Source organism: Marmota monax, unplaced genomic scaffold, assembly GCF_021218885.2.
Source record: "Marmota monax isolate L192 unplaced genomic scaffold, Marmota_monax_Labrador192_F-V1.1 WCK01_AAM20220418_F8-fsc00076, whole genome shotgun sequence".
NCBI lineage: Eukaryota > Metazoa > Chordata > Mammalia > Rodentia > Sciuridae > Marmota > Marmota monax.
The window spans coordinates 9075827-9145791 of NW_026692843.1; the positions used below are offsets into that span (position 1 = coordinate 9075827).

The window sequence follows — 69965 nt, forward strand, 5'->3', positions numbered from 1 at the left end:
ACTGCCCCTTCTGAGAGGCTGAAGTCATCCAGGTCCAGGGTCACAATGCCCCAGGTAGCCAGGCACTCAGGAGGCCCCGCCTCTCACTGCCCACAGCCCTTTCCCTGGCCCCTCCACCTGTTGCTGAGGGCTGGACCTTGCCTGAAATCGCCTGCCTGGTCCTTGGCTTTGTCCTGGGCCTCGTCTTCCTGGTGCTAGGTGTCCAGTGGTGCCACAGCAGTGCTGCCTGCATGGGTAGGTGGATGACTGGGCATGGTGAGCAAGGTCCTGGGAGCAGAGGCTGGGGGAAGCTCTGGGAGACGCCAGCATTGGCACACCCCCTCTGTTCTGGCCACCCTCCTACATACTGCAGGTGTCTTCCTAGCAGCCACTGTTGGGTGAGTTTCTGTGGAACCACACACGAGCTGTGGGTACCCAGGTCTCACTATGTTTTGAGAATAGATCTATGAAGAAAATCCTCTTTCCCTGGGCACCAAAGTGTCCCCCATCCATCCCTCATCCTTGTCCTTGTAGCTGGGGCCTGTCATAGTGTGTTCAGAGCCTGGGACTCATCCCTTTCCCCAGGTCCCTTTGATCAGTGCACGGCAGGGTGTGACTGAAGGCCATTGCTGTGCAGGGGCAGATGGAGAGGAGCCGGGGTCTCAGCATGCCTGAGAGGTCCAGGTGCCTGGGGGGTGGTGGTGGGAGGCTCCATCTACAGGAGCGTTCATTCTGTAAGGTTGTTGCCTTTGCAGGTTCTGGACTGTCGGGGAACCAGGCCTCAGAGGGCGTCTATGAGGACATCGAAGCTGTCCCTGTGAGGGAGAAGGATGAAGTGTCCCCAGAATCCAGGGGGCCCATGCAGGAGGAAGATTATGATGATGCGGCAGAGCCTGAGGAGGGCCACCATGATGAGGGGGAGGAGTCTGGGGCCTTGCTGAGCCCCACAGGTGTGCATCTTTGCGCCCTGGGGTCCGTGGCACTCTTCTTACTGTACTGCTCCCACGTGCAGGGCTCTGCTCTGGCCAGCGCTTACATTTAAAGATCCTGAGTGCTGCTCTGTGTCTCTGGGTCCTCACTGCCATCTTAGGCACGAGGCATTGGAAAGTGCCCTGTCCCTCAAGGCTGATGCTTAGACTGGAATCTTGCAGTGGGCAGGATGGTGCTCAGTAAAGTCCTACCTGTCTTTGTTTCCTGTTGGAGCTGTGCCCTTTGTGCCTTCTACACCAAATCCCTGAAGGCTGAAAGGGAGGCTGCGGGTGGCTGGTGGGGCTGTGTCTTTATGTTAGCACACGTCCCAGAGTGCCCCACCTGCTGCTCCCAACCTTGTCTCTCTCTCTATGGCTTCCTCTGCCATGGGGACCAGGAGCTGAGCATGGGGGCTCTGAGAAGTCCCTGAGGACCACAGTGTACGTCCCTCTCCTGATCCCAGGTGAGGCTCCTTGTAGCCTGGTTCCTGGAGCTCAAGCTGGGAATGAAGAAAGGGGTAGCCCCTGGCCCAGCCCATGATGACCATGAGAGGACCCTCTGGGACTCTGAGCTGTGTGTGCAGAGCATGAGATGAACCTGGCAGGCGGGTCTTTCTTGCCCTCATTGTTAAAACAGATGTCGTTCAAGTCCCTTTGACCTCACTCATACCCCACTAGTCCCTCCAGGACATTTATCAGGTCCCATAATGGCCAAGGTGTGTCCTGGGCCCACTTCTCTGCCTCTCCTTGACCTTTGTCCTCCTGTGTGGGCCAGGCCTGGCATGTTTCTAGCCCATGGTGGTTCTAGCAGCTGTCCTGAAATGTTGGGTGAAGTTCCCCGAGGAAGGTGCCATGGTGACACCCTCTGATCTACAGGCAGGGACATCCTCCCTCAGCGGGAAGCTAATGCACCTCAGGCCCACCTTTCACAAGTGTGCTGGTCTGGATCCCAGCACGTGCTGGACACTTGGTCATGTGATCAATACATATGTGAGAACAGCTTTCCTGACCCCCTTGAGCACTCCCATCCAAGACCACGTGCTCCATGTCCAGACCTACCCCAACCACTCCCATTGAGGCCACGTGCTCCATGTCCAGATCAGTCCTGGTCACTCCCATCCAGGACCACATGCTCCATGTCCAGACCTACCCCAACCACTCCCATTGAGGCCACGTGCTCCATGTCCAGATCAGTCCTGGTCACTCCCATCCAGGACCACGTGCTCCATGTCCAGACCTACCCCAACCACTCCCATTGAGGCCACGTGCTCCATGTCCAGATCAGTCCTGGTCACTCCTATCCAGGACCACATGCTCCATGTCCAGACCTACCCCAACCACTCCCATTGAGGCCACGTGCTCCATGTCCAGATCAGTCATGGTCACTCCCATCCAGGACCACATGCTCCATGTCCAGCCTGCACTGGCCACTCTCATCAAGGCCACGTGCTCCATGTCCAGATCTGCTCTGGTCACTCCCATCCAGGACCATGTGGTCCATGTCCAGACCTGCCCTGGACACTCCCATACAGGAACACTTTCTCTTCGTCCAAAATGTGACTTGTATTGCTCAATAAACAATCATGGTACCCAGGAAAAACCTAAATAATCCTGTAGTCGAACTTGGTCCCCCCAATGCCCTAAGCATTTCCATATTGAGGTCACATGGGCCTCTTATTTATCATTAGTCTACCATCCCTTTGCTGTAGATTACTCCTCTAATGTGATTATGAAACTCCTTGCCCAGGATACTGTCTGGGGTCCCATAGGCAGATTTTGTTGAAAGCACCGATTCTTGGGCCTGTTCATGTCCCATGGTGGTTGGATTGGGTGTGGGGGCTTAGCCTCTCTTTCCCAAATTGTGTCCATGTCCTTTGCTGCCTTCACCTTTGGATCAGAGTATAATCAGCACCACATGTAGACCTTTAAACTCTTGAGAGACATTTTGTGAAACTATAATATGGGGTTAACTTGACCCAGGCTTGCCTCACCTCCCACTCCCCCAGTTAAGGCTAAAGACACCATGAAGTGATATGCTGTACCTTAAAGGGAATGACAGGAGGTGGCATCTAAGTTCCTGGAAGATTTCTACCTATTCCCTAAGAAGGCATGATGTTAGCCTACCCCTCCACCCTCCAGTTTTGTGAGCAGAACTCCATCTTCATTCTCTGGCCACTGAATACAGCCTTTCTTTTCTATCATTCTTCTCTTAGACAGGGTTTCTCTGGGGATGAACTTATGAGTTGGGTAACGTCCATTGCTTCTTGCTCACCTCCATCCCAAACCACGTCCACCCTGTGCACCAACCACCATGGAGTCCTCTGTGAGCATTCACTACAGGACTAAACCTCTGTGGCCACACATCTCTGGGAAACACGCCTTCTGGCACCTGCTTTTTGGCCACCTGGAATCTGTTTCTTAAGAGTGAATCTGTCTGTGGTCTGATGAGAATCGTCCCTGACAAGGTTCTGGTGGAGAATGGATCCTTGTGGTACTCCCATGTAGTAGAATTTACCTTCCTGGTGTCCTGATGGAGAGGTGGACCCTACAGCAGGGCTGATGTAGGGTGGATCCTCCCAGTATCTTGGCGGAAGTGGACCCTCCTGGTGTCCTGATGTGGAATGGACCCACATGGTGTTCTAGTAGGGAGTGGACCCTCCTGGTGTCCTGATGGAAAGTGGACCATCCTGGTATCCTGGTTTGGAGTGGGCCCTCCTGGTAGGTCCAGGTGGGGAGCAGACCTGCATGTTGGGCAAGAACACTGTGAAAATAGGGTGCTGTTGCCCCACAGTCTACTCTGGGTGACTTGGTGTGTGGTGGCTCTCCAGCTGTCCATGGGATCATTCATACTGATGACCTTCATGGAGTGTGGGCACTGGGCAGGACTTGGGAGGACAATGTGGTATCTGTGCTGATCAGCTCAGCAAAAGCTTCAAGAGTCCCACAGCAGAAGAGGGTCTGGCCCTCAGCTCCTTGTTTCCCCACTGGCTGAGGCCGGATGCTAGCTGCAGGCCTCCCTCTGTGCTGCCCTCCCCTGCTCTGCTGAGTCCCTTTCACCTCTGGAAGGATCAGAAGCCCCCTCTGGAGCAGGAGGGGCCCAGCTCCTTTCTTCAGGAGAGTGGGAAGTTTGTGGGAATTTACCTAGAGATCTGGCACCTGGCTTACACTGTGGGGTCACATGAGAAATAGCTTTGTGTTTTAGAGACTGGGTTTCTCACTGCCCAAGTATGTTCTGCTCCAGCGAGTGGACATCCTGGAGCTGCTGGATGGGAAATCAAGCATGGTCTCAGGTGACAGGAAGCCTGGTGGTATTAGCAGGGTGGGGACGTGAGTTCATGGAGCAGCTCGCGGTCTGGTTGGGGTAGAGACAGAGAATGAACACACTGGAGAGCATGGGCAGTGATACTAAGGCTAGACATTAAGAGGGACAGGGGCCAGAGAGGCCGGTGGCCCTGGTCTTCATCCTCTTGTGACATCTAGACAAAGCCTTCATTGTTGAGATGGGACCAGATGCTGGTGGGGGGCGATTCAGGGGGGACGCTGTGGGATGTTGGAGAGGTCAGCAGGGCCAGGCAGCCCCAGGGCAGGCTTTCCTTCTGGGGATCCTGTCCTCCCTGCTGTGGCCTGAACTCTGGGGGTGCAGGGACTTTGGGGAGATAAGAGCCTGCTGGCTGCACCCCTGAACCACGGGGTGTCATAGCCTCCCTGTTCGGACAGGCGGCCCAGAGGCCTTGGGTATACCCCGGTGCCCCTGCCCCTTCCCGCGTTCAGGCCGCCCCCCAGCAGGGGCACCTGTTGTTGGGGAGGAGTCCCCTGGCCAGCCGCAGTCGTCCTGGGAGCTCTGGGCACATGCGGGCGAGCTCGGGTCTTCCTGACGGGTACCTTTGCTTCCTGAATCTTGGCTCAGGTCCCAGGTCCTCTGAAGGGAATTAGTAAGGGAGCAAGAGGTCAGTCCTGCTGGCTTGCGGGTGCTCTTGACAGGACCCCAGGTGGCTCCAGGGGCTGTCCTGCCTCACCCCACTTTTGTTTCTTTCTGCTTATTCTCCAGATCCTGGCCTGTCTGGCAGCGGGGCCTCCGGTTCGCTGCTCTCCTCTGGCATCTGGGAAGCCTCCCCACTTCCTTGCACCCGCCTGCTGCTGCCTGGGCGCGGTGGTCTCTCCAGAGCCCCGCTGCGTTACGGGGCACGACTGCCCTTGTGAGGAGGCGCCTGGCCAGGCTGCCTGGTCCTCTCAGTGCCTCCCTCCTGGGCCCTGGGGCTCTGGACAGTCTGGGTCACCCTGTGAAGGAGCTGCAGCGGCTGTGCTGCTGCCCCCTTGTCCTGCTTTGGGTGGAGGCTTCAGTGGCCTCATGGAATGTGCTGGGAGGCTTTGCCTCTCTTCTTCCTGGTGGGAGGGACTCTATGAGCATGCAGTGGTTTCACCTGTAAGACCATTTGTCTATTTCTGGAGGAGATTTTAGATGGACTTGTCGGTTCCCTTCATGGGCCGAGGACTGTTGAGGCTTGCTATTTCTTCCTGAGTTGTTTGGTGAGCTATACGTCTCTGGAAAGTGTTCATTTGACATAAGTTTAAATTTTCCAGCTTGAAGCTGTGGAGTCCTCTCCTTGTTGGATCTGAACTGGTGTCTCCAGGTAATCGATCAGCAGCTTCTTTTTCTTGATCTTGCTATAGACTTATGATACTTCAAAAATCAAAGAAAAACCTTTTATATTTTCTGCATTATTAGATTCTTCTTTTATCTACTTCCAATTTTCTTTCTTTTATTGTGGTCCTTTTTCTCACTTAAAATTTCAGCCTATTCATTTATTTCTAGCATTTATTTTTTTCACATTAGCATTTAAGCAGTGAATTTCACTTTATGTACTATTTTCTTGGAATTCTGCATGATTTGTCATGTAGCAATTTATTATCATTCAATTGTAAATATTTTTAAACTTTCATTATGTTTATTTCCTTGACTCTTAAGTTATTTAGATTGGTAATTTAAAACATTCAGATAACAAGAATTCTTATCTTTTTCCCACTTTCATTGTGGGAAATTTCAAACATACAGCCAAGTGGAGGGTTTGCAGTGAAAACCACATGTGCAGTATTTAGATTCCACGTTGCACATCCACCTGCCCCTCTGCCTCACTGACGCCAGTGTGTTCACCCGGCAAGTCACTTACCACTATGGCTGTTCTCGCCACCCTGGGACACAGAGCTCCCCCGGAGAGGCTCCAGCATGCTACTGAGCACCATGCTTCCTCGGTTTTTCTTTTTTAGAGGTTGATTATTTTTTTATTATTGAATTATACTGTAAATCTACATCTATGATTTAATCAGGAAGAAGTGCTTTGTGTTTACAACAAAGACACATTTACTCTAGTGGAATAAAACAGACACAGACAAAAGACCAAATACATGTTTGTTTTTTTAAAAAAGAGTACACGTTTTACCCAGTCCTTTTGCTATTTTGGACCATACTTTTCCTATTAGAGAACTGATCTTACATAAATGTCAAGTAAAACATGCCTCCTCTGTGGCTCATCTCAAAGCAACATTTTAATTCAAAGAGGAAAGCTTTTCAGATCTATGAGTGCCTCTGCAGAATCAGACCTATAAGTGTGTCTGGTCTGAATTGCAGAAGTTCAGTAAAAATGTCTACAAAATACCTAAAATCTAAAAATCAGAATAGTGCTAGTTCAAACAAAAAGTTTGGTGGTCTAAATACACCTTCAATTTCTTCCTTTGTTAAAATTATCTTTTATTTTGGATGGTATTTTAAAAATAACTTATGTTTTTAGTGTGCTTTATGGTCAATGACGATAAAGTTGCAAATCAAATGATTAAGTTTAAAGTTTTTATGTTTTACCTGATTCTACTGAAATTTCTTTCCATCACCTACAATTTTATGCAACCAAGTTATACATGAGGTAAGTTTTAGCTAAAAAGTTAAAATAAATCAACCACAAAGATAAAGCTAACCATAATTCAAGAGTATACAAAATCATAATGCCCACTTTGCACTGAAAGTTTACAACTTTAACTACTACTTGTATGTAGTTTAAAAGCAAATACTTTTTTACTTTTTAATCAAACTATAGCTGGAAATATAGGGGGGGAAAAACACTTGGCAAAAGTTTGTTTTTGGTAATAGAAGACAATGCAACAAATAATCCAAATGGAACAACACCAGTATTTAAATTTCTAACTTTTAAACAAAACACATACACTCACTTACTTTTCTTAAAAAAAAAAAATTCTGGTAGTAAATTGGATTGACAGAATCTTCAGTTGTAAATAAAAAGTATAAATTTCCAATTTTAGCCTTCTAGCTAGCTAATATGTACAGCCAGCTAGTTCTCTAAAACAAGTATTATGTCACCCTAAAAGATCCCTGCTAAAAATCAATTGTATTTAAATGGGTCTTACTGAAAGAGGACATTCATGATATTAGAAATCTTTTAAAAAGTGAGTATGATAGGGCTACAATAGCAACATTACTATCAATAAGTTACAGAAGAGATTATTGCTGTACTTTCCCTCATAAACACTGTCAAACTGTTTCAGTTACAAAAGTACAACCAAATTACTTTCTCTTACCAAATTTCAATGTTCCACCTCTGTAAAATTTTATTCAGCAGAGAATAATTCTTAATCTTTTCTGTAAGAATTCAAAGTATTTAAATGTGTAATTTCACATTATACTACCATGTTTTGCCCTTGTTTTCCAAATACACAAAACAATATATTTTCCCCAAAATGAAATAAGATGTCCACATTAAAAAAATAAAGCCTACAAAAAGTTCCAGAGCTAAAAAAGATTATCCATATGGCACAAAGTGATCTCCCACTAGTCCAAAGTCCAAAACATTTAAATGAAGTTCATTCAGATATCTTGTTTGCTTTTCCATGGAATATTAAATTTGAAGTGAAATCACATTATTTTTAGTTCTTGAGTCAACAAATATACACAAATGTTTTTCTAGTTATTAAAAATAGGAGACCAAGTTGAATGTGCCAAAGTGATATAATTCAGGTGGATTTTCTATTTTCATCATGAAGAAAACGAGAGAAAGGATTTCCTTGGTTGATTTCCATAGCTTGATAAACCAAAAACAAAAAAAACTGCCACAACAACAAACAGCAAAATTTGTATCCATACTGGAATGGAACGTCCCTTTTTTGTCTTTTCTGATTTGACATCTACCAAAGGAACATACTTAGGAACATATTTAGATGAGAAAGATTCCTCCATCCTGAAATCACCGAGTTCTAATGGCTGGCCTGCAGCCCCTTTGATTGGTCTGCGGCAACTAGCACTAATTCCTGTTGGTGTAGATGCTTCATAGGGGAACATTTCCTTAAGAATATCTCTTTCTACTCTTCTTTCCTCTGTTTTTTCTCCCACTTCAGCTCTCGTCAATGGTTTCTTTGGTGTTCTTCTGGGTATGTCTGAGAATTCAGTGATTGGCAGAATAGAAGTTGCATGCTTGAAATTTCCAGTCACCCTATTGACAACTAAGGATTCGTTGCTTGAAGCCATTATAGTTTCAGCTATGGGAGTACTCTCTGAAATTACTGCACCATCTATACGAAAATGTTGTGAAGTTTCCACCTGGTTGTGCTCAAGTCTTCTTTGCTTGAGTGTTACTGGAGTCTTTGCTCTGCCCTTTAGTGGTTCTCTCTTCTCAAGCTTGAGCTCTATTTTAGAGTCTTCTTCATTGTCACTGTATCTGTCAGAGTCATTACTTCCACTCTGCCTGTATTTTCTGCTGACGAGGAAATTGTTGGTAGAGGAGTAGAAGATCTTGATTCTGGTCCTTGTTCTCTCAGTTTCAATAGCTTTTTCTCATACAGCTTCCTGGTTGTTCCCACAATAGGACCAGGATTCACCCCATATTTCACAAGCTGATCCAGAAGTTCTTCATTAGAGAGCTCTGTTACATCTAGATCATCCTTATCTTCTAGTCTGGGCTTATCAGTTTTCTTTGTTGCTTTCCTGCCGACGGTGGCGCGGCCGCGGCCCGCGGTGGAGGGCCCGGAGCTGAGCCCTGGGGTGGGCTCGCGCTCCTCGTCGCTGGAGAAGTCCGGGGGCCCCTTGCTGTTGGCGCCCGCGGCGTGCGGCGGCCGGTTGCGTGCAGTGAGGTGCTGCAGGTAGAGCTGCACGTACACGTCTTTGCGCTGCTCCCCGGCCGGGAGAGTCACATTGTCGGCGACCAGTTCACTCTTCAACTTGTCTTTCGTCAGGACCGAGGGGTCTTCCAGGAACTCCGGCATCTCCGGGATCTACTAGTCCCCTTCCCCGCAGCCTCACTGCCGCCGCGCTCACTCCTGGCCGGGGGCCGCGCTGCCGCCTCCGAGCCTTACGGCTCCCGCCCGGGAGGAGCGCCGCGGGGGCACGGCAAAAAACTCGCAGACACGAAGCGAGGCCAGACGCGGGCACAAAAGCGCCGCGAGCCCAACTACGGACTAAGTGCGGACAGGCTGGGAGGCTGCACCAACCCCAGCCCACACACTACCTCGGTTTTTCTTTTGGTGTGTGATTTAGGGAGGCCGCACTGCTGACTGTATGAGTGTGCCTTGAGTTTGTCAGATGCATGTGCTAGGCAGCCAACTGGTGCCTGTCAAGTCCAGAACGTCGTCCTCCCTCCAGAAGGGCTCTGCCCCTGCCAGCTGCCCCCACCTGCAGCCACAGCTGGAGTCTTCCCATGCGAGAGTTTGTCACCTCGAGGAGCTGGCGTGATGGGAAGTGACGTCTCATGAAAGCACTGTTGCAGAGACCGGCGTGGTCCTCCTCTTGTCTGCTGCTCTGTGCTCTCCTGGGCCAGTTTGTTCTTCCTCTTTCTTTCTGAGGTCTGGCTGGGCTATTTAGCTTTGGGGTATTATAGGTCAAGCTGTTCAAGCATTCCTGTGTGAGTTTTTTGGCCTGTATGTTCTAATTCATCTTAGGTGTGGGCATGCTGGGTCCCAGAGAAGGACAGATGCTGCCTGTCCTGCTCCTGAGCTGTCCCACTCCCACACAGAAGCAGGAGCCCCCTGGAGCTCCACCTCCTCCAGCGCGTGGGGCCATGCTCCTCTCAGCAGCTCTCCAGTGCCTGTGTGATGGCACCCTGACCCTTTGTGGCCAGGTCTTTTGCCATTATTGTACTGTTACTTATGGTTTGGATACAAGGTGTGCCCTGAGAAATGCTGTTGTATCAACACAGCAATGTTTGGGATGAAAAGAGTAGATCATGAGGGCTGCAATCTAATCAGTGGATTAATTCATTGAAGGATTAATAATTTGAATGGACTACCTGGGTGCTAACTGTGCCCAGGTAGGGTGTGGCTGCAGGAAGTAGGCCACGGGGGGGGGGGGTGACTTTGGGGTTCATATTTCATCCCTGTCCCTCGCTTGCTTTCTTTCTGCTTCCTGGTTATCGTGAGCCAAGCAGCCTTCCTCCACCACACCCTTCCACCATGATGCTCTGCCTCATCTCAGGCCCAGAGCTATGGAGCTGGCCAGCCATGGACAGAACCCTGAAACCCTGAGCCCACACTTCCTCCTCTTGGTTATTCTAAGTTGTTGGATATTTTGGTCCTGGCAATGAAAGAGCTGAGTAACAGGACAACACCAACTTCAGGAAGAGGAGAGGTTGTCTTGGCTTCTCCTGTGGCTGAGGGTTTGGGAGGTTCAGTTGATGGTTGGTGCCCTGCTGCTTTTGGGCATTTGGAGGGCAGCACACTGTGGTGGAGTGTGTGGTGGAGGGAGCCCATTCACATCACGCTAGAGAGTGCAAAGGAGGGGTAGGAAGGGGCTGGGGTCCCCGCATTCCTTCCAAGAGCAGCCCCTGGTGACCCAGCTTCCTTCATCCCCTCAGGTTCCCTCTGCTGTCCACAGCTTCTCAGCCAGGAGCAGGCCTTTGACATACGGCCTCGGCATCACTGAAGATGCAAATGCAGTGTCAGTACAGCTTGAATTAATGACGAGACTTCTATAACCCACAGTCTGTACACTGAAGGTCCACAAGGACAAGGTGGCATCAGCCGTGGCTCGCGGTGCATGTGGACGCCCTTCAGTGGCCTCCCCTGGGCGCCTCTCTCAGGCTCAGGCCAGCAGGCAGGGATGTTCCTGCTCTTACTCTCCTGGAGTTGCTTTCTGTGATTTCCCACTCTGCTGACTCCGTCTGCTTGAACACCTTGAACCAATTAAAATAAAGCAAACAAGAAAACACAGAGAAACACTGCAGAGTTCTTCAAAGGGGAAAGGAACCGTCTCATGGTGCCATGTTGGTGGCTTCTCACGAGCAGAGTGCTTCACATCATCCTTTGTTGCTCTTGTCTTGGTTTCTCTTGGGTACAACCTGGGAGGTGCATCTGCTGGGTCTGGTGGTGACTTCAAGTGAGCACACTGGGAGATGGACACTGCTTCCCATCTCACCTTCCCATAGCTGTGATCTGGCTTTACATGCCCTTGTTGACACTGAAAGGAAAGTGACCATGACACACGGAGCGACCAAGAGATCTTTATTGCAGCAGTGTCTGATTGACAGGAGAAAGAGAAAAAGAGAAAGAGGGCAGGGAAAGAGAGAAGAAAGAGAGAGGGAGAGAGAAAAGTGAGAGAGAGAAAGAGGGAGAAAGGAAAGAGAAGAGAAGAGAAGAGAAGAGAGAGAGAGAGAGAGAGAGAGAGAGAGAGAGAGAGAGAGGAGGGCCCTTCAGGAGAGAGTTTTTATAGCCAAAATCTAATGGGGTCTCTGGGTCTGCAAGCTGCCTTGTTGGCGTACAGTGACTGGATCATACAGTATTTGCTAAGGGTGTCATCTTCTGCCTTCAGGCAGACAGGGCAGGGGCTAGATGTGGGTTTCTGTTGCACCAGATGGATGGGGGCTGAGTGTTTAGCCTTGAGTAGGGTTGAGTGTTCAGACTTGAGGCAAACAAGCGATAAGGAACCAGACCGGTGAGGGTGAGGGTCGAGTGTTCAGCCCACACTGCAGCTAACATTTGTTTAGCCTGCTCTGCAACTAACAAAGACCTCTGGCTGTCTCATGTTAAAATCAAGATGTCCATTCTGGTGGCTGTGAAGTGCTATCTCCTGTGGTTTTGGCTGAGATTCTCCTGATGACTCATAATGCTGAGGGTCTTCCATGTGCTTACATTTGTGTACATTCTTTGGAGAAATGTCTGTTCAGATCCTTTGCCCATTTTAATTGCGTTATTTATATTTATATTATTGAAATGTAAGAGCTGAAAACATTCTAGATGCAAATCTTTACCAGGCACATGCTTTGCAAATGTTTCCTGCTACCCTATAGGTTGTCCTTTGATTCTCAAGAGTGTTCTTTGATGCAAAAGCTTTTAAAGTCCAATCTATCGATTTTCTTTTGTTGTCTGTGCTTTTGTTGCCAAATCTCAGATCATGATTCACCCCTCTTTTGGTCTGAACATTTTTTTTTTATAATTTTGGCATTTAAAGTTAGGTATTTGACATTTTAAAGGGATTCTTAGAAATGGTGAGTCAGGGGTTGGACTCTGTTCTTTGGCATATGGGTATTCAGTCATACCAGTACTGTTTGTTGAAAAGACGATTCTTTTCCCATTGAATGGTCTTGGCACCCTTTAATTATCAAAAGTCAGTTGACCACCATGACCAGGATTCATCTCTGTAGGTCCAGCTCTGTTCCGTCGGTCTGTATACCCAGCTGTATGCCAGCACCACACATTTCTGTTGCTATAGTTTGGTACTTTCCAGTTTTGAAGACTGCAACTGTGCATCCTTTCCTTTAATTATATTGTAAAGATTTTTCTGGGATATTCTGGGTTCCTTGAGCTTCCTTATGTATTTTAGGGCGACTTTGTTGATTTCTACAAGGAAGTCAGCTGGAATCCAGGTAGGGATTGCTCGCAGTCTCTAGAAATATGGGGTGGGGGGAGCTGCCTCCTCCACCATGTCGAGTCTCCCCACCCAGGAACATGGCACCCTTGTGTCTCCTGAGCCTTTCATTTCCGACCGCGTCTGTGGTGTTGACCTGTCTGTACGTGTCGGTATCTCCTTGGTCAACTCTTCCTAAGCATATTTATTGTTTTTCATTATATTATAAATGGAATTGTTTTCTGTTTCATTATTTTATTTTTTTGCAAGCTACTGCTATTTTCATATTGATCTCGTGTCCTGAGCCTTGTGAATCGGAGCAGAGGGTCTGCTGGCTTTTGTGTGACGTTTCCTATCTGCAGGGTCAGGTCATCGTAGGCCAGAAGTGGCTTTCCTTCTGCCTTCCCATTCTGCTTCATCTGTCACCTAACCAAAGCCTCCTGCACAGCGCCCAGCAGGGGACAGGAAGGCAAATCCTGCCTTGCTTGTGACCTATGGAGGAGACTCCCTGCCACCCTCCAGTGCGGGGTTGGCTGAGGGCTTCTCTGGGTGCTCAGCCTCGGGGTGAGGAGGGTTGCTCTCTTCCTGGCAGGTGTAGGAGACCATGTGGGTTTCCTGATTCTCTACTGGAGAGGTGCCACACATCCCCTGATTTCACAAGGTGGGCAAACCCCTTGGCCAGGGCAGGGGCAGCACACGCCTCGGTATCGGCTGCTGAGGTTGGTTTGGTATGTAGTTTTCTTCGTAGTGTTATCTTTGTCATGTTCTCACATGGTAACACTGGTTTCAAAAGAGTGAGCTGGGAATTGTCCTCTTCTAATTTTGGAGGAGATATCTGAAGGACTTACACTAATTTTTCATTAAATGTTTGGAAGAATCAACCTGTGAAACCGTATGGGGTGGGGCTTCTCTGTTGGTGTTTTGCTTTTTCAGTTACTAATCCAATCTTTTTTATGCTTGTTTCTTTTTCTTCTTAAATCAACTTTGAAAGTTTGTGTCTTTCTAGGCCTTCATTTGTTTTATTTAAGTTGCCTAACTCTTCCATATAGAAACCACACAAAGGTTGGTTGAGTTTCTACCCACTTGCAACAAACAATTCAAAAATGAATTGTGGAAAAAATTCCACTTATGACAGAATGAAAAAGAAAAAAATACTTAGGATTTAGAATGAAAAACAATAAACATGCTTCAGGAAAAAAGTATCCAAGGAGGACCAGATATATACCCTGAACATTGCATAACATGGTGGAAAATGAAAAAAAGTTTGAATAAATGCAAAGGCATCTGTGTTTACAGATTAAAAAGGCTAAATGTTGTTAAGATGGCAACACTCCCACAAATTCATAGTATTCCTTCATAACACTTCTTATTTCTGCAAATTCTTAGCAATATTCTTCCTTTTGTTTATTATTTTTATAATGAGAGTTTTCTTTTTTCTTGGCCAATGCAGCTAAAGTTTGTCAATTTGTTCATCTTTTCAAAGAACCAAATTTGAGCTTCATTGGCTTTATTAATTTTCTATTCTCTGGTTCATTTATTTCTGCTATAATTTTATGATTTCCTCCTTTCTGTTCACTATAGATTTAGTTTCCTCTTTTTTTCCCTCAGTGTCTTAAGATGTAAAGTCAAGTGATTTTTTGAACCCCCTTCTTTTATTTTTTTTTAACATTAGTGTTTACAAATATAAATTTTCCTCTGAACTCTGCTTGGCTGCAGTCCATCATTTTGTTAGGTCTTGTCTTCCTTTTCATTATTCTCCATATGTTTTCCAGTTTGGTTTGTACTTTTCCACTGTGTGTTTTCAGAGTGTGTGGTTTAATTCCCACTGATTTGTGAGCTCCCCGAGCTTCTTTAGGCTCCTGATTGTCGCTCTCTTCCCTGGTGACCATGCCACACTTGCTGATCTCTATTTGGGCACTTGCTGTTTGGTGTGTGGCTGAGGACATGCCTGTCCTGTCCTGTCCTGTCCTGTGTCCTGGTGTCTACAGCATGATCTGCAGGAGCAGCAGAGCTGCACTCACGGGAGTCTCTCCCACCAGCTGCTGCCATGTCTCCCTGCTTCCATGCCCAGCGTTCCCTTTCTGGTCTGGGGGCCAGGTGGGGGACAGCCTGCTGGTATCTCTGATACAGAGACAGGGCTTCATGCTACAAGTTTTCTTCTGATCTCCAGGAGTGGAAATTGGTCTCTGGCCATCACTCACCCTAAGTCTTCCCTGTTGCTGCAACGGGTAGAGGACACTGCAGATGCAGGGCTACTACGCCCTGGGCCCCATCTGCCCTGTTCTGCTCCGCACCCCTGTCCCATGGGTCACCTCTGCCGTTGACTGTCCACACTTCCCACCTCACAGCTGGCCAGCCCGGCCACATGACCCAGGCCCACAGGATCGCCCTTGCTTCCACTCATGGCCCTGCCTCCTCAGGCTCTGACTTTTGCCTGGAGCTGCCCCTCACCAGCCCATTTTTCAAAACACCGAGGTACCACTATCCCCTGAGGGGATGTTCCTGTCTGTCATTGTGTGTCTGACTACCCTGTGCCTGGAGAAGGATGTTCACTCTGTTTCTCAAGGCACAACACAGTCTTCCTACCAAAAGCTGTCCCCTGGATAGGTGCTGCAGCAGGCTGATCCTCACTGGAGGGCTTCCTTGTGGCCCTGAGAATCCTGGAACCACCGGCGAAGAGACATATGGTTCTGAGGTTCCTGGCTGCCCCAGGACAGCCCACAAGGGCAGGCCCTGGCCATGTTCTCATGGACTGGTCAGCTCCAACCCTGAGGCCTATATGCTACAAATACAGCTATTTATTTTAGATCATGAGCTGACTGACCTCGACTCAGCATTGCAGGGACGTTTGATCTCTGATTATTCTTATAAATCGAAAATCAGGTAGAGTTGAAGGATACAGGGCATCTGAGCAGATCAGAGGGGCTGTGCAGATCCTGTGCTGCACCTGCCGCATCTGCTGTGAAGTAAGATTAGTATCGATGGTCAGATGAAACACACGCCGTCTGCTACGGCTGAAGGACATCAGGGGGTTGGAAACAAAAGGATCAGTCGTCACCAGGTCTGTGAAGTCAAGGTCGCGTTAAGTTAGCAGAGGTCTTGTCTTTGGTTCTTGGCAACGACTGGTGTCTGAATGTTAGTTTCTGCACAGGGATTTTCTTGTACAGGTTATCTTTTCCATTCTGGCTTCTCAGCTCTGGATGCATTCTCCACCAACCTGCTGTGGAGTTTCTGGCCACACAGGGAAGGGAGCTTGCTGCTGTGAGCTCACCGTGCCTTGCCACCTGTGCCAGGTCCCCTGAAGGCTGGCAGGGGCTGGGCTCAGGCTGTCGGTGCCCACGCGCACCTCTGTAGACCCTCCGGATGCTCTGTCCTCAAGGCAGACTTGAGAACGTCCACAGGGATGCGACAAGCAGCACATGCCCTTGTCTTTCTCCCCCAAATCTGAGAAACTAGAAAGACCCCAACCAAAGGGAATCATACAAGACACCCAATAGCATTCCTTACACTGCCAAGTTCACCCAAAGCAAGGAAGTCTGAGCAGTGATCACAATCAAGAGAAGCCTAGGGAGACGACGGGCAGGAAGGGAACTGGAGCACAAGGGTGCGTCAAAATGGGCTCACTGACACAGCTTGGGAGCCGCTGATGACAGAGGAACCTGGGTGGGGCTCACCCTCGACACTGCACCTGCAGCCAGGGTATAATAAATCCCATTTTCCTGCAGGACTCAGTCAAATGTGGCTCTTGTGCCCCTACCACCCCTAAGGAAGAGACTCATGAGAGGGACTCTTGGCAGTGTCTTCATCCTGGATCCCGTGCCTGTGACCTCTCTGTGACCTTTAGACCTGGTTGCATCCCAGCCTGGGGACCATGCCTCTCAGGAATCCATGTTTACTTCCAGATGGGTAATTACTCCCCCAGGACCACTCCTGGGGGTACCCCAGGGTCCCTAGCAATGACAGCATCCAACTCAAGGGGGTGAGGTCCACTAAAGGTCAACAGGAAACCCAGGTGACACCTAGCAGGAGGAGGCTCTAATCTCAGAGCTGCACCCCTCATCCACACCATGTGCACAGCTCAGGGTTAGATAGGAAGCAGCATCAGTCCTGCCATCCATGTGAGTCTGTCCCCCTACACCTCTTTCCTTTTGGACTACCCATCTATTTATTGAGGGAGGGAAGGCTGCTTCTGAAAAGAGATGTGTTTTTGCCCTGATCTGTTTTAATGTTAAAAGAAAGATTTCATACTGAAATCACTTTGCTCTCATCTTTCATGGTTTCCATTTGAGATTGTAAATGCCCAGGGCTTCACAGTTCTGCTCTGGGCTCTGTCTGGGTTCTTGGTCAGGCCTGTGGCTTGGCCTTTGGGTCTTTAATGGAGCCACATGGTCAGGCCGTCCAGAGTCACCTGCAGCCTGAAGAGCTGCCAGCAGACAGGCTGTGGGGCTCAGTGGCTGCAGCCGTTGGGGGCTTCAGAGACTGGTATTGGCTCATGGCAGGCCTTGGCTCTTTGCTGAGAGGCTGTGTGTATGGTGGGATGCTGGACAGGCCCAGCGGGGACCTGCATCAACCCTCCGCTCTGCAGGGGTGAGTGTGGGGCCCTTGAGGATATGTGGGTGGCTCAGCTCTTGCAGTTGAGGAGGGTCAAACTGACCTCGAGAATAGGACTGCAAGAGTCCTATTCTTGAGTTCTACCCATAGGAGAATAAGGTCCCCACCTCTCTGTAAATCAGCAGTGTCTGTTCATATCTGGGTAGAGATGGACCTCCTTATATAGAACAGTGTGTGGTTTGAGCTCTTTGTTTTTAGGTAGCTCACAGCCCACCCATGAGTGTCCAGGGTAGGTTCTTCTACCTCCCACTCTCATGGGGATGCATGGGATTTGGGCTGTCACAGGAAGGGAGACAGGGCTGGTCTTGTTCACCTCATGCTGATTGACCCACCCATTCCTTGACCTGAGCAGACCTCATCCTGCTGTAGGAGGCCTGGGTGGTCAGAGATGAGTGGTGGTAGACAGGTGTGTGTGTGTGTGTGCGTGTGTGTGTGTGTGTGTGGTCTAGGAACCAGATGTGTCAGTCAGGATGTTTGGGGTTAGGCTGTAGCTGGGCATATGCTGTGTCTCCTGCCTGGCATAGCTTGATGCTTACTGGGCGACAAGCCTAGGGGAAGGGTCTCCCCACTTCACAAGGGTTTGCCCTCCCTTGGAGCCACCTGGATGATCAGGATGGGTAGGCTGTGGTCTCTATGAAAGAACTATGTCCAGAAAAACCACAGCCTGAATCTGAGAGCTGAGGACATCTGCCCCCTGGGAGCAGGCTGCAGCCTGGATGCAGGGGCTGCTTCTCTCTCCCTCTCTTCCTTGTGATCCCTGGGTGTGTCCCTCCCCTTGGAGAGTACTGCCCATGCCTCCCTCCCTGAAGCCTGGCCCACCCCAGCCAACATGACTCATCCTCTCCGGGGCCCTGAGGTTGTGCCTGGTGGCAGCTTTGCCCTCGGCAGGCCCAGTGGAGGCTGGCACATGATGCACACAGTGAGCGCCATATCTCTGGATCTTGTAGGACATGTTCAAAATCAGTGTGAACAGAAGCCCATGCTGTGCCTTCTGTGGGTTTTGGAGAGTGCTGCCTGGCACAAAGAGGCAGGGGGTGCTGTTCTGGGTTGGTGTCTACAGAGAGAAGAGCTGATGCTCTGTCTCCCTGGAGGCAGGGATGACGTCACCATCTTTATTGTGTGCTTTCTGCAGCAAATGTGCCCTCCGAAAACATTCCTGGTTTCAGCAGGACCTGTTCAAGAGGCCAAGTCGGTGTCTCTGCCCTGTGCCCTGTCTGCCAGCCACAGCTGTGTTCCAGTGGCCCCTGGGGCTCGCCCACCAATGGCAGCCAACAACCACACAGCTGTGGTGGAGTTTGTCCTGCAGGGCTTCTCTGGAGACCCTTGGCTCCAGGTTCTCTTCTCAGCCTTCTTTCTCCTCCTCTACCTCATGGCTCTTGCAGGAAATGTCATCATTGTCATGGCCATTGGTCTGAATCCAAGCCTTCATACCCCAATGTACTTCTTCCTCACAAACCTGGCCCTTCTGGACATCCTTTGCACGTCCACTGTCCTCCCCAAACTGCTGGAGGGCCTGGTGGCCATCTCCTATGGGGGCTGCATGGCCCAGCTTTTCTTTCTGACCTGGTTTCTGGGGGCTGAGCTGCTGCTGCTCACAGCCATGGCCTATGACCGCTATGTGGCCATCTGCCAGCCACTGCACTATCACGTGCTGATGAGCTGGCCCATCTGCATCCTGCTGGCAGGCAGTGTGTGGGTGGTCAGTGTGGTGAGCACATCTGTACACACAGGCCTGATGGCACGACTCTATTTCTGTGGTCCCAATCAGATCCGCCACTTTCTATGTGAAGTTCCCACGCTGCTGCTACTGTCCTGCAGTCCAACTATGCTGAACAATGTCATGATTGTCATCGCAGATGTCTACTTCGGTGTGGTCAACTTCTTGCTCACCATGCTGTCCTATGGATGTATCATCGCCAGCATTGTGCGCATGCGTTCAGCCGCTGGCAAACGCAAAGCCTTCTCCACCTGCTCCTCCCACCTGCTGGTGGTCACGCTGTACTACTCCACCGTCATCTACACCTACATCCTCCCAGGTTCTGGCTCCTCCTCAGAAAATGGCAAGGTGGTTGCTTTGCTGTACACAGTGGTCAGCCCCACCCTGAACCCTCTCATCTACTCCCTGAGAAACAAGGATGTCAAAATGGCCCTGGGGAGGGTGTTTGCCTGCACCTGGTAGATGAGGAAAGGCAAGTGAACTGTTCCAGCTAATCCCAATGTATGACTGAGAATCTGATGCCGTGGCAAGGAGTGAGAAAAGGATTCATGCAGTAGATTCATAATAATGGGACTCCCATAGGGCGCCGCCTTCCGTGAGATGTGCAGACATCTGAAGCCTGAGGGTGGAGGCCCTCAGGGTTTACAACAGGGAGAGTCCGGAGAGCTGGGAGGACGGGGAGAGCAGGCCACTGCTTCTCCCTCCTCCCACCCTGGTTGGGCTGCTCTCCAGGTGGAAGCCCCTGGAGCTCCTCTGGGTGGAGTGCTGCTGGCCGAGTCCTCCTTCAGGGTTGAGGCTCAAGGGATAGCCGAGGACCAGCTTACCCACCCGGTGCACAGCCTAGTACAGTGTCTCCGAGGGCTTGTCTCGATATCGTGCTTTGGAAAGCCACCCAGACCTGGTATACAGCTGCCTGCTCTTGGTGTGAGCTTGCAGAGGACTGGGGAACACTTCTCCTCACTGTGACTGTGAGGTGACAGAACTGCAGTCTAGCCTCCCACACCAGTGCCCTGAAAAGGTAGTGGTCGTACTTACTGCTCTTTTCTGGGACAGGAACACCCTGCAGCCAGGACATCTGCCGCTGAGGCAGAGTGCTTGTGGCTCCCACAGCATTGCTTCTGGGTTTCCTTCCCTCCTCCTTCCATCTTACCCTCTGCATCTGGCCTCTGAGGGAGGGACACCGAAGGGCTCAGGCAGTCAGGACAGATGGTGCGTGAGGAGGTTGGGGGCAGGGCCAGAACAAAGAGCATTTCCTGCTGGTAAAAGTGCTAGGGACACAAGTGGGGGACCCAATCACAGAAACTACTATACTTGTGCTCCTAAGCAGGGGACCCTATAGAAAAAACAAAGCAGACACACGGACAGTGGGGGCACAAGTCAACAGTAGTGAGGAGAACGTGGACAGGGAAGGAGATAAGGAGAGGAGGAAATTCCAGAGACCATAAGAACAGGCCAAACTCCCCCATGGACTCCCAGCTCTGGGCCCTTCTCTTCAGAGAAGTCCATGTCTGTCGCTTTTTCAATGAACCTGCCGCTTGCTTGCTGCCTCTGCTGTTCTTCCATTCTTTGCTGAACAGAGTCAACAAATCCACACCCCTGGACAGTAACTTGAATGCTACTGTTCTTGGCTTGCCTCAGATGCCGTCTCCTTCTCGTCTCCTCCTGGCACAGTCTTCTAGGCTGTGACACTCCCTGCCTTCATTGTCACTGTTTGCCAGTGACATCCAAAGTGCAGACACCTCTGTGCCTCTCCTCTGAACCCCACCTGGCTCTGCAGCTGCTCTGCTAACGCCCAGCTCACATGGCTGGTATAAGGCCCCATGTCCGCCTTCAGCCCTGTCTAGTTGTGACAGCCAGTTACTGACACTTCTTGACTTGTTTCCTGGATACTACGTGCAACCCATCCTCAAAGCCTGTGGACCTTGCCCTAGCCCTGCCTTCCAACTCTTCCACTGGCACCCCTTGCCATTCTTGAGGTATGTTTCTTTATACCTGTCGCAACATTTACAAAAGGTTTCAAGCACAGCAGAGTTGGCAGAACCCTGGAGTGGACACTCAAGCACCCATCACCCACCTTTTCTACCTGTGATTCCTTGCTACATTTGTAAACTTTATTTACTCCCATGCCAAGTTATCTGTTTTTGTGCATTTCAAAGCAAGCTTCAAACATCAGTACATTTTGTGCGGGGTTACTGGTGACGCAACCCAGGAGTAATCTACCACTGAACTATATCCCAGTCCTTTTTATTTTTCATTTTGAGACGGAGTCTTGCTATATTGCTGAGGCTGGCCTCCAACTTGGGATCCTCCTGCCTCATCTGGCAAGTCACTGGGTTTACGGGTGTGCACCACCATGGCAGACATCAAGACACTTTTTAAGTATTTCTGTGTGCATACCATTAGAGTTCAACATGTATTGATAGGGCCTTTTTTTACTTTTAAGGTAAAATTTTCAAACAACGGACTGCATAAGTAAGGGCCTGCAATACTGTTTTGACACATGCACACATTAGTGTAAATCACACCCAGGAGACAAGGGTGACACCCCGGAGGCTGAAGGGTTCCTGCTGCTGTTTCCAGGCTGCCCAGGCCCGCCCTCATGAGTGTCATGGCATCTCTGGTTCTCTACTTCATTATCGGCCATTCTCGCCCTCTCCTCGACCACCTGGCTCGCCCTGCCCTGTACTTCACCCCTCATGCCTCATTCCACCTGTAGACTCTGCCGCATCATCCCGCTTGCCTTGCCCCGGACTCTGCTCCCTAGCTCCCCCTGCCTCATCCTATCCTCAGTCATCCTGCCTGCCCTGTCCTCTGCCCTGTCCTCCTGCAGGCCAACGCTGCTCTCCTACGCATCCTGCTCCCCCATTCAGCCCTCTCTAGTCCCCTGTCCTCCACCACAACTCCCCACTGTTGTCCCTCCCCCTGCCCCTGAACTCTCCTGCAGTCACCTGGTGTTTCAGCCATAGGCCAGTTTTGAGCCTTTGGGAGTTCCTGTAAATAAGGCCACACAGGCCACGTTCTCTCATGTAAGGCCTATTTATTGCATAATATTTCTCAGATTCGTGTGTGTATAAGTGTTTTTCATTTCTGTTAGCATTATATTCTATGAATACAGTGTATTTCTTTATCCGTTTGAGTGTTGATTACTATAGACTCTAATTCTTTGCTATGATGAATAAATCCTCTCTGCACAATTACGTACAGGATATCCGATGTCCCTGTTTCTCTTGGTGTGATTGTGGGTGGCATTGCTGGGTTGGCATGTGTATACTTAGTTTTATTAGGCATTTTCTTCCAAAGCAATCATACCATTTTAATATTGCCAGAGATTTATAGTTGCTTCATAACATCACCTAGACTTAGTGAAAAAAATTAAAAAAAACGAGGTGGTAATTATTCCATCCTTTGCCCACAGCCCTCAATCTTGCCCTTGGGGTGAAGTTATGTGTTTGGGATTGTCTGGCATCTGGATTTCTTCTTTTGAAGCAGATAAACTTCCACAAACCTGCTCTTTGCTACTGCCCCATTGACATCCTACAAACTTTTAGAGTTCTGTTTTCACTTTCATCAGCATCACAAGGCTGACACACCTCCCTTTTGTATTCTTATTGATGTGTTATTTAGAAATACATGATTTAGTTTCAAATATGTGGGCATTTTCCTGAAACCTCATTTTTCCCTGACTTTAATTCCACATGGTCAGAAAACATACTTTGTATGACTTAAAGGCTTTAAAACTTGCTGAAGCCTGTGTTAAGACCCAGTGTGTGGCCTTTCTTGGTGAAGGTCCCCAGTGTCTTGGATAGAACATGCGTTCTGCTGTTGTTGGGTGGAGTCTGCTGTAAGCCTGAGTGATGCTCCTCATGAGGACCTGGGTCTGTCCCCAGGTGTTGGTCAGCTTCCCAGAGGGTCCTGAGCTCAGGCACTGGTTCTGCCTAAGTGGGGAGGTGGCTCTCCCTAATTGGTCCCTCAGGGCCTGGCCCCTCCCTGTAAGCCCTTGCCTCTGGCTATTACAGATGAGACAGGGCCTGTGATCCTTGTCACAGGTCTCTCACTGTCCCCACACATAGCTGCAGATGTCTCCCACAGTTCGTTGCTAGTGTTTATTTTGAACTGTTCTGTTTCCCAATGAAAGCTAATGAGTCTTTTTCATGGTAAAGAGAAGCAAGTTTCTTGAGAGGACAGGTGAATTTCAGGAATATTTTTACCACGTTCGTAAGTACCTGCTCTAAGGGGATGCTGATTCTCTATATCCTGTGTTTGACGAGAGATGATGAGGTTTTGATAACTGTGGTGGGGTGCTGTATTCTACATTGACCTCAACCTCTGGCTGTGATTTCTGAGGGGGCAAGTTCTCAAATCCCAGGTGAAATTTCACTTTCTTGTCTCACTGAGCAGCCTGGACAAAAAGTAGCATAAAATCTCTGGTGCTGGCGGGTGCTCAGTCATGCCTGCAGGCAGGCTTGCTCCTCCAGCCTCAGCAACAGGGGTTCAGTGAGGTGACCATGATTGCCAATGCACAGGTCATTGTGAGGACCCTGGGCGGCCCTGGTTGGGGTGCTGCTTGGATGTGACTGGGGAGCATTTGGTTAGTTCTTCTCATTCCTCACCCACTGACCCCTGAGGACAATTTTCCCTAGGACACAGAGCTCAGGTCACCGCGAGTTTGTGGGTGACCGCCTCCCCAGTCATGCTTGGTGCCTGTGGGCTGTGGAGCCAAGCAAACTGAGCAGGAGGCCAAGTCCTAAATGGTGCATTCCCTGGGATGGGTGAGGATAGGGGGTCGTTTCAGTGGCTCTCCCTGCAGAGTCTGGGGCTCAGAGGCACATTTATACCCCCCAGGGTACTTGAAATCCTGCCTCTAGTGGGTCTCACACAACTGAAGGGAGGCGTATTCAGAACAAGCAGGGACAGTGGCGTTTCTTTCTTTTACAGTGGGGGATCAGAGGTGTGGGGCGGAGCAGCTGCCAGGTCTCCACACCCAGGCCCTTTGGGATGAACCAGACGCTGGTGACCGAGTTCATCATCCTGGGATTTTTGGAAACGCCTCGCCTGCGAGCACTACTCCTCCTGGGCTTCCTAGGCCTCTACTTGGCTGCCCTGTCGGGAAACCTGCTCATCGTGGTGGCCATCAGCACCAGCCCAGCTCTGCACACCCCCATGTACTTCTTCCTGGCCAACCTGGCCGCAGTGGACATCCTCTGCACCTCCACCATTCTGCCCAAGCTGCTGGGCAGCATGGTGGCTGGCAGGACCATCTCCTATGGGGGCTGCATGGCGCAGCTCTTCTTCTTCACATGGTCAATGGGGGCAGAGCTGCTGCTTTTCTCAGCCATGGCCTATGACCGCTTCGTGGCCATCTGCCAGCCATTGCACTATGGTGCACGGATGGGCTCTCGGGCATGTGCTCTGCTGGCCGTGGCCGTGTGGGCCATCAGCCTCACCAACACCTGCGTGCACACAGGCCTCATGCTGCGCCTGCCACTCTGCAAGTCTGGCGTCGTTGAGCACTTCTTCTGCGAGATTCCCCCACTGCTGAGGCTGTCCTGCGCCCCAACACGTCTGAATGAGGTCATGGCCTTCACCGCGGACGTGTTCTTGGCCATAGGTAACTTCTCGGTGACCATGCTCTCCTATGGCTGCATCATCGCCAGCATTGTGCGCATGCGCTCAGCAGCGGGCAAGCGCAAGGCCTTCTCCACCTGCTCCTCCCACCTGCTGGTGGTCACGCTGTATTACTCCACCGTCATCTACACCTACATCCGCCCCGCGTCCAGCTACGCACTGCGCAAGGACAAGGTGGTGTCCATCATCTACACCTCTGTGGCGCCCACCCTGAACCCGCTCATCTACACTCTGAGGAATAAGGACGTCAAAGTTGCACTCAGGAGACTTCTGTGCTGCTGCTGAGCTCCCCAGGCCACCAGCTCCCAGCCCTGAGGGGTCAGGGGCCCGTGCCCAAGGACCACAGCAGGGACAGCACCCCACCTGGGGCTTCCCCAAAGCCCTCCTCCCAGACCCGGTATGCTGTTTAACAAGGGGGCAGGCGTTGGGGTGCCTGTGCCCTCTGCTGTAAATACATTTAGGAAATCATCAGACGGTGATTTGTGCCCTCATGTTGACTTGTCCCCTCCACGGTGGCTTTTCCGGTCTTTCCATGCTCATTTGTTCCAGTCATGCTGCCCTTTCTGTCCCCTCCTATTGATCTATCTCCTGTGTGTGGCTTGTCTGTCCCCAAGGCCATGATGGTTTCATGTCTCCGTCACTGTTGACTTTTGACCTCCCCTGCAGACTGCAGTCTCTTTGTTGACAAGGACACTGTGTTGTCCTTATCTCTGACCAGGCACAGGGCAGGTACCCAGTAAATATCAGTTGACTGCCACGAGGATGAAGGGAGCCAAGATATGTGCACCACTTAGGTCACTAGGACTAGGCTCAGAAAGGCCAGGCAGAGGCAGTCTGTGGTGTGGTTAGTAAGGCAACTGACAATTCTCTGCTTTCCCCTAATCTGAAACACTTCCTGTCCCTGTGGAGAGTGGACGGGGCATTAATGGTGGTGAGGGGAAGAGAGTGCACTACATCAGCCTGCTTTGCTGCTTGGACTCCAGGGGAAGAGGGGCCACAGGAGGGCATTCAAGGGTGAACCCTAAGCCACCAGGGCTGTGCCGAGGGGTGTTCATAGCCACCATGGGCCTCCAGCCAGGGCATCCTCAAGTGGCCCAACCCACTAAGTCCTGCTCCTCTGGCTTCTCCTGCTCCCTCTGGGACAGAACCCTGAAGAGTAACCATGAGTCTTTTCCATTAGAGACATTTCATGCAGTGAAGTTAGGAAACCTAGATCGGCATGAAGGAGATCACAGGAAGAGCAGAATCGTGGTGACTGCGTCCAGAGGGGCCTTCCTTCACATTCTCCTCTCTCAGTCTTCCCATGTGCACAAGCCACACACAGCTTGGTGTCAGTCTGCACACAGGGTTTTGCACACAATCCCTTCAGTTCAGAGAATGTGGCCTGAGTCCTCACAGGTCATTGCAGACTTTGCCACCAACTCCTGGTAGAGGCTCTTTGTGGCAGCAGGTTTAGGGTGTAGCTACCCATGGGCCACTGCCACTCAGACTCCACCTCTGCAGTGCTGGGTGGCACCCTCTCCCCAGGCCCTGAATGGAGTCTGGGCACTTGGTGAGCAGCCCTGGCTTTTCTCTGACTTTAGAATAAAGTGCACACATGTTCAAGGATATTCGGGAAAAGAAAAATTAAAATGGAGGCAATGCACTGTTTCTAGCATCACATAGACCGTCTTAAAGACAATGTCCAGAAGTGTCTTAGTAACAACCACAAGTGTTTCAGGTGCTGGAGAATGATCAAAAGGAGACAGGAATGAGAAAGATTTAAACCTTGACAAATTTGAGTCATCATGCCGTTTTTCCCTGAGGAGCCTTTTGGGCAGGCTGTAGGAAGGTTGGAAGTAGTTGGCTAGCCCAAGTCCTGTTGGCTTAAGGATCAGGGGCAGAGCTGTGGCCCCAGGGTAGTTCGAATTGAGGAACCACAGGGGCCAGGGACATCCAAATTAATATGTAGTGTTTTCTTTTTTCTATGTAATTACTTTGGCATCCTGATTTCTTTTTCACAAAATTTTCTCCTGGTGTACAGAAATACCACTGACTTTTATATGTGGATTTTGTATCCTACAATTTTCATGAATTTATTTTTGAATTCTAATAGATTTGGGGCTGGTGGGATGGAGGCCTGGTAAGCTTAGCCATTCATTCCAAGGGTTTCATCTAGAGACCAGGAGTCATTGGCAGAGTGGAGAGTAAGTGATCATGGAAGGGGCTGGGCAGCCCCAGGACTTGGCTCTGCACCCACAACTGGATGTCTCCAGGAGGAAGATGCTCTCCTCAGTTCAGCCAGGCATTCTGCAGGATCTCGAAGGATGTGCAGCTTCCCCGGGAAGCTTAGGTTTATGGAAGATAAATACCAGCACAAGAAATATAAACTAAAAGTCCCCAAGAAATGGTTTTGATTTCTAGAGGTGCTATTGATAGTGAGAGAGAGCACAAGATCTTAACTAGATTCAACTAGATGCAACTAGATTCAGCATATTTTTAACATTATTGAATCTGGGTAATAGTGATGGGGTACATTATACTTTCTTTACTATTTTTCCACATGTGGAATTTCCTCTACTCAAAAAACAAGACCTCATTGCTACAGCATGGGTGAATGGGATGGAACTCAATGAAGGAAATATTAAGTATCAAACTCAGGAGGCAGCAGAAACAGGACAGAGAAGGACTAGAAAGCAATGAGCCAGATGTCAGACCCAAAGTACACTGTGTGATGATCCCAGGGAAAGGCAGAGGTCAGAGGACAAGGATGAACGCAGAGATGGCGAAATGCAAATAGGTGAGACTCTTCTTCAAAGTTTAGTGGAATGGGCAAACTTGAGAACAAAAAAGTACAAGTAAACAGCATTTAGGATGAAAAGAGGGCACAGTGATAAAAACAACAAAGGCTGGCAGGATAACACCAGACCTAAGGGAAGGCAATGGATTTAAACTTAAAAGGAATCACAAAACCCCGAAAAAAATAGACTTTCCTACAGCCAATCCAAGAAGAAATATAAAGCCTGACCAGTTACACCCTTAAGTAAACTGAAGTATAAATGACTTAACAAAGCTTTATTACAAGTAAAATTATGAGGTGGTCTAAAAAGTGAGTTATTTCCAACTTTCAAAAAGCAGATTATTTTTCCTATACAAACTTCAAAAGGATGAAACCGATTGGACAGGCATCGCATCTTTCCATGAAGAGCGGGCGACCCTGACAGGAGAGGGAGTGCAGGAGTCAGCAAGCCACACAGTGGCCACAAGCCCACCCTCTGGGCACAAGTGCATGAGCACAGCAAAGACATATTTTAAGCTGAGAGAGAGCACAAGATCTTAACTCCATAGATGCAACTAGATTCAACATATTTTTAACATTATTGAATCTGGTATCCCAGGGCTTCCAGACCAGCTCCACACTAGAGAACACACAAGTGCTGTTCACCTCGTTAGCACACAGGCGAAATGCTTGTTAGGATGCCTTAGAATCCACACTGAAGAGTGCTTGGAAACTTTCAGGGTGGTAAGGACTCTAAGGATGTGATGGTGAAGGAACTGGACTGGGAAGCTGGTTCCTGCCCTCACCTCCAATCTTTAGCTGAGGGTCAAGGCAGAGTGATGGTGGTTGAAGTAAAGGAGTGAGCTCATAAAGCATGGAGGAGACCTACCACGCAGTGGGCATGGAGCCCAGCCCAAGTGCTCCCCCTGCTGTGGAGCCATCCACCACCACCAAGCATGTGAGTAACAAGGTGTACAACACCTCTCTGTTGAGTCCTCCAAGTTCTCTGTATTGGTGAGTAGACCCTGGGGTGTTTGCAGCCCTGACGCTGAACAAATGCTTAGAAGCATTTAATACAATCCGATGACAATTGCTAACTTAGGAATTCTTTAGACTCAAAATAAAAGGGAACATTTTTAAAAATTTACTTTTTAGTTGTAGGTGGACACAATTTCTTTATTTTATTTTTATGTAGTGCTGAGAACTGAACCCAGTGCCTCACACATGCTAAGCAAGTGCTCTACCTCTAAGCCACAACCCCAGCCCAAAAGGGAACAATTTAAACTTCCATTAGGATATCTATCAAAACCCTGCAACAAGCATTAGTCTTAAAGGAAAATTCTAAGAACATCCTCATTAAAATAAAACTTAAAGCAACAGTATACTGAGGTTCTATTCATGCAGTAAGACAAAAAGCAACGTTTTAGAAATAAAGATTGGAGAAGAGAAGGTGAAGCTCTTGTTTGTCATGGATGATAGGACTGTCTTCTGAGAAACCTCAAGAGGATCCATGCAGAAATCATGGGAATCAGAGAGTGCATGCAGCAAGAAGACTCTGGATCAACAAGCAGAAAGCTGTGTCACTCCACTCCAGCTATAGGTAGATGGAAAAGGTGATTCACAAAGAATTCTGTTTTAAGAATCTCAGTTGCCTAAGGATAACTTTAACAAAAATGTGTACAATTTATATGCAGAAAATCATTAAAAGCATTTTAAATGGCTTAAATTAATGAGAATTAATTGTGTACCATAGATAGGAAGAAGCAATACTTAAAGATAGTTCACAAAATCTATGCAATTATAGTCAAAATCCTAAACGATTTTTTGAGGAATTTTAACTGAATCTTAAAATTTATATGGAAGAACAAAGGGCCAAAACACTCCATATGTATATATTAAAATATACAAAATATATGTCTACTTATGTCCTGGTAGGACTCACCCTATTCATTTCAAGACTTAACATAAAGCTTTAGTTATGAAAGCAGTGTGTAGAAGGAGGAATTGGGGATCAGAATGAGGTCTTGGGATATTTGTAGTTACATGGGAAAAGCAAAATTTTATCCTTAGTCCTCACCGTACACAAAAGTAAATTCTACAAGGATTTCAGTGCTAAATGTAAAAAGTAGAACTTTACAAATAGGAAACTATCTTTCCAGAGTAAGGAAGAATCTTTAAATTTCCCCAAAAGGTCTAACCCCCAAATTAAAGACTGATAATTTGAGAATACCTGTTTGAAAGGAAGGGAAGGAGGGAGATAAACATAAATAGTATGGAAGGAAAACCAAATAGAGGAAAATACCATTGTAGCACATAGATCTGAACAAGAACTATTAACCAGAATCTGTAAGGCACCCTACAAACAGAGATTCTCTGTAATCAGGGAAATGGAACTCAGCTCTACCATTTCACATGCACTAGCTTGCATGAATGAGGATGTACAAGCAGCAAGCATTGAGAGGTGGCCCCCGGGCAGGGCCACCGTGAGTTTAAGTTTGCAGGTGGTTCAGGTACTCAGGAAATGATGTAGGGCTGCATGTTTAAGGGTGCAGGTGCAGCCTAGCCTAGAGATATTCTTACACAGTGTTCTGGAAGCATGTGCTACAATGTCCCTAGCAACACTCTTTGCAAAGGCTAAAACTTAGGAACAGTCTGGCAGGATAGAGGGTAAATAAAGTATAAAATATCTATACCCATGAAGTTGATGACCCACAGCCACATCTCACATTGTGGACTCTTCTTCTAAAGGTAATAACAGGTGAAAAATTCAGGTGTCAAGGAATATAAATGTCACAAAATCACTTTTAAAAAAATAAAAATAAAACTATATAAAGACATAAGAAAGAAAATCACAGAGAATATTAAAAGCAAACTCCAAAGAGGCCACTGGCTCTGAATGTGTTGGTGTGCAGGCAGATGCCCCTGGGATGGGATGTGGCAGTGTGGTTAGTAATGGGGGCTTGGTGTTTGTTGTATTAGCACTCTTTACAATTTGCAGAAGTGCTCATCAGTCCTTGCTATGTGTCAAATATTAGAGCATCAGAGCCCTATCCGGCCCGCATGGCTGAGTGCCAGCAAGGCCCAGGTGCCAACACCTGAATGTCAGTGAGAATCCCATGCAGAGCCCTGAGCAGCTTCCTCCACCCAAGCAGGGGTGACTCTTGGCTCAGGAGAACAGTGCTGTTTACTCCCAGAATGTTAAACAGCAGCTTAGACTGGTGCTGGAGGCAGCTAGTAAACCAGAGGACCCAGTTCTGAATTCCCACCTGAGGTAGGAACTGCTTTCCTAGGCCAGGCTGGCCTGAACTTTGGACACTGTGATGTTGTGCGTTCTATGCTTTGGTTTTTCTTGGGGGATTTTTGGCTTTTGTCAAGGTCATTGTTATTAGTTAAGAGTAGTTGAACATAAGATAGTTGTCTGGACAGATTTCTATTTTGAACCTTTTTATTTTATTAGAAATAAGAGCTTAGTAAGGGCCCTGCCTTTGATCATATAAACAGGAGGGAGCCCTGTACCCAGCTGTTCTGAGAAGGCTTCCCCCACCATCGCTACTCAACTTCCTCTCACTATCTGGCCTTCGAGTGTCACAGAGGAAGGTTCTCCTCTCTCCACTGTGGTCTCAGGAGTTGTGGCTACTGCACGGTCTCCTAAGGGCCTCTGGTCCTTTATGCTTGCTTCTTGTGAGCATGAAGGAAGGGAATTCAGTGCACTGAGACTGACAGGAAATGCTTCTACCAGGTGGTGTTCCTCTAACGATGACTCAGCTCTCTGGAGGAGACTGGGATCAGGGAAGCCACGGAGGACTGTGAATACCAATGCCACGGCCAAACACTGATTTCCAAAATAGAAGAAAACATGTTTGAATAAATTTGAAAATACCAGTCTGAAGCTAAAATTCCTGAGAGTTGAGTGGCATGTGGCATGGAGACAAGTCTGTTGAAGGTTGCACCTTGTCCAGGTCAGGAGCTGCTGATTAACTATTCAGGTTAATTTAGAACAAGTGTAAATGTATTTCTATACTGAGGCTGGCAGCTCTTCATGGTGCAGGAGAGTCAGCAAGTGGGTGCTGTGGTCTGAGGGCAGAAGGAGGACTTGTTCACCTGGCTCACAGGCGCAGAGCCAGTGGACACCGCATAGCCTCGCTTTCACACAGACCCAGGAACAGAGGCACCACCCCTAAGCCACAGGGGATTCGGGTGCTTTGCATTTTAATTTTCCTTATTGTTCATCATATTTTGTATCTTACACAATGATGTAGGACTTACATAAAAATACACAATTATAATACATAAATTAAGATTCTCCCCATGTTACCAGTGAAAAGACAGAATGAAAAACAGTTTTCTTACTTTTCTTACACACACACAAAAAGACCCACAAAATACCTAGAGACAGCCCTAATGGAAAAGTGGATGTGGGATTGTATGAGGAAGTAATTCACGTAAGAAGGTGCAAAGAGGTGTGCAGCACAACTGTCTTGGTAGTGAAATACACTCTTCCAAGTATAACTCCTTAATAAAACGAAGCCAGCAATGAAGTTTTCTTTTTAGAATTTTACAAAATGATTCTGGATAACTTCTGCCTAATTATCTACAATAAAATATCTTTTTAAAGAATCAGACATTATTAAAATCTGTGTGGCAGTTTTCTCTTAGAAGTTGCATTCAGTGACCAACAAGGATGGGCTGGAACAGGGTCACATAGCAGGTTGCTGGCACTTGTCACAGCTCTGGAAACATCCAGAGACACTTTAATTCTCCACTAAAAGGGAAATTTTTCCTTTTCCCCCATAGGTCAGTCTGGGGGGTGGGGAGCTGTCCCCTTTGACACTGGTTGGATATAGTGTGCGTTTGGGTCACGTTTGCTCAAGCTTGTTTGGGCTTATGTAAGGCAGCACCAGGCACGTGCTGGCCACTGCAGACAGGCCAGCTCAGGTGGTACAAACACAATCTCAGAATCTGTCAACACTTTTCTTTGCCTTTTAAGACTTTTGCCAGTTTACTTAACAAAGTTCAACGGTTTTCAGAAGCTGAGCTTTCCTCCTCCGCCCTCAGAGTTTTACAGGTGGTGAGCCAGGGGCTCTGGCTGCCTAAACAAACCACAGTCGGAAGTTCAGAGGCATTTGCATCACCTGAGCTGGCACCTGTCTGCAGTGGCCAGCACATGGCTGGTGCTGCCTTACATAAGCCCTGCCCAAACAAGCTCGAGCAAACGTGATCCAATCGCCCCACCATATCCAACCAGTGTCTAAGGGGACAGTCTCCCATCCCCAGACTGACCTATGGGGAGAAAAGGGAAATTTTCCCTTTCACTAGGAGAATCAAAGTGCCGCTAGGTGTGTTTCTGGAGTTGTGACAGGTGCTAGCAACCTGGTATTGACCCTGACCCGGCTCATCCTCTTTAAGAGAAAACTGCTTCAGGAGTAGGCCTTTGAAATGAGTGCCAGCCACCTCTAATAGTAAACTAATACCTTGGCAGCAGGAGAAGGGAGGTGGCATTGGCTGGTTGACCACCCTCCTTCTCTGTACTTTATTATAAAAGTTTCCCTCTGCAGGGATCATCCCCGTGTGTCAGCAGAGGGCCCCAGAGGTACCATGGCTGCTCTTGGCATTACCCTTGCACTGCTGGTGTGGATGGTCACCCTCCTGCTCATATCCATCTGGAAGCAGATCCACAGCAGCTGGAACCTGCCCCCAGGACCTTTCCCACTCCCCATCGTTGGGAATGTTCTCCAGGTGGACTTGAAGGATATTCCCAAATCTTTTGCCAGGGTAAGAGAAACATTGTTATTTTAGGGAGAATAAGTCAGGAATGAGATCTGATACATGTGTATTCAATTCATTGTCAAAAAAACTGTTGCTTTCTAACACCAGTCTTTTATGGAGTAACGGGATGGGTAGCAGCACCCAGGAGTCCCCTCCAGAAAGCTCCACTGGTGTTGCAGCCTGGGCACTGAACATGGAGGATGGGCATTAAACACCAGGCCCAGAGGTGCCATGTAACCAGAGTGATCATTGGGAGGTTTGGTGCAGTTGGTGCAGCCATGGGCAGCTCCCAAAGAAGCAAGGGGTGCATTCCAGCTGGTATCTACCATGCTCTACCCAATACCAACACCCGCCTCCCATTGTGGCTGAGCACACCCTGTGAGCTAACCAAGGCCAGTGTGCTCTGGGGTACAGGGGTGGCACTTGGTATTTGTATGAGGCGTCATTATGTATGATAGAGGCTCCAGGTCAGCCAGCAGTGCCCTGCGGTCCAGGACCTTGACTTAGGAAGTGAACAATGGGGTGACGGAAGTGGGCATTGGCTACAAGATTGCAAGGGAGGGACATGAGGAGCCAAGGTCCAGAGTTGGTGTACAGACAGGGAGAGATGCTCCTGCAAATGCAGCAGCCTCTTGTGGGGGAACTTCCCTACACCAGCCGCACAGTCTTTCCCCACATCCTTCCAGTTCTCTGGTGGATTACAGTAACAGTGATCAGGCGAGGCCATCTTGAGTCAGTCACCTTCACCCACTTCCCAGCTCACTGTTTGTGTTGGTCCCTGCAGCTGGCGGAGCGCTTTGGGCCTGTGTTCACACTGTACTTGGGCACGCGGCGCGTGGTGGTCCTGCATGGCTACAAGGCTGTGAAGGAGGTGCTGCTGAACCGCAAGAACGAGTTCTCCGGCCGAGGGAAGATTCCTGCATTCCAGATGTATGAGGACAAGGGTGAGTGTGTTTCCTAGTAGCAGGTGGGGCACACCCAGAGGGACAGTGGTAGGTGCCCATCACGTTGCCTGGCCAAACCCACACTCACTGTTAGTGACAGCAACAGAATAAAGGCAGAAAGGCAGGAGACCCTCAGGCCCTTGGGTAATGGCTCGTGCCTGTGAAACCTGCTGCAATGTTCCCACTGAGCAGGTGCCCTGTACACACCACGGGGCTGCCAGGTATCCACACTGACCAGTGGTGCAGAGAGCTTGCAGAGAGAGGCAGATAGGCCGTTTCTGAGCCTGCACCAACCCTTCCCAGGCCTTGCTGCCTTGGACCCGCACTTCTTGGAACCCTTTCCACTCACAGCCTGAATTGCCTGTGGGGTGTAGATGGCTCCACCCAACCAGTCCCCTCCCCTGCCGTGAGGCACCCAACCTGACAGACACTGTCTGCAAGCGAGCCAGCATCAGACCGTGCCAGCATTAGCTGGTGATCTCCTGAGAGAGCCCCAAGGGGTGGACATTCTGAGGCCAGGAGGGGTGAAGCAGACTTCCAGGCAGTCTCTCCCCTCTTGGCCTCAACTTCACTGTTGCTAGAGCCCTGAGTTTGACCCACGCAGATATCTCCTTCCCTCCCATGGGGAGGAGGGCTGGGTGGGGCTGGCTGCTCACCCTGCCAGCGTTTCCCAACCCCTGACTGCAGCTCTACCTTCTGTGGTGCGCCCAGCTCCTGGGAGTCCCTGCCACCCCTCCTTCTTGTTCTCACCTTGCCTGCACATTCTCTACTCCCCCCGGTCACTTCAGGGGATCCCGAAGCAGGTCAGAAGTGAACAGCATCCCATCTGCTGTAACCAGAAGCTTCTCCCTGTCGTGTGGGGCTTCAAGCCAGTGAGCAGGCAGCTGCCTCTTGGTGTCCTGCCTGGTTGTGTGCATTTCCCAGATTCCATCACCTCAAGGCAGTGATGCTTGGCTCCCCCTTCTCAGCACTGGGTTTGTTTTGCTGCGCTCTCTCAGTAAAGCAATGCCAACTGTCTTAGTCCCTGTTGTCAGCATCAGAAGAGTCGCTGGAGCCTGGGAGACAGGGTCCTGCTATAGAGCAGTGTGATCCTGGCTCAAGGCCCATATCCGTCCCCATGGTCCAGGACCTGTGAGCTGCAGGCAGCAGGGCAGAGCCCAGAATTTGCCTCGCCAGGGTCTTTGCTGCCTCTGCCTGGAGACTCCAAATCCCTATTTTTATTCATCCCATGTGGCCCAGTCTGACACTGAAAATCTGCTGGACCCTGAAAAAGAGATACGTCTAACCCTTCAGGGATAATGATGTGAATGCTTATTTTTGGCTAAGATAGAGCACAGGTGTGTGACCACATGCCAAGGGAACTGCATGCATCACTTGAGTAAGTCTCAACAGACTCCCAGAAAAGTGCTCCCACCAAAGTTCTCAACCTGGCTAGCGGCCTCCTCACGACATTGTCCATGGAGCTCCGCCCTCCTCCCCACCCTTCCGGGTGAAGTTGGAACCATCATTTGGCCTGTATCTCCCACCTCATGTCACATGCTGTCCTTGCCCCTCTCAGATCAACCAGCCTCTTTCTGGAAAGTTCCTTGGACCATGGTGACCACACATCCCCAGGGTACTTTCTCAGCATCCTGCAGGGCCTCTCACCAAGCATCCCATGTGTGGTCATACAGTTAATGTGGGAGGAACTTCAAGATGCAAGCCTCTGTGTCTGTGAGGGTGCTACTGTTACCTCTGTGGCCCAAGAATGCCCAGAATCTCATAGAAGGCCTTGCACAGGGGGTGCCAAACCTGCTTCTTGAGGAAGTGATGATGGGAAAAGCAAGGTGGAGGCAGGCCAAGAGTGAGGCTGTGAGGGGTGCTGGAGTGCAAGGAGGCTGAGCAGGGCTTGTCTGAAGGGATCTGAGGTCTTCACCAAGAAGGAGTGAGAGGCCAACAGGGCAACAGAAGTTGCATTTGGGGAAGAATAAAAATGTCCACAGAGTTGACTGAGATAGGAATGGAAGCACCCCAACACTTTACAGAGAAAGCATTTCTTTGGGTCTGTTGATTCCAAATGATTTTACACTGGGAGGAGAGGGCCGCGTGAAGGGATGGTGCTTGGTTGTCCCAGCTGCAGGTCCTTACAGTAGGGTCTGGTGACCTTCAGGTCTTAGTCAAAGCCACTGCTGTGAAGCCATAAAGAGATGAGATGAAATGCTTGTTGAGCAAGGGTTCAAATCCCTGGGGACAGAAAGGCTGTCCAAGAATTTTGTCGATAGGCAGGAGAGAGGTGACAGCTCTTCCTTGGAGTTGCCACATGTGGTTTTATTTGGCATGGAGAAGGCTCTGAGGAAAGTGCAGAGCCAAAGACAGTGAAGTGATGCCATATCATGAAGGCACCTGGGAGAGGGGGGAGTGCCAGAGAAGCACTGCATGTCCCCTGCCTCCTCTTGTGATTCTTCCTCCCCTGCACACCCTGCCCAGGACCCAAAGGCCCTATGAGGACCACTTCCTGCCCCAGCCCCATATCCCCAAGACCTGGGCCTTTGGGGTGACTTCTGCTGTCCCTCTTCCTTAGGAATTATTTTCAATAATGGACCCACCTGGAAGGACATTCGGCGGTTCTCCCTGACCACCCTCCGGGATTACGGGATGGGAAAACAGGGCAACGAGGAACGGATCCAGAGGGAGGCCCACTTCCTGCTGGAGGAGCTCAGGAAGACTCGGGGTGTGTATTCTTGAGCAGATCCTGAGGGAGGCCCACTTCCTGCTGGAGGAGCTCAGGAAGACTCAGGATGCTGTTCTTGGGCAGGCAGCAGGGAGGGGAGCTGTGGGCAGGCCCCTGAAGGGCAGGGATCAACCCGGAAGCAGCTGGCAGCTACAGGGACCCTGGACCAGAGTGGGTCATGATGGTCCACAGCCACTGCATTCTGGACTCCAATTTCCAGCTCTACTTTTAAGGGAGCAAGAGTGATCACCACATGACTGCTGAGCCCAAACAGCACTGAGAAGTAGACAAACCTTTGGTCGCCTTCTGTGGCTTGGCAGCTTTCAGGACGGTCCCCAGGCATCAGTGGGAGTGCGTGGAGACTGAACAGCTGGCTGGGGCTGCGGTGGGTCTGTGCATACCTCCCCCGTGGCCTCCCTAACATCTCACCTGTGTTCCAGGCCAGCCCTTCGACCCTACCTTCCTTGTGGGCTGCGCACCCTGCAACGTCATAGCGGATATCCTGTTCAACAGGCGTTTCAACTACGATGACAAGAAGTGTCTGCGGCTCATGAGCATGTTTAATGATAACTTCTACCTGCTTAGTACTCCTTGGCTGCAGGTGAAGCCAACTCTGTCCTTTTCCTTAGTCTTTAATTGTGCAGTTATGTTGGAAGAAGGCAGATTCAGGTGGTGTGGGACCAATAGGCTCAAGGAAGCCTGAGATCGGGAGTGTTTTGGAGGCAGCCAGGCAGCCCCTGTGCTCCTTCTTGGGATGCCCTGGGCCCTGAGTGCCCCTTTCCCTAACCTAGGCATTCATATAGACCTGTGTATGCACATTTTCACTACAGAGGGTACACTGCCTGGAGAATGATCTCAAATATTCTAAATAATACAATAATGACAACCATAAATCAAAGTTTGAAGGTTAGTAGCTCAGCACACACAATTAGGCTGCATTCAGAAAAAAATAGTTTTATAAGTTTCTTTCTTTTCAGCTTTACAATAATTTTTCGGGCTGCTTACGCTATCTACCTGGAAGCCATAGAAAAGTCTTAGCAAACGTGTCTGAAATAAAAGCGTACACACTTGAAATGGCCAAGGAGCACCTCCAGTCACTGGACCCCAGCTGTCCCCGGGACTTCACCGACTGCCTGCTCATGGAAATGGAGAAGGTACCCAGAGCCACCCTGCTGGACTTGATGGGGTGGGGTAGGGCACATGCACCTCAGATCCATGCTGCCACCTGTTGGCTGGCATCCAAATTGCCCTCTTAGTGTTGCAGAGGAGGCACAGGGATGGTGGGCTGGCACCTTGCTTCAGCTCCCTTCAGGCCAGGCTGGGTTCCCCAATGGTGCCAAAGTTCCAGGGGTCCCAGATGTCCCCAGTTTCATCTGCCTGCAGCTCCTAGGACCCTCCTCTAGCTCAGAATGGTGAAGCCTCCTTCCTTTCTTTTTCTCTGGCTTACAGACAGCATGCAGCTTTCACACTGACTCCCCTGGGCAGACTCCTAGGCTGTCAGAATCTCACCATTAGCAAAGACCCTCTCTGTCTCCCAAAGGCACCAGCCTCCCTCTGGCCTGGAAGGAGGCTGATTCCAGCCCCTGCAGCTGGAGAGTCATCAGCAGAGGTCCTGGCTTGGCAGGTCACCCAGATTACCTCCCCTTTCCCAGGGTAGCCCTGGCACTGATGATAGAGCCAGAGTCCTATGGCCTAGGTGGGGAGCCTATCCTGCCTCAGCCAACTTCCTGGGAACCTCAGTTTCTCCAGCTGTGAGGTAGAAATAATGGGGTCCTGGTTGCACTGGGAGAGCTTCTCACATCCCTGGCTGTCTGTTGAAGGGCAACAGGTTGTCTCTTCAGCCATCTGAAGACAATTTCTTACCAAGTCTCTCTCTGTCTCTAAAAGCACAGTGGAGAGTGTGGGTACACTCTGGAAAACGTTGCTGTGACCTTGGCTGACCTGTTCTTTGCGGGGACGGAGACCACCAGCACCACCCTAAGATATGGGCTCCTGATTCTCATGAAATACCCAGAGATTGAAGGTATGCAGATGAGAAGCCAAAGGACCTCCCTGCAGGGCCAGCCTTGTGTGTTCAGGCCTGTGCTCTCCGCCTGCAGTTGCTTTTTAGCCTTCTTTTGTACTGTGGGATCCCTGGGTGAATTGCTTTGAAGAGAAATGTCCTTGTAGGTACCAGGCACCTGGTACCCTTGAACACAATAGACCCACACTCCACTGGGGCCTGGGTGCAGGAAAGAACAGTCCAACACTGGAGAGGAGAGAGGCGCTGGACGTAACTTCTGCACTGTAAAGACACACTGATAACAGTCAACACAATGCTCCAGCTGCTCTTGAGGAAGACTTGGCCTTCTAGGCAGAATGGGGGTCAGGGCAAGTCTCATATCTCCCTGGGCATCTCACTCCACAGGGCTCTGAAGTGGGAACTCAGGGAGAAGTGATGAGGCCACCTCCTGCCCTGGAGGCACCTACCTGCACACAGGCTAATAGGACCAACCTGCCTTAAAGAGGGAGCAGGGGATCTGTAGCTTGGGGCAAGGGAGCCCAGAGGCCTGGGACCTCCACTTTCTGTGCTGGGCCCACCTGCTGCTGATGGGACGTGGCTCCCACTGAGTGCTAGCTTGGGGCAGACCTTCGATGCACTGTGCTCCTCTAGCTCCTCAGTCCTGGAGAACAGATGGAAGACATGAAGCAATTTCCCCCAAGAGCATGGGTGTGCAACCAGCCCAAGGTCAGGCCCTAGGACCTGGTCTTTATTTCAGCAAAAGCTTTGTTTTGTTTTAATCATAAAAGGAACCAAAAGTCCAGGGAGGGAAACATTTTACAGATCTGCAGCATTTGTAGGAGAACTTTTGAACATTGTGTATAGAGGAATCCTGTATCCAAACAGTTTGAATTATTGACCATGGTAAATTTCCAATATAAACAAAGAGAATAAACATGATAGACACCCTACATTCTTTGCCAAATTTAACATGTATTAACATTTTTCAATATTTGGTTTGGAGCTCTTAAGGAAACATGTTACAGAACCAATCAGTCTTGCCCCTTTGTGCCTCCCTCCCCACAGAGGGCAATGCTTAGGGATTGTAAGGAATAATAATAAAGAGGAGACACAGAGACAAGGTGCAGAGGCAGGGAAGGTGACAGAATGGCTCCTTGTCCAAGAAGCCATGCTTATTTATACCAATAGATTACATTAAGTCATTAGTACCATAACCACATTATTGTTTAGAGTATCAGTGAAGTTGCTTATTCTGCAGTTATATTTTATTGTTATAATATGTAATGTCAGGAGCTTTGTGCAGTCCTCAAGAAAGTCCATTTTCTGAAGTTACTGTTATATGGGCAGCCTAGGAGCACCAGATCTTGGTGAAACATTGTAGTTATCTAGCAAAAAAGTTCTTCTATTCCCAGGAGCTACGTGCCTGCAATCAAGGTTGAGGCTTGATGAGGCTCTAACACAGAGGCATCTCAGGGCATTGCTATACCAGTCGGCACTGCACATATATTAGCTATATTATTAGATCCTAAGAGAGATTACAGGGCATTCTAAGGTTGGGAAACAGGATACCTGTTGTCCCCTGAGGGGGTTTCTCACCAGGGGAAAGCTTCCCTGTACATTTCCATGGTTAGAATCCCTACAAGGGATGCTGTGCATCATCCCCACCTGTGACCCAGTACATTTATCAAAAACTAAATATCAACAAATAGCTCACAGTAAGGTTGTAGTGCCTTAATATTTTACCTGGGTACCATACTATACATACCTTTTTGCAATTTTCTTTTTCACTCAAAGTGAAAATCCCACAGGAAATTTCAAACATAGAAAGTATAAGAATTTGCTGAAGGCTGCTATTACCTCAGTCAGAGGAACTTCAAGAAGTGGACTGTGCATGTCTGGTTATATTCTGTCATCTGTCCTCTTACTTTTTAAAAGTACATAATGAAACATCAGGGTGACAATTACTGCAAAGATTTCTCTCTAAGAGGAAGTTTCCAGGACCCATTTGTTATTCTCTGCTCCTGACATGCAGAGAACTGAATAAGCCATCTCCAGCTAAAATAATTGAAGCAAAAGTTTCTGTAGACTATAAATGACCTCCATGGGCATAACTATTATAGACATTTGTGAAGATGTTATCCAATAATTTGAAGTATCTGGGGGCACAAAAAACACTCCACAGATACTCCACAAAATCCATAGGGTGGGTTTGGTGGATGACTAGAAGGGTGATTTGGTAGATGTATTGAGTAGATGTGTGGGTGGATGGATGCTGGCTTGCTGGAGGGATGACTTGATAGGTGTGTGGGTACATGAATGGTGGAAGGATGAAGGGATGAGTCCTCAGTAAGTGGACAGATGGATAGGTGTATGAGTAAGTGTTTGGGTGAGGGTTAGGGTGAGTGGATGGATGGATGCGTGGGTAGATGCATGGAAGAGTGCTTGGTAGATGTATGGATGGAGGGTGCACGTTCAGCCTGGTGTCAATCCTTTACATTGCTCTCATTCATGCCTTGGCAGAGAAACTTCATAAGGAAATTGATAGGGTGATTGGGCCAAGCCGCATCCCTGCTGTCAAGGACAGGCTGGAGATGCCCTACATGGATGCTGTGGTGCATGAGATTCAGCGGTTTATTGACCTTATACCTTCCAACCTGCCCCACGAAGCAACGCAGGACACCATGTTGCAAGGATATGTCATCCCCAAGGTCAGAGTGAGCTGGTGTGCACTGTGAACACCTCCTATCACCTCACCATCTAGTTTACCAGGCAGGTTGGGGATCCCAAGGCTCTGTGGCCAGTGTGGCTGGATGGCAGGGACAGGCCAATACAGGGTGCCAGTTCCCCATTGGTCCTTGTCTGGTCCTGGTGACTAGAGAAATGGGTGGAATTTATGGAAGTCCCTCCTTGATGGCACCTGGGAGTGCAGCATATTCCAGTCAGAGTCCACTGCATGAGTACTTTAGGGCTTCCTCTCCATTTAGACCTGACACCTGGCTGCTGTCCAGTCCTTAACTGAGCACTGTCCCAACTGGAAATGTGCTGTCCTGTCTAATATGGGATTAAGGCTGACAGCAGACATTTACTCAGTTGCCTGAATGACTGACAGACAGATCTGTGTCTCCTGCAGGGCACTGTTGTGATTCCGACTCTGGACTCCCTTCTGTATGATGACCAAGAATTCTCAGATCCTGGGCAGTTTAAGCCAGAGCACTTTCTGGATGGAAATGGGAAGTTCAAGTACAGTGACTATTTCAAACCTTTTTCTGCAGGTGAGCAGGGTTCAAGAGCAGCACCTCAGCCTGAAATGGTCTCCTCTCCCCTCATCTGCTCTCTGTGTCTCTGCCACCAGCCAGCTGTGCACCACCTCCCAGCTGTCCTCATCCCTGATTTCTACCCACAACACAAACCAAGTGTGCTCCCCCGATTCAGAGAGGCTGGGTGACATTTTCACAATAAGTTCCGGAAGAAAGGTTTATGGGTAGACCATTCTTTCCACAGAGTGGCCGCTTTCCCTCATTCATTGTCAAACTGTTTCTACTTAACAAGACAGTGAAAACCTCTCACGGCCCTATCACTTGATACCTGCCGTTTTAAATCAGGGTTTTTAACAGACTCCTCTCAGGTTCCCTGGACTCATCTGTGAAGCAATGCAGCCTTCCCTGGATGTAAGGGGTGCCTTCCTGCGGCCCCTTGCCAGGGCTGCACCTCGGGTTCTGGTGAGGAAGACTCCACCACCAGCTCGACACACGTCCTCCTGGTGTGTGCACTGGCAGCCAGCTCACCCACCCCCATCCCATGGGCACCATGGGTTAGCACTGGGTGTCGACTTCACCAGGCAGAGGCCATTTTTCCCAACAGAACAGAAGTTTTTGCAGCTGAGTTCTGCATGGCCCCCACACAGGTCACGTCATGGAGATTCCGTTCTTTGCTCTTATGCTTCTTTCAGTGGGTGTGGGGAGTACGTGCTGCTTTAGGGTGTGGTTGCCCCAGCCTCCTCTGGCCCTGCCTTGAAGCCTCACGGTTAATGGTGTGTCTCTCTGAAACCCGCTGTGTCTCACCAGTACTGCAATTACTTCTAGGAAAACGGGTGTGTGTTGGAGAAGGCCTGGCCCGCATGGAACTGTTTCTGCTCCTGTCCGCCATTCTGCAGCATTTCAATCTGAAGTCTCTTGTTGATCCAAGAGATATTGATCTTAGGCCCATTGCAATTGGCTTTGGCAGAGTCCCACCTCACTACAAACTCTGTGTCATCCCCCGCTCATAAGTGTAAGAAAACACCCTGGACACCTCTGTCCCCAAGTGTATCCTCTGAGAGTTCCTCAGTGCTCAGGAAGTTGCTCCCACAATCAGGAGGCAGGTGGCCCCCCGGAGTGAGTTCCACCAGAGCTGATGTTTCCAGTCAGTCTTCAGACAGTGCAAAGCAAAGTCCAGTGAAGATGTGGTCAACCTAAACCAACAGGCGGTTGAGGCTGTGCTGTGGTCCTAGACACAGTGCTCTTTGAGACTTCTGAAAAGGCAGAGCTATACTGTCACCAGTCAACACTTACCAGGAAAGACTGGTGTGAAATGAGGACACTAGTTTGGAACAGGGAGAGGCAAGGACATTTTGCCAGGATTTATTGGTCTGGACAAAAGTAGGCTCTTTCCATCTTGCTTCAAGATGGAAAGTTTTTCCTTTTACCTCATTGTGAGCATCAATTTGTCCTTTGTATGAAATAAGCATGAAAAGTCAACAGGGCCACCCATTATTATTTCTTAATATTTGTTCCTTGCATGGAACAAAGCAAAACTGAGTGGTGATGTGAAAGGAGCAGCAGATCCGCCCTTTGCCTTCCAAACCTGCGACCCACCCTGAGCCTGAGCTTTCCTTCCATCGGGGTGGCACAGCCCTTCCCAGGCTGCACACTTCCCGAGGCACTGTGTACTCTGTGGATGTCTTCAATAAAATGAGCCATACTTCTGAGTCAGCAGCTGGTGTCCTCTGTCCTCCCGACCCTCAGCCTCCCTCATGTAGGGTCTCACTGGGCTCACCTGTGTCGCATTTCATGACTAAAACATAACTCAGGGCCACTCCAGGGGGACAGGGCTGCATGAAATAACCACACAAGAGACAGAGATACTCTTTCTTTGGGTCCTTTGATGGCTCCTCTGACCTTAAATGTCCATAGAGAGAGAGAGAGAGAGAGAGAGAGAGAGAGAGAGAGAGAGAGAGAGAGAAAGTGCACATGTATGTGCTGAACCCTTTTATTGGGGAGAAGCCATTCAAATGAGGCAAGGGGTCAGGTTTCAGGGGGCTGAGTCTTGCTTCCTGATGTCTGCTGTCAGCAGGTTGACTGACATCTAGGAAGGTCATGCCAAAGGCAGAGCAAGAGAAGGGGACACACAAGGGCATTTCCAGGGAACATTCTGTCCCAACAGGGCAAAGGGGTAGGATTACAAAAGAATAGGTGAGTGTATAGCTCAACCCCAGGGGTATGCTTACTCAGAAGATTGGCCTTGCTATCTGAGTGGGGGAAAAGGCCGAGTTACAAATCATGGCACTACCACTCCAGACTACAGTGATCTTTCAGATCCCCATGGTGCATCAGGACTGGAAGGCGTGGTAGCTCAATGTGGCTCCCCACACACCTGGACAGTGCAAGGCAATCTGCCCATCTCAAGATGCTGAATTTAATCAGATGCTCTGAGGTCCTTCTACCATGTAGAATAACCTGTTTCTTGGTTCTTGGGAATGAATTTGGGCATTAGTGGGAAACCCTCTGAAGGGCCAATAGTTCCCAGAGGCATCTGTCTGTGTCCCCTCCCAGTGCCACAGTGGCAAGACTGCCTCCAGCAGGAAATGGTTACAGTGTCTTCTTATTTGCTTTGGGACAGAAAGGCTTATACTTGAGTGACTACTGGGAAGATTCTGTGTCCCCAGCCAGTGGGGAGATGCTAGGAGGGAGGGAGTTGAGGCTTACTGTTGAGACACCACCTGGCTCCAGATTTCTGAGGGTAACTTTCTGTCAGCAGCATCCCTAACTGTTCTCACTGGGTGGTTTCCAAGTCTGGGCCTTCACAGGTTCTACTATCTCAAGGGAGGGGCACTGGACCCAAAGGTAATGTCACTTCAGAAAATTTGTCCCACATAAGAAATACTCCAAGGCAGGACTAATTTTCCAAAGTGAATACAGTGTCATGAATAACAGATTATGGCATCCGCACACGAAGAAATACTTTGTAGTAACATCATGCTGTGCCACACCCAGCCCTGTGAGCTCCAGGTCATGTTCCTTCTCCAAAAATGAGGACTCTGAATCCTCATTAGGCCCTGACACTGTGTACCTCCCCACTACATATGGCTGCTACCAAAACAGAACCAGCAGGAGGCACGATCCCCAACCAGGGGTGGGGATTGAGGGAGCCAGTGGCAGGGAAAGACATGTCCTATGAGGTGAGGAGGTTGCCTGAACATCATCAACTGTGAGTAGGAAGAGGAGAAAATAATCAAAGGCGACTGTCCTGTTGTTATGGTGTAGATGAGGTGTCCCCAGACACGTGTGTGAGCCAGTGCAAGGATGTTCAGAGGTGAAGTGTCGGGGAGATGACAGCCTGAACCTGATCTGTGTATTGATCCCCTGACAGGGATCAACTGGGTGGTAACCACAGGCTGGTGGGGTGTGGTGGAGGAGATGGGCTGCTGGGGCTGCCTTTGGGGTATATGTTTTTGTCCATGGTGAGGGGACTCTGCTTCCTGGTGCTATGTCCTGAATGGAGTCTCATTGTAGTTCTGATTTTCTAAAGCTTAATTTTGCTGGATATAAGATTCTTGGTTGGCATCCATTTTCTTTCAGAGCTTGGTATATGTTGTTCCAGAATCTTCTAGCTTTCAGAGTCTGGATTGAAAAATCTGCAGATATCCCAATTGGTTTCCTTCTATCTATAATATGATTCTCTTCTCTCATGGCTTTTAAAATTCTCCCTTATTCTGTTTGCTAGGCATTTTCATTATAATGTGCCTTGGTGTGGATCCGTTGTGATTTTGTACATTTGGCATCCGGTAAGCCTCTTAAATGTGGTTTTCCAAGTTATTCTTCATGTTTGGAAATTTTTCTGATATTATTTTATTGAATAGATTATTCATTTCTTTGGTTTGGAAATACATGTCTTCCTCTATCCCAATAACTCTTAAATTTGGTCTTTTTATGCTATCCCATATTTCTGGAAGAAACCATGAGCAGAACATTCAAGAACATTCAAGAATGTTGAATGTTGATGCCAACCAAGAATCTTATATCCAGCAAAATTAAACTTTAGATTTGATGATGAATTAAAAAACTTCCATGATAAAAAAAGTTAAAAGAATTTACAACTCAAAAGCCTGTATTACAGAACATCCTCAGCAAAATATTCCATGAGGAGAAAATGAAAACAACAATGAAAATCAGCAGAGGGAGATATTACACTAAAGGAAAAACTAGTCAAAGGAAAAACCAAGTCAAATTAATACCAGAAGTAAACAAAAATGGCTGGGAAAACAAACCATGTCTCAATAATAACCCTGAATGTTAATGGCCTAAAGTCACCAATCAAAAGACATATATTGGCAGATTGGATTTAAAAAGACCCAACAATATGCTGCCTCCAAGAGACTCATCTGATAGGAAAAGACATCATCAGATTGAAGGTGAAAGGTTTGGAAAAATCATACCTCTCACATGGACTGTGGAAGCAAGCAGGGGTTTCCATCCTCGTATCAAATAAAGTAGACTTCAAGCCAAAGTTAATCAAAAAGGATAAAGAAGGGCATTTTATACTGCTCAAGGAAACCATACACCAACAAGACATAACAATTATAAATATATATGCCCCAAACAATGGAGCATCTATGTTCATCAAACAAACTCTTGTCAAGTTCCGGAGTCAAATAGACCACAACACAATAATTCTGGATGACTTTAACATACCTCTTTAACCACTGGATAGATCTTCCAAACAAAAGATGAAGAAACTACACAACCAATAACTTAGACTTATCTGACTTACATAGAATACTTCATCCACCAATGAGCAAATACACTTTCTTCTCAGCAGCACATGGATCCTTCTCTAAAATAGACCATATATTATGCCACAACACAACTCTTAACAAATACAAAAAAGTAGAGATACTACCCTGCATTTTATCAGATCATAATGGAATGAAATTAGAAATCAATGGTAAAATAAAAAATAAAAGCTACTTGAACCCCTAGAGACTAAATAATATGCTATTGAATGAACAATGGGTTGCAAAAGACATCAAAGAGGAGATTAAAAAATTCTTAGAGGTAAATGAGAATGCTGATAGCTCATATCAAAATCTCTGGGACACTATGAAGGCAGTACTAGGAGGAAAGTTCATTGCTTGGAGTTCATTCCTTAAAAGAAGAAAAAGTCAACAAATAAATTCCTTAACATTACATCTCAATGCCCTAGAAAAAGAAGAACAAATCAACATCAAAGCAGTAAAAGACAGAAAATATTAAAATCAGAGCTGAAATCAATGAAATTGAAACAAAAGAAACAATTGAAAAAATTGACAAAACAAAAAGGTGGTTCTTTGAAAAACTAAATCAAATTGACGAACCCTTAGCCATGCTAATGAAGAGAAGGTAAGAGAAAACTCAAATTACTAACATACGTGATGAAAAAGGAAATATCACAACAGACACTTCAGAAATACAGAAGATAATTAGAAATTATTTTGAAAATTTGAGCTCCCATTAAATAGACAATATTGAAAGGCAATGGCAAATTTCTAGAGTCATAGACTTGCCCAAATTGAATCAGGATGATATATACAATTTAAACAGATCAATTTCAAATGATGAAATAGAAGATGCCATCAGAAGCCTACCAAATCAAGAAAAGCCCAGGACCAGATGGACACACAGCCGAGTTCTACAAGACTTTTAAAGAAGAACTGATACCAATATTCTTCAATTTATTTCAGGAACTAGAAAAAGAGGGAGCACTTCCAAACTCATTCTATGAGGCCAATATAACCCTGATTCCAAAACCAGGCAAAGACACATCAAATAAAGAAAACTTCAGACCAACATCTCTAATGAACATAGATGCAAAACTTCTCAATAAAATTGTTGCAAATCAAATACAAAAACACATCAAAAAGATAGTGCACCATGATCAAGTGGGGTTGGTTCAACATATGGAAATCAATAAATGTAATTTATCACATCAATAGACTCAAAGAAAAGAATCATATGATCATCTCAACAGACGCAGAAAAAGCATTTGACAAAACACAGCACCTCTTCATGTTCAAAACACTAGAAAACTAGGGATAACAGGAACATATCTCAACATCGTAAAGGTTATCTATGCTAAGCCCCAGGCCAACATCATTCTAAATGGAGAAAAATTGAAAGCATTTCCTCTTAAAATGGGAATAAGACAGGGATGCCCTCTTTCACTACTTCTATTTAACACAGTTCTTGAAACACCAGCCAGAGCAATTAGGCAGACGAAAGCAATTAAAGGGATATGCATAGGAAAAGAAGAACTCAAATTAGCACTATTTGCCAACAATATGATTCTATACCTACAAGACCAAAAATATTCCACCAGAAAACTTCTAGAACTAGTAAATGAATTCAGCAAAGTAGCAGGATATAAAATCAACACCCACAAATCAAAGGCATTTCTGTGGTTTGGAAATATATGTCTTCCTCTATCCTAATAACTCTGAAATCCTCTGAAAGGGAAAGAGGAAAGCTACCCTATTTACAATAGCCTCTAAAATTAATATACTTTGAAATCAACCTAATAAAAGAGGTGAAAGACCTCTACAATGAAAACTACAGAATGCAAAAGAAAGAAATTAAAGAAGACCTTAGAAGATGGAACGATTGCCCTTGTTCTTGGATAGGAAGAATTAATATTGTCAAAATGACCAAACTACCAAAAGCACTAAACAGATTTAATGCAATTCCAATCAAAATCCCAATGACATTCCTCATAGAAATGGGAAAAAAAACAGTCATGGAATTCATCTGGAAAAATAAAAGACCCATAATAGTTAAAGCAATCCTTAGCAAAAAGACTGAAACAGGTGGCATCACTATCCTAGATCATAAACTCTACTACAGAGCAATAGTAACAAAAACGGCATAGTATTGGCACCAAAACAGACTGATAGACCAATGGTACAGAATAGAGGACACAGAGACAAACCCACATAATTACAGTTACCTTATATTAGACAAAGGCGGCATACACATATATTGGAGAAAAGATAGCCTCTTCAACAAATGGTGCTGGGAAAATTGGAAATTCATATGCAATAAAATGAAATCAAACCCCTATCTCTCACCATGCACAAAACTCAAATCAAAGTGGATCGCGACCTAGGAATTAAACCAGAGACTCTGTGCCTAATAGAAGAAAAAGTAGGGCCAAATCTCTATCATGTCAGACTAGGCCCCTACTTCCTTAATAAGACTCTTATAGCACAAGATTAAAATCAAGAATCGATAAATGGGATGAATTAAACTAAATGGCTTCTTCTCAGCAAAAGAAACAATCACTGAGGTGAATAGAGAGCCTACAGAATGGGAGCAAATTTTTACCTCATGCACAGCAAATAGAGCACTAATCTCTAGGATATATAAGGAATTCAAAAATCTTAACACCAAGAAAAAAAACAAAGAACAAATAACTCAATCAATAAATGGGCCAAGGGACTGAACAGACATTTCTCATAAGATGGTATACAATCAGTTGACAAATATATGAAAAAATGTTCAACATCTCTAGCAATTAGAGAAATGCAAATCAAAACTACTCTAAGGTTTCATCTCACTCCAGTCAGAGAGAGGGCAGCTATTATGAAGACAAACAACAATAAGAGTTGGTGAGGATGTGGAGAAAAGGGTACACTCATACAGTGCTGGTGGGAGAACAATTGGTGCAGCCAATATGGAATGTAGTATGGAGATTCCTCAGAAAATTGGGAATGGAACCACCATTTAACCCAGCTATTCCACTCCTTGGTCTATACCCAAAGGATTTAAAACAGCATACTACAGGACACAGCCACATCAATGTTTATAGCAGCACAGTTCACAATAGCTAAACTGCGGAACTAAACATAGATGCCCTTCAGTAGATGAATGGATAAAGAAACTGTGGTATATATACACAATGAAATATTACTCAGCATTTAAAGAAAATAAATCATGGAATTTGCAGGCAAATGGATGGAGTTGGAGAATATAATGCTAAGTAAGCCCACTCAAAAAACCAAATGATGAATATTTTCTCTGATATAAGGATGCTGATTCATAATGTGGATAGTGGGGGGGCATGGAAGGAATAGACAAACTCTAGATCGGGTAAAGGGGAGTGGGAGGATGGAAGGGTCATGGGGGTAGGACAGGCAGTGGGACGAGATGGACATCATTACTCTAAGTGCATGTATGAAAACACTAATGGTATGACTCTGCATTGTGTACAACCAGAGATATAAAGAATTGCACTATATATGTGTAATATGAATTAAAATGCATCCTGCTGTGATATATAGAAAATTAGAATAAATTTTTAAAATTAAAAATTAACCAGAAGCAATATTTCAACCAGAAAGAGCAAAAGATAAATAATGAAATGTCAGAGTTTTCCAGACCTGTGTGTCCCCAGATCTCCAGTATCTTCCTATTAACTTTCACTCCTGCTTGCAAATCACTTTAGTTTCCCATGAGCTCAAGGTTTTCTGAAAAGCCCAATGTTTCTAAAAGCTCAAGGTTTTCTGAAAGCTCAAATGGAATGAGCAGTAACTGAGACATACTTCTATAATTCAGTATTCCAGACTCTTTGGCAAAAGTGTTAAGTCCATAAGAGTAAATAAATTTGCCTTAATAGTATGCCTCCTGTTATGTGCTTACAGACACCATAAGTGATATTAAGTATGGATAGAAGAGTCTTCTTGAGCAGCACCACTGATCATGGCGTAGCCATGTAAAATAGGCATTAGCAACAGACAACAGAGAAGACACCCATGGTCCTGGGTGTGAGGATGCTGACGTACGACAGCACAGACGCCATCCTTGGGGGCCCATCCTTGGTGCTGGTGTGTTCCTCCAGGAGGGTGCTGATGTGGGACAGTGCAGACGCCATCCTTGGGGGCCCGTCCTTGGTGCTGGTGTGTTCCTCCAGGAGGGTGCTGATGTGGGACAGTGCAGACGCCATCCTTGGGGGCCCGTCCTTGGTGCTGGTGTGTTCCTCTGGGAGGGTGCTGATGTGGGACAGTGCAGACGTCATCCTTGGGGGCCCGTCCTTGGTGCTGGTGTGCTTTGTTCTGACCCATTTGACAGGCAGATCAGCAGTCAGTGTCTTCTTCTGACTCATACTGCCTGTCCATCAAGCCTAAGCTTTGTTTTTTCTCGTTTCTGCTTCACTCAGAATCCCAGACAGAGGATCATTTCTTAAAATATATATATATATATATATATATATATATATATATATATATATATATAAATTTTAGCTGTGGATGAAACTTTATTTTTATTTATTTATTTTTATGTGCTGCTGAGAATTGAACCCAGTGCCTCACACATGCTAGGCAAGTACTCTACCACTGAGCCATAATTACAGCCCCAGGATCATCTCTTTAATGGCACTGGCTCCTGTGACAGAGGGAGATCATGATGGCTTATGTATGACTTTTATAGTCTCTATTTGGTAGTCACACATGCCACTTCCATTAATTTTTATTTAAAACGCGGCAAATGTTGGATTAAAAATATGCTATGTGTTCTACTGCATGGGGATATTAAACCCTCCTGCAGTGAAAAGCACCCCAGATACTGCTATAAATTTATCATTTCCCAACATTGTGTATTTGAAGCTTAGTCCCAAGCCCAAATATGACTGCATTTGGAAAAAGAGGTTTAGGAAGTAATGATTGTTAAATGAAATCATGATAGTGGAACCCTATCCAGTAGGACCAATGACCTTCTTAGAAGAGGAAAACTGACCTCTCCTCACTATGCAAGGGCTCATCAAGAAGCTGCTATCTCTAAGTCAGCAGAGAGGCACTGCTGGCACCTTGATCTTGGACTTACCAACATGCAGAACAGTGAGAAAGAAAATTTCTGTTGTCTAAGGCACTCAGTTTATGGTATTTTTTATGGCAGTCAGAGATGACTCATATGGGTGGACAGAAATATAACTTACCACACATGTCTATTCTTGCTTCTTTACTTTCTCATATGATCTTATGAATCACTTTATCTATAAATAAGAATTTTTTTCTGTCAGAATAATGTTGAATTAGTTTAGTGACTTAGGGAGCATTGACATATGTATGATGCATGTTTTAGTCAACTTTGAATCACTATGACCAAAAAACCTGGCAAGATCAAGGTAGAGGAGAAAAAGTTTATTCTTGTTATGGTTTCAGAGGTTTGGTCCATGGTTGGCTAACTCCATAGCTCTGGGCCCAATGTGAGGGAGAACATCATGGCAGAAGGGTGTGAAGGAGGAAAGCAGCTCAGGACATGGCAAAAACAGCAAAGAGAGCTCCACTCACCAGAGACAAAATATAAACTCAAAAGGAATGCCCAGAGACCCACCTCCTCCAATCACCACCCAACTAATCCATCAGTGGGAAAACCCACTAATTAGGCTTCAACTCTCATAATCACATCATTTTATCCATGAATGTTCTTGCACCGCTGCATACATGAGCTTGTGGGGATACCTCACATCTAAACCATAACAAGGTAGAATCTTCCTATCCGTGAACATGTGTCTTTCAGTCCTTTCTTTTTAGTATCCTTCACTTTTTTCTTCCCTCGTAGAGTTGTATGTATGTATTTTTTTGTTAACTATATGGCTAAGTATTTTGTCTTTTTATTGTCTTTTAATTACATGAGGATTTTCATATGTGTGTTATTTCCATAGTCTCTCTTTTAACCTTCCTTCCTTCCTTCCTTCCGCTGAGGATCAAACCCAGGGCCTTGCACATGCTAGGCAAGGACTCTACTACTGAGCCACAATCTCCCAGCCCCTGCATAGTCTCTTTATTTATTGAGTCTTCCTGTTTGTAATAGTTTTTAATGTTTATTTTTTAGAATTGGAAACAATACTCTTATTTTGTTTATTTATTTTTATGTGGTGCTAAGGATCGAACCCAGGGCCTTGCATGTGCTAGACGAGCAATCTACCACTGAGCCACAATCCCAGCCCATGTTTGTAATAGTTTTTGAAGAATCTCTTGTGTTCCCTAGATAACACATTTTCCTTTCTGCTTTTCTTGTTTCATTTGATGAACACATTCGTCATGTACAGTGCTAAAAGAATCCTGGTGATGGAACGTTCTTGCCCTCCAGTGTTTCCCCTTTAACTCTGATGATAAAATATGAACTAAAATATATACATTTTATCATGTTAAAGAAGGATTCCCTGAGTCCTTTTCTATGCAGTATCCATATTAAAAATGGGACAATATTTCAAAATATGACTTTTCAATGTCTATGTGGATGATCATAAATTTTTCCCATAGGGGCACAAATATGAGGAAATGTATTAATATATTTCTTAATATTGAGCTTTATTCCTAGAATAAACTTCAAAAACATCTTCTCAGTTTTCATTATCTATTTCTCTTCCTCTAGCAATACGTATCTGCATAGGTTCTCTCTCTCTTATGTTCTCTTCAAGCTATTTCAGTCATTCTGATGGCTTCAACTACCACTGAAATGTTGCCACTTCCCAAATATTTTCAGATTAGGTCTCTCTCCTGCGCTGTATATTGAATGTTATGATTTGGATGTGAGGTGTCCCCCAAAAGCTGGTATGTGAGACAATGCAAGAAGGTTCAGAGAAGAAATGATTGGGTTTTACAAGAGCCTTAGCTCAATCAGTGAATTAATCCCCTAATAGGATTAATTGAGTGGACACTGAAGGCAGGTGGGCTGTGGCTGGAGGAGGTGGGGAATTGAGGAGTGGTTGGGGGTATATATTTTGCATCTGGCAAGTGGAGTCTCTCTCTCTGCTTTCTGATCATTGCAGGAGCTGCTTCCCTCCACCACTCTCTTCTGCCATGATGTTTAGCCTCACCTGGAGCCCTGAGGAATGGAGAGTACTGTCTATGGATTGAGACCTATGAAATTGTGAGCCCCCAAGTAAACTTTTCCTCCTCGACAGTTGTTCTGGCCGGGTCCTTTAGTCACAGCAGTGAAAAGGCTGACTAAAACATCATAGATCCAATTGCCAAAGGGGCATCTCCACAGAGACGTCTCCACAGAGACACCAAACACAGTGTTCCAGATCTGTCTCACTTCTGCCCATCATGTTCATTTTTTTTCTTGGTTATTGGGAATTTAACCATGGACACTAAACCACTGAGCTACGCAGCCATTTATTTTTTATTTTTATTTTGACAGGGTCTATCTAAATTTTTTAGGGCCTTGCTAGGTTGCCCAGGCTGGTCTCGAGCTTGCAATCTTCCTTCCTCATCCTCCAAACCACTGGGATTACAGATATGTGCCACCATGCTGAGCTTGCCCATCATGTTTTTTATCGTTTCCCCAACTGCAGTTTGCTGATCCAAGATCTGGTCATAGAGACAGCAAGGAATTAAACTCCACTTTTAACCCTCTGCACAAAAAGTAAGCAATGAACTCTGTTCCTGACCTTTATTTTCTTCTTTTTTTTTCCAGAGAAGTTCCCTCTTTTTTATTCTTATTGTTCTGTGTCCTGATGTAGATCATCATGTCTTACTCAGTTTCTTTCTCTTTGACTCCTTTAACCCCTTCCTTGTTCTCTTTTAAGGGGGTGACTATTAAAATACACATCTGGTAAGTAGCTTACTATTTTATTGATTCCATTATTTATACTTTGTATTTTAAAAAATATCTGATGTTCACTTTTACATGGATGCTAGCAACTCCTGAGGATGAGGAGGAATATGAGTACACCAGTAAGGACACCTAATTTATAAGTAATTAAAAACAGCAAGCACAGAAACTTATTATGAAAAATAAGGAAACCTATTATTCAAATTTGGGCCAGTACTAAATATAATCACTCAAAATCAGCACCTGCTTTGCTCTTTGTTCCTGTTAAGGTAGGGGAACATCCACCCAAACAAAATACTGTCATAGGTATCTTCAGCTGGTATGTACTTGAACATCTTTATTGTCCTTCTCTCCAGGAACACCCACCTAATCAGGGTGCTGTCATAGGTACTCTGACCGGGTGTGTACTTGGACATCCTGAATATCCTTCTCTCATCAAAGCATGGGAACACCCCTGTAAACAAGATGTGTTGCAGGTACCCTCACTGGACATGTACTTGAACATCTTTATTTTCCATTTCTTCCATTATACCATGGAAATACCCACCTAGAAAAGGTGCTATCATGGGTATACTCAGCTGGCATATACTTGAACATGTTTACTGTATCTTTTTCCCATCATAGCATTGGAACACCCATGCAGACAAGGTTCTGCTGTGGTTATCCTCACATGGTGTGTACATGAATATATTTACAGTCCATCTCTCTCATCACAGCATGGGAACATACTTAGCAAGCTGCTGCCACAGTTACTCTCATATACATACTTGAATGTATTTACTGTCCTCTTATCATACCATGGGAACATCTACCTAGACAAAGTCCTCTTGAAGTTACTCTCACCTGGCAGGTACTTGAACATTTTTATGTCCTTCTTTCTAGTCATAGCATGGGAGCACTCACCTAGACAATGTACTGGAATTAGTATACCCTAACCTGATGTGTACTTGAACATCTTTACTCTCTCTTTCTCTCATCATAGCATAGGAATATCCAACTAGACAAGGCACAGTTCTAGATACCCTCACTTGCTGTGTACTTGAACATCTTTACTGTGCCTTTTCCCCATCATAGCATGGGAATACTAACCTAGATGATGTACTGTCATAGGTACTCTCACCTGGTGAGTACTTGAATATCTTTACTGTCCCTGTCTCCAGTCATAGCATAAGAACACCTGCCTAGACAAGATTCTGTCATATTACCCTCACCTGGCATGTAGTCAAACATCTCCACTGTGCTTCTCTCTCATCATAGCATGTGAACATGTACCTAGCAATTTTTTTTTGTCATGGTTACCCTCACCTGAATACTTGAACACCATTTACTGTACTTTCTCATCATACTATGGTAACACCCACCTAGACAAGTTCCTGTCCCTGGCATATACTTGAACAACTTTACCATCCTTGTCTCTGGCCATAGCATGGGATCACCCACCTAGTCAGGATGCTGTCATAGTTACCAACCCTCTGTGTGTATTCTTTGTGCACTTGTGACTTGACTTCTATGCTTCATATCCATGAGAGCACATTCATGTATCTTTGGGTTTTCAGTGAAGTTCAACCTGGTAACACATCACTGTCTCTATTTTTCTCCTGCTATTACCTTGATCTACATTGAACATGTGTCCTTTTTCATCTGACACAGCATTTCAGGTCTGTGCTTATAGTTAGCTCCTTGTGCTAGATATGAGCTCCTTTCAGATCCTTTCATGCTAGGTATTGACCAGAATTTTATTCATCCTGTTCTTGCTATGAAAGAGACATTTCCAGACCTACAATAGGAAGTTAATGCACTTCCAAATAATCATTGAGCCATAGAAGATATCATAATGGAAATTAGGAATTATTGTGAGACGATTGAAATTAAAACACAGCATACCAAAACTATGTGAAACAAGGCTTGGGAAATTCACAGGTATATTTGGTTTCGTTTTGGTTACTTTCCCCTTATTTGTGAACTTCTCAAATGTATTTGTTATTGATTTCTCAGTTTTTGTGGTAAAGGAAATACTCTGTATGATTTCAATCATTTTATATTTTATTGAGGCTCCTTTATGAATTAGCAAACATTTTCCCCCTTATTTTTTTAATTGATTTTATTTTTTAAAATATACAACAGTGGAATGCATTACAATTCTTATTACACATATACAGCACAATTTTTCATCTTTGTACATAAAGTATGTTCATGCCAATTCATGTCTTTATACATGTACATTTTTGCATTACAATTCTTATTACACACATATACCATAATTTTTCATATCTTATCTGGAGAAATTCCATGTGCACTTGTGAAGAATGTGTATTTGTTGACTAGTGTAATACAAATCTTGTTATTCATAGTGTTGTTCAAAGCCTCTTCATCCATGTCAGTTTGTTATCTAATTGTTCCATTCATTATTGGAAAGTGTATATTAATGTCTCCAAATGCTTATGTACTTCTCCCTTGAATTTTTTCACTTCATATGGAGTTTTTGTTAGATATGTGTATATATAATTGTTATATCCTAATTGATTGACCCTTTTATTATAAAATATCCCTTTTGTCTCTATCAGAAATTTTGCTTTAAAGTTTGTCTGATATTACTAAGTCCATCAGTAGGGCTCGCTTATGCTTGTGTTTACATGGTATATCATTTTCATCCTTTGTCAATTTGTATCTTTGCAATAGACTCTCCACTGTACACAGAACATAGTTTGATGTTTTTTTTTTTTTATCCAACCCGACAATTTATGCCTTTTGGTTGGATTTTATAATCCAGTGACATTTACTACTACTCTTGATGTGGATGGATTAGCATAATCTCTATTGCTTTTAAATATCACTTATAATACACAATTACTAATTCCTTATGGGTCAATCACAGATTTCTTTTAATTCTGGTCCATTGGTCATTGATATTATTGTAATACTATAGGTTTATAATATCTGTTAGTTTCAGGTAATCCTATTTATTCTCATTGCTCCAATACTTCAGAAATTGCTTGTTCAATTACACACACACACACACACACACACACACTTAACCTTCCAGATGAATTTGAAATTTTTTTTTGCTTTGGTACTGTGTTAATCTGTTTTCCATTCCTATAAAAGAAAACCTTAGGCTGTGTACTTTATAAAGAAAATATGTTTATTTAGCTCACAGTTTTGGAAGGTGAAAATCTAAACATGGTGCCAGCTCTGGAAAAGGCCCCACTGGCTCTATCTCATGGCAAATGGCATCATGAAGAGAACCCATGTCAGAAGGAGAGATCACATGGCAAGATAGGAAGCTAGGGTGGAGAGGGGTCAGTCTTGCTCTTTTCTGTAACACCCTTCTCACAAGAACTAACCAGTATCTGACAGCAACAGTAATTCTGAGGGCAGTACCCCCAGTGACCCAATGACTTCCTTCTACACCCTATCTTTTACAAGTTCCACCACCTCTCAACACTACCACACTGAAGACCAAGCTTCCAACACATGATAATTTTGTAGACACAATCAAGCCATATTAGGTCTCTTCTCCTGCTTAAAAAAGAAGCATGTTGAAATTTTAGTGGGCTAATATATTTATAGATTAATTTTATCAAAAGTGTCATCTTTATAATGGTAAGTTTTCTTATCCATGAACATGGTAATGTATAATTAAGTCTTTTATTATGTCCCTATATGATTATTTTCTAATAGATTCTACATATTTTTTTTTAAAAACACACATGCATGTATGTCACACATATGACCTCTCTATAAAATCATGTGATATTTTATTGTACTTGTTAAACTGGACTTGTAAAATCTAGAATATGACTGGCCCCTAGAAATCATTGTCCTCATACCTTCCCAGTCATCTCTTCCTGAATGCAATATTTGTCATTCCTCAGCCATGTAACATGCACCAGACTCTTCCCATACTCCCTGTGCAGCATCTGCCCCTCTCTCCATCATCACTACCATGTCTCCTGCAGTGGGATCTACATACAATGGTCCAACACCTGTAGAGAAATGTTGCTCATTTTCAACACTATGCTGGAGATGCTTGGACTTTTCTATTTCTCTATATTTTTTATAATGGGTTCCTTCATTTACACAAAAAACATGTAAAATTTTTATTGAAATTATAATGAATTTGTATATTGTATTGGGCAGAAATGACATCTTTACATTAATGACTTTCCAATTCATGACCATGATCCATCTTTCCATTTATTTAGTTCTTCTAACATTTCTCCAAACTGTATAGTTTTGGGGGGAAGATTATATATCTATCTTCATATTTTTATAATTTTGGAAGAATCTGATTTAAAATTTTCTGTTTGTAAATGAGTATGTTAATCCCAGCAGGAGTGGAATGGACTGAGCCCTTTCAAGGGTATAAGACAAACCTCTGAGGCACTGATCTTGTCTGAAGTGCAAAAGTACTGGTTAATAGTGGGCCCAAGCTGGGTGTTGGTGGTTTGTACTGGCTTATAACCATCATTTACTGATGATCATGACATTAATGACTGACTAGGTTCTCAGTTGTTCTTGATAAGGACACAGAAGGGCTTAGTCCACATAGCCACCAGGTATAAGCAGCCCAATCTACTCTCCTTTAGGGGCTTCCTGGATTTGAGATATTCTCTGCACGTGTGGCAGGTTTCTAATCTCAGGGGGTTCATGGATCCCAGGACAGCCCTGCAGAAGAAAACTGGAAGCAACATCTCTGACTCCACACTGTGAGGCAACCTAGGGTTACATGCTTGTCCTCACTGGATACATAAGCTATTGTTATGCCAGTTCCTTTTCCTTCAATAAAATGTAGATTCCTCCTAAGCATTGCCATTTGGGGTCCTGAGCCCTAGTATCCAGACATAAGTTGATTCTTTTTTTTATATACAATGAAATTTACTTTGATATATTTATATATGTACATAGCATAGATCTCTTTAAGCTTTAAAATGAGATACATGTTGTGCTTCTCCAAGAGGAGTTATGGTAGAGAGCCTCTTATTTTTTAAAATATTTTTTTAGTTTTAGTTGGACACAGTATCTTTGTTTATTTTTATATGGTGCTGAGGATTGAGCCCAGTGCCTCACACATGCGAGGCGGGAGCTCTGCCACTAAGCTACAGTCCCAGCCCGAGAGCCTGTTCTTCTCTACAGAGCATTTTATGGAAGTTGTTCTCCATGGAACCCTTTTTGGTAACTGCTGCATGGTGTCCATAGTTCTTTTTTCAAAAATATTTTTATTAGTGTATTATCTTTATACATAACTATAATTTTGACATAATTATACTTGCATGAAATTTAATTTGCTCCATTTCAGTCCTTCGTACTTCCTCTTTCCCTCCCCTCCTCCCTCTGCCATTCCCCTTCCTCTACTCTGTTGGTCTGTCTTCTATTTATTTATTGTTTTTTTAATTGGTGCTTAATAGACAAGTTGATTCTTGATTATGGACCTGTGTTTAGCAAACTTGTATACTCATGTAGCCATTATGCAATTCATCTGTAGACTCCTTTAGACTTCTATGCTTATCCACTCACTGTGTAGAACTTCCAATATGATGCATAGAATCTGAATATAATATCCATGAATTATTCCCAATACAAAGCACTTTATAAACATTTCAGCAAGAAGTATAAAGGAAGTAATCTTCCATTTCTAATTTTGAGGGGTTTTTACATGAAGAGGTGTTAAATTTTGTAAAAGTCCTTTTTTAAAAATATATCTTTATTTTTATGTGATGCTAAGGATTGAACCCAGTGCCTCACATATGTGAGGCAAGCGCTCTGCCACTGAGCCACAACCTCAGCTCCCAAAGGCTTTTTTTTTTTTTTATTGAAGTAGTGTAATGACCTTATGAGAATGTTCAATTTTGGTTTTTGGTGGTTCTATGGAAGGTATTGCATAATTAGTAACTTAAAAAAATTAGCTAAAGTTGATACATTGCTGAGGGAATAGGTCAGAGAATCACAAACTACTTTAGTGAAATAGCAATCGTTATGTATTAAAAATTTCCCTCAATTCCACTATCATAAAAGGCCTTTCTATATGGTTGGTATTATTTTTTTGTGGCAAACCAATAAAAGTTTTAAAAAATAAATCAGCCATTTAGTTTAATCGGCATATAAAAGGCCTTTTACAAAATTTAACACCTTTTTGTGCAAAAAACCCTCAGTTTTTTTGGAGGTTTAGGCCCCTTAGGCCTGCACAGGGAGCACAGCTGATGCTTTACATTCAGGATGCATGAACTAATAAGGCATGAAACTGGCTTTGGGTCCCACTTCATCTTACCCTAATTTTTATTTCTGAGAGTCTACATGAAGTAATTAAATCATCAGTGGATTTCAGACTCACTGGGCCCATTGTGAGACATTCAGACTTGCATCCCTCTGCCCAGAACACAGTATCTAGGACATAGAAGGGCTCTTCTACTAGGCATAAGGGAGTTCATGCATCCTGCCACAACCCTGCAGAAGAGAACTGGAGCCAACCCCTCTGACTCCACACTGTTTGGCGGCCTGAAGCTACATGCTGGACCAGGCCCGGGAGGTTGGGAAGCATTTACTGAATGCCTGCAATGTAAAGGTCAAGAGGCAAAGTTGGGACAAGACTTCACCAGTCTCAAGGACCTGAGGGTCTTGGCTAAACCCTCTTTCCCTCACACAAACAGACTCAGCTGAGGCAGACTGTACCAAAATAGCACCTTTATTTCTTGTGGCCCCATGGGATGAGGTTGAGGGTGGGGCACATCCTGGTCTAAAAGGGCATCAGGCCCTGCTTGGTAGGCAGGTCAGAGTCTTTCTCCTCATGGACTTCTAGAGTCTTGGGGCTGGCCTGTGGAAGGTCAGGGTCAAGGGTGGCAGTCTTCATCAATCCTAAGCCCACACCACCCCTTCTCACCTCATATCTCCATGCCTTTGATAGGCCTTGTCTATGCCCCCAAGGGAACACCCTTTGCCCACAGACCACCTCTGAGGATTTTAGGCCCCTCTTTGCCCTCCCTTTAGGATATATCTGTGCTTCCTTCCATCAGATTCCAGGAATCACCACCTTTTGTGGGCCAGCTCCTTCCTCTTGCAAACTCTGGGTTTGAGCAGGTACCTGCAATCCATGCTTTTCCAGCTCTTCCTTCAGCCTGATCCAGAAGGGGTAGGTAGGAAGATGAATTTAGGAATGGAAGAGGTAAAGGGGTGCAGGAGAGACAAGAGTATGTGAAGACACAGGTGGGGAAGGGAAGAGAGACCCTTCATCCACCTTCCTGAAGAGGGTGAGGGCATAGGGGCTCTATGCCTACCTCTGCCGCTTCTGCTGCAGCTGCTGGCACCTCTGCTGCAGCTGCTGGTGGTGCTGGGCTGCAGCCTCCAGGAGCTCCTCAGCCTTCTGGTTCTCTTCCTTGAAGAGGTGCCTATGGGGCAAGGTGGGGAGTCAGCATGGGTCACTTCTTCCCTCTGCCCACCCCCACCTTCCATATCTTACACTGTTGCAGCTGCCTCCTGGCTGCGGAGGAAGAGCCCCTCAGTGAGGGTGGAGGGCCCCTCAGGCCTGCATAGAGAACACAGCCGATGCTTGACATCCTCCAGCTTCACCTCAACCAACTTCTCTGCAGTGGGAAGGGGTTGTGAGCAGGTATAGGCAGGAAGGCCAGGTCAGGGCCACCCTTCTCCCTGGCCTCACCTTCCTTGAGCAGCTGCTCCTTGCTGCTGTCCAGGGTGCAGGTCTCCCTTGCTAGCTGCTCTGGCCTCTGAAGGGGGCAGAAAGATTTGTCCACACCTGCCAGCTTCCCATGCCTCAAAGAAATCTGCCTGGACGTGGCCATTGACCCCCTCACCAGGACTCACTTCCTAGTACCCTGCCCCTCTGTGTATGTGAGCCACAATCCAGCCTCAGGACCTTTGTAGTTGTAATTCCTGACTTCCCCATCCCCCCCATTCCCCAGAAACAGGCCTTGGGCAAGTTTTACACAAGAGAAACCCCAAAACCTATGCCTCTGGCCCTTTATCTAGAGATATGGTCACCAGCACAGTACTGAAGCTCCTCCCCTTCTCTCCTGCCCTCTCTGGCCTCCTTACTGATCCTTTCCCTCCTGATTCATGTTTCCTTGTTTGATGTCTGGGATCCGCTGTGGACAAGCACCTGCTGCTTGTTCCGTCTTCCCATCTGTGAACATCCTCAATAATGGAGGACTCCACCTTGGCTTCATCAGGATTCCTCCTGACCACTGAACAGACACAGGACGGCAGCACAGATAGGTGGGCAGGACCAGCAATAAGCACATAGGGTGCCTTGAAGGTGGTGACAAGAAGCTGAATTGGGGGAATGGTGACAACAGGACCACCAGGGCTTGCACAGGAACAGGTGGGGCAGATGAGGTGTGAAAGGTCAAAAGCATGTCAAAGTGACTCACGTGAAATTCCCAGAGGTCCTTGTGCTGGCTCATCAGAGCCTCCAGCTGTTCTTCAAAATCCAACCTGGGGCCCAACCACACAGGCATGAGGACCCTGGGCTGAGACTACTGACCCAGTTAGGTCTTCATACATAGCCCTTGGGATATGCCATGTGCTCCATGGGGAGCAATTTCACCCCTTGGACCCTCCAAGGCTCAATTCAGCCAGCTTCTCTAACTCATCCCTAACATTACCCTACCTGTGCCTCTCTGGGCCCCAGATCTCATGCACAGGATTTACCTTAGCTGTCTTTGTTTGTTTTTCTCTTCCTCAATCTGGGAGTTCAGGGCAAAAATTCTCTCCTTGCACTCTTGCAACAGGGTATGCTTCCTGGAAAGGGAGGCAGCCCTCATCCACAATCTCTGATAGACTCCTTGGGAGGGGGTTGAGGGGCTTCTGTTCTATCCCTTTATTCAGGTTCATGTCTGGTAACATGGTAGTGGGTGAGAGAGGGTGACAGGAGCACTTTCCCCCCGTTGTGAGATTTCAGGAGATCCATGAAAGCATGGTCTCTCACCTCTGTGCCTCACTCTCCTTCTCCTGGCAGTGTAGACGAAGGATCCTCAGGGATTCTGCAAGGGAGAATAACAGGGCCCTCTCTATAAGAGCCCATCAAGGCACCAGGTTTGGGCAGAGGGAATAAGGACAGATCATATCAGATGTGTGGGCACCTTATTGGGTTTTGATATTTTCTGAGTCTGGTGGAAACCACAAGAGGAACACAAAATCAGGGGTTTTTAAAGGCTTCAGGTACTGTAGGAAGAGTGGGCTTCTGTGGAATAGCACAGGCAAAAGCCTGGAAACACAGAAGCCAGAAATACCTTGCTTTTTGCTCAATATCTCCTTCAGGTGTACTTTCTCTTCATGCACTGGAAAGCACAGAGAATGTTTAGCATCAAGGACTTCCCATGATATGGTCAGAGAGTCACATGGGGAACTGTGTAGAGCCCTGTCCTCAACCCAATCAAGGACCTCTTGAGGTGAGCACCCTCTTCTTGGTGCCCACCCTCCCTATAAACACCAAGGGCCCTTGGATTCACAAAGATTGTCTGTGAGGATCTTGTGACACCCACCAGGGCTGGGAAGAAACACGTCAAGGAGGAAGGGGCATTTGACCACATGGAGGCAGGGTGGTGTCTTTAGGGAGGATGACTAGGGAAGGACTCTCTGAGAAGGGAACACAAGACAACCCTGAATGGTAACAGAGGCAACAGGGACTTGTATAATCTGGGGGAACACAGAGAATCCTGGCAAAGGCCCAGCAAAGGTGTGCTTGGTGGGCATTTCTAGAACACTCCACCATGAGAACAGGGTATTGGAAGGACATAAAGAATCTGAAGCTGCAGAGAGGGCAGGACACTTGGCTGTGGTAAGAATACTAAGTATCTGGAAAACTAAGTTAGGAGAGGCTTGAGACATTGTGGGGACCGCTGTTGACTTCTAGATTGCTTACAGGAGTCGAGTTCCTTCTGAAGGGCATCCCAGACAGTCCGGGCCTCTCCCAGCTCCTCACTCGCTTTCTTTTTTGCTTCATCAGAGAGCAGATGGACACGACATTGAATGAGTACAACCTCTCACCGCAAACAGTGACAGTTAATACTTGTTTTCAAGTATTAACTAGAGGGGCCCAGATTTTACAGAGCAGGTAACTTTCACAGTACAAGCCTTTCTTGCCAGGCTTGCATAGCAGTAGGATCAAGTTCACAGGCAGACTACGGTAGCTGCATGCAGAGAGTTCTGTACTTAATACTCTGTTGTTAATGTCATGACATATCTATATACATATTTTTTTTAAAACACAGGCTTCTATATTTTTACTTTGCCCTGGGGCTGGCAAAGCATGTAGCCAGTTCTGGAAAACAGCCAAGGTCCCTGAGCTCACCTTGCTGAACCTCATTAATTCGGTTAATCAGGACCTCAATCTGGGGCTCTAGACTTCCAGCTGCAGGGAGGAAAGGAGACTGAGATGATGACAGAGCAGGCAGAGATGATGGGTGCCTGCCTGTGTCTACTATCTCACTCTACACAAATCTACTGAGCATCTCCTGTGCACAGGTGTTACATCATGGGCTCACATTCTGGGCAGGGAGACAAAATACAGACCAATAGAGATTCTGAATCAGGTTGTGATAACTGCAGTCATGAGAAATGAAGTGGGGCAAGGGGTAAAGAATGCAGGAGTAGGAATGGGAAAATGTCTTATGGGCCCCATATCACACAAGAGGACAGGCCTTGAAGCTCTCGGGTAGAGTGTGGGTAGTCAGTGCAAAGGCTTACCCTAAAGAGGGGAGGGAGAAGCTTAGTGAGCAAGTAGCGGGTAGTGGAGCTGAGGGAGAAGGAAGTATGGTGTAGGTAAAAACCTCTGGATCTAACAGGAGTGCTGTGGGAGCCAAGTGGGTGACCAGCAAGGAGCTTGGGACAGCATTTTGAGGAAAAAACATTGCCTTCTAACTCCTTATATTTCTGCAATTTTGAATCATAGAGCCCTTTTTATCATTTACAATATTGAATTTTAAAATAAAGTGAAAGTGAATGCAATAATTTCCCAGGGTTGTGAACTGTGGGGCTAGGATTAAACCCACATCTGCCTAACCTCAAACCTCAGGCTAAACCTAATACACAGAGGAGACTCTTGACCTTTCTGCAGCTTTTTCACCATTTCCATCAAGCCTTCAATTTTTTGTGTAGACACATCCTGCCCTGTGGAGACAGAACCAAACATTTCAGAATGCAGTAGGGTGAAAGGCCAGGGGAAGTCTCTTAACAGAGCAACGTATGTTCCTTGTCCTGAGGCAGACAGGGCATTTAAGATGAACTGGGTGCGTCTGTGGTCAGCTTTTCCACCTACAGTGTAATGACACTATAGAGCCTCTTCACGAAACTCAAGGTAAAGGCATGACTGCACTCTACTGTTTGCGATCAAAGTTGAGCCAAAGTTTACAAAGTAATAATGGATAAAAGGGATATAAAAAACTAGCAATAAATTGAAAATCACTGCAACTGGCAGATGACATTAACCATTAGGAAATTCTAGAAAGTTTTATACAAAACAAGGACATAAGAAAATTTAAAAATATTATCTGGTTAAAGGTATACATGTATATATATACACACACACACATATATATATACACACACACATGCATATATATATACACATACATATATATACACATATATACATATACACATATACAAATAGTTTTCCTATGTATAATCAACAATGATCCTGGTTCCCTACAAAGTAACATTTCATATTAATTTCATAGTCATTACATACATCCATTTTTGGGGGGGTACTGGGGATTGAACTCAGGGGCACTTGACCACTGAACCATGTTCCCAGACCTATTTTGTATTTTATTTAGAGATAGGGTCTCACTGAGTTGCTTAGTGCCTCACCATTGCTGAGGCTAGCTTTGAACTCGTGATCCTTCTGCCTCAGCCTCCCAAGCCACTGGGATTACAGGCATGCACCACTGCCCCCAGCTTACATGTCCATTTTTAACCCTCTAATGAGGCCTAGGAAATAACTTATGTCATTAACATCACAATAAAGGTAACCAGACATCATGAACCAACTAAAGCAAAAAGAACTCTTGCCAAAAAATGATGCTCAGATTTACCAAAGCATCAGATCTAAATAGCAATTCAGAAAAAATTCAAGGATAGAACAACATGCTAAAAGGTATATCAGAGTACAATTAGTAACATCCAGACTGGGAACCTAAACAGGAAAAAAACATTTCACAAATAAATTTTCAGGGAAAAGAAAGGAGGAAGACAGACCCTCCTAACAATAAAAGAGGAGGAAAATAAGACCCTCAAAGAGACACATCAATAAATATCAAACAATGGTCTGTAAATGGATCTGGGTTCAAATAAATAAAAATACTAACACAATCAGCAAGCTTTCATAATTGACTAGCTATTTGATGAAATGAAGAAACTATTTTTTCTACTATAAAAATACAATAATGGCATTAGTTTCCTGGAAAGTGCTTATTTTCTAGAGATACACATGAAGATATTTATGGATGGTACTCTATGATGTCTTGGATGCTTTAAAATGAAATATTGAAGTGGGCAGTAGGGAGTGGGTATGGTAAAAAACAAAACAGAAATGAATGGCCAATAGTTATTAGCTGTTAAAGCTGTAAGATGAGAGTAATTATACCTTGTTTTCAACTTTGACATATGCTTACATTCACCAATAATTTTTTAAAGTTGTTTAACAATTTCCAAATCAATACAGTGAAGGTAAACAATCATTTTTATAGATGAGTGGAGAAAAGGAGATAAAAATGCAGTGGTTTGGATTCTTGCCTTCCATATGCTTATGTGGTAAAGGGTTGATATCTAGTGTGTGGTGGTATTGGGAGGTATTAGAACCTTTAAGAGGTGGGACCTATTTGAAAATCTCCCAGTCACATTGGGGCATGTGACTCTTGAAGGGGCTACTGGGACTCTGGTCATTTCTCCCTGCCTCTTTTTGCTTCCTGGCTGTCATGAGGTAAGCATCTTCCACTACAATGCACTCCTGCCACGACTGTCATCTTACCACAGGTCCAAAAGTGACAGGGCCAACTGATCATAGACTGAAATCTCCAAACCTGTGAGCCAAAATAAGCCTTTTCTCTTTTAAGTTATTTCACATATTTTGTTACAGTAAATGAAAGCTAACGATAACATAAAATTATATTATTTTTATATAAAAGTTACCAATACATATTTGAAAATAATTACTGTCATAATTAAAGTGCAAATTAACATACTGCACCGTGTTTGTGATACTATGCAGGAACCAGCACTCATGTTCACTGATAGAGACTATAGAAACCAATGTGACTTTTGGAAGACAGATTGGCTACACGATATTTGGAAGACATATGTCCAATTCCAGGAGTTTATTGATTAAATATCCTCAGTAAAGTATGCAAGATATATTTGATGGCAGTGAAAAGGATATTTGTCAAACTAAAAACATGAAACAGCTTGAGTGCTCATCATTAGAAAACTTAGGGTTTAACAGAATGCTATGTAGCCACTAAAAAGGAGGCAGATCCATATGTTAACATGAATAAGAGATCCTAAAAATGTTAAAGAGAAAAGAAGTGCAGTAACCACAGAAAGGTCAACCAATGTATGTATGCCATGTTTAGATTATTCCTAGACAGATCACACACCTGCATTTAAAACAAAAACAAAACAAAAAAAAACACCTGGACAGTGCTTACCTCTGACGGTAGGAATCCTTGACAAAGGAACAGGAAGGAGGAATTTGATTTTTCGCCACATACACGTCTGTATATTTTTATATTTTTAAAAATTTATGTTAGAAAAATATTTATGCCTTTTAAAAGGTCTTGAAAATCAATTAGAAAAATGCCAACTCTCCCATTTGAAGAAAAATGAGTAGAGAGCTTTAAAGGAACCCACATCAGCTTCCACACTGCCACCTGTTTCGGTGCCTGTGCCCCCTCCCCACTGGCACTTTCACACCGTGATTTTCTTGGGTGGCGATAGCCTGCAGTCTCCTGCACACTGTCGGCAGATGGGGGTGTGTGTGTGCCTAAGGGGCAGGCAGGTTCCTTGGGATCTGCAGGTGCCTGGGAGTACCAACGTGTTCAGGATCGTTGGGCACCCATGGGTCAGCAGGCCCCAGGAGCTGGGAAGAGGGTTCCAGAGGTGCCCAGGGTTTGAGAGGCGAGGGTGGCCCGTGCAGTTGGGAGGAGGATTGGAAAGTGCCCTGAGGTCGGGTCGGGAGGTCCCCACAGGGGTCGGAAGGTGTGTGATGGGGTGGTGGGCACGTGCCGGGGGTCTGCACCCCCAGCCGGCGTCTCCCCTGGTTTCACGGCTGCACAAAGCCCTGGTCGGCTCCTTCTGGGCCACCTCGACCCAGCAAGGTGGCGGCACGAACCGTTCTGGCTCACCCGCCATCCCCAAGTCCCTGGCGCCCCTGCGAGGCCAGCCGCAGGCGACTCCAAGACCGAGCTGGGGTCTCTCAGGGGCACAGGAGCGCGTCCTCTACGATGCCGGCACACACCAGGTAGTGGAGACCGCCAGCCGATCGCCCTCCCCAGGAACCGTTCGCGGGGGAACCTCGAGGTCCCCTCAGCCAGGCGGCCACTGCGCGAAGCCCTCCCGCGCCCGGCCCAGAAACCACTCCAGCGGGCTCTGCTGCCCAAGCCCCGCGCCTGCCACTACCTCTGGGGCCCTCGGCTCCCTGGGCCGGGTCCGCGGCTCCCGCGGGCTCCACCGTTGAGGGTCGGGGCCTGGCCGCCATGTCTCAGCGCGCGCCGCCGCCTTGTTCGACGGCTGATTGGACCAAACCCGCACGCGGGCCGCGCCTGCGCAGTGGCCTCCACGTGCCAGTTGGAAGCTGGGCGGGGTCGAAGTCTGGCTCTGTGCCTAGCTGTTACCGCGCAGGCTTGAAGCTTTAGCCCACAATTGCAAATCCGGTTTAGAGGATCGGGGAGTGTGCGAGCTTCCAAGCTGGTGATTGGCCAGTTGAGCAGGTAATCACTTGCGCGTGGGTAAAGTCCGCTGGGCCCCCAGCTCTGAGTTTCAGCAGTTGGAAGGATCAGCTCCTCTCTGCCAAGTGCAAGGCCCCCCCAAAGGATGGTTACCTGGTGTGGAGAGAAGCAGATACAAAGACGCTTCCAGAGTTTTCCCCAGGAGGTTGGGGGAAGAGCAGTCTCAGAGGGAACCCACCAACCATAACCCATAACCTCCGCAGCTCCAGAGGCCCAGCAGTGAGGCTTGGGCAGGGAGGAGGGACTG

The 69965-nt window shown here is 46.4% G+C and overlaps 5 protein-coding genes and 1 pseudogene across 6 annotated transcripts in view; 4 read left to right on the plus strand and 2 right to left on the minus strand.

Annotated features, from left to right (window-relative positions):
- Positions 1–1155, plus strand: part of Scart1 (scavenger receptor family member expressed on T cells 1) — a 10230-nt gene extending 9075 nt beyond the window's left edge. The window contains 2 exon segments of the mRNA XM_046448824.2: positions 97–234; positions 735–1155. Coding sequence (XP_046304780.1) covers positions 97–234; positions 735–1021 — 425 coding nt within the window. The 3' untranslated portion in view covers positions 1022–1155.
- A 4716-nt stretch (positions 1156–5871) lies between these two features.
- On the minus strand, positions 5872–9646 carry LOC124095594 (lamina-associated polypeptide 2, isoforms beta/gamma-like; annotated as a pseudogene).
- An 8915-nt stretch (positions 9647–18561) lies between these two features.
- Positions 18562–19570, plus strand: LOC124095579 (olfactory receptor 13A1). Its single transcript, XM_046448769.1, has one exon. It carries the CDS (start codon positions 18653–18655, stop codon positions 19568–19570), a length of 918 nt encoding a protein of 305 aa, XP_046304725.1. The 5' UTR covers positions 18562–18652.
- A 3570-nt stretch (positions 19571–23140) lies between these two features.
- LOC124095599 (olfactory receptor 13G1) lies at positions 23141–29217 on the plus strand. Of its 2 annotated transcripts, none has more exons than XM_046448794.2 (2): positions 23141–23323; positions 24044–29217. In XM_046448794.2, the coding sequence occupies exon 2, from the start codon at positions 24104–24106 to the stop codon at positions 25016–25018; it is 915 nt and encodes a 304-aa protein (XP_046304750.1). In that variant the 5' UTR covers positions 23141–23323; positions 24044–24103; the 3' UTR covers positions 25019–29217. The 2 variants fall into 2 exon arrangements, with proteins under 2 accessions (XP_046304750.1, XP_046304752.1); XM_046448796.2 differs by having other exon boundaries at positions 23141–23293.
- Positions 29218–33046: 3829 nt separating this feature from the next.
- LOC124095598 (cytochrome P450 2E1) lies at positions 33047–43883 on the plus strand. Its single transcript, XM_046448793.2, has 9 exons — positions 33047–33263; positions 34042–34201; positions 36762–36911; positions 37352–37512; positions 37889–38065; positions 38799–38934; positions 41434–41621; positions 42044–42185; positions 42996–43883. Exons 1-9 carry the CDS (start codon positions 33087–33089, stop codon positions 43178–43180), a joined length of 1476 nt encoding a protein of 491 aa, XP_046304749.1. The 5' UTR covers positions 33047–33086; the 3' UTR covers positions 43181–43883.
- A 17860-nt stretch (positions 43884–61743) lies between these two features.
- Positions 61744–65862, minus strand: Syce1 (synaptonemal complex central element protein 1). The gene is made up of 11 exons (XM_046448770.2): positions 65820–65862; positions 65065–65124; positions 64636–64710; positions 64004–64051; positions 63700–63754; positions 63423–63512; positions 63143–63206; positions 62413–62479; positions 62215–62338; positions 62033–62143; positions 61744–61873 (listed from the first exon to the last, which is right to left on the minus strand). Exons 1-11 carry the CDS (start codon positions 65845–65847, stop codon positions 61768–61770), a joined length of 828 nt encoding a protein of 275 aa, XP_046304726.2. The 5' UTR covers positions 65848–65862; the 3' UTR covers positions 61744–61767.
- Between the last annotated feature and the right edge of the window lie 4103 nt (positions 65863–69965).

What these genes read in the sequence shown, in the direction of transcription:
- LOC124095579 (XM_046448769.1), top strand. Translation starts at nt 18,653, where the DNA reads ATGGCAGCCAACAACCACACAGCTGTGGTGGAGTTTGTCCTGCAGGGC.
- LOC124095599 (XM_046448794.2), top strand. Translation starts at nt 24,104, where the DNA reads ATGAACCAGACGCTGGTGACCGAGTTCATCATCCTGGGATTTTTGGAA.
- LOC124095598 (XM_046448793.2), top strand. Translation starts at nt 33,087, where the DNA reads ATGGCTGCTCTTGGCATTACCCTTGCACTGCTGGTGTGGATGGTCACC. An exon ending in TTAGTACTCCTTGGCTGCAG is followed by an intron (nt 37,513 to 37,888) that starts GTGAAGCCAACT and finishes CTTTCTTTTCAG; the next exon opens with CTTTACAATAATTTTTCGGG. An exon ending in TTTCAAACCTTTTTCTGCAG is followed by an intron (nt 42,186 to 42,995) that starts GTGAGCAGGGTT and finishes AATTACTTCTAG; the next exon opens with GAAAACGGGTGTGTGTTGGA.
- Syce1 (XM_046448770.2), bottom strand. Translation starts at nt 65,847, where the DNA reads ATGGAAATGGTGAAAAAGCTGCAGAAAG. An exon ending in GGTGAAAAAGCTGCAGAAAG is followed by an intron (nt 65,125 to 65,819) that starts GTCAAGAGTCTC and finishes TCCTCCCTGCAG; the next exon opens with CTGGAAGTCTAGAGCCCCAG. An exon ending in AATTAATGAGGTTCAGCAAG is followed by an intron (nt 64,711 to 65,064) that starts GTGAGCTCAGGG and finishes TCTCTGATGAAG; the next exon opens with CAAAAAAGAAAGCGAGTGAG.